This window comes from Vipera ursinii (genome assembly GCF_947247035.1).
Source record: "Vipera ursinii genome assembly, chromosome: W".
NCBI lineage: Eukaryota > Metazoa > Chordata > Lepidosauria > Squamata > Viperidae > Vipera > Vipera ursinii.
The window spans coordinates 42,334,721-42,406,809 of record NC_139522.1 but is presented as its reverse complement, the minus strand read 5'-3'; the positions used below and the strand labels follow the sequence as shown (position 1 = coordinate 42,406,809).

Here is a 72,089-nt window from a genome sequence, read left to right as displayed (position 1 = left end):
TTCTTCCCATGGTTGAGAAGGGTCTGCCACCGACTGCAGTAGCCCAGGGGTTTTCCCTGGAATTCTTTTCATGGTGGCACATACAGTACAACTCCTGACATAGTTTTCTACATCTCGTTTTAGCCCCGGCCACCAAAATTGCCGGTGGATGAGGTGTAGAGTTTTTAAATATCCGAAGTGTCCAGCCTGTTTTACATCATGGCTGTGTTTGAGAGCATTGAGATGGAGGGCTTCAGGTAGATACAATTTTTCCCCCTTTTATGCCAAACCATCCCTGCATGTTAGGGAGGTTTGATTATCTTTGAACCATTGATCAGTAAGGAGCTCTCGTTTTATCTTCTTCACTCCCAGGTCATCAGGATTAGGGGTTCTGCAAGGTGTGAGTTGTGCTGCAGGTTGTGAACTGGGGATAATTGCCTCGTAGACCTCTTCATGTTCGCTTTTGTAAATTCCCAGTGCTCACCTATTTCTAAGCGTAGGGGCTCCGTTAATTGCGTGACTAAAGTCCCTCCCATCAAGGAGCCATCGGCTTGTTCAAACCTCCCAGGTTTGGAGAGCAGTTTTGCTCATATGCCCAGTTTCATGGCAAATGGCAAGCTAATGATGCATTGGGAGCATCCAGAATCAACTAGCACCTTTAAATCTACCTGTGTACCCAATTTAGGGATTATGAGCTTGGCAGGTAGTAAAAAAGGTGGGACGTGTCGGCTCACCATCGGCTCATTCGTCGTCGCTGTTGAAAGAGGGTAGAATGGGGGTGGATCCAGCCTGAGTTCCGGCATCCTCCCGTGTGGGGGATGTGACCTGGGCAACAGGTTCCTGCGTCATCCGGTTGGATTTCTCTCCCATTAGCAGCTGTCCAGGTCTCTTTCTCACTGCTGGTTCTGGTCTGTTCTGCTGTTGGGGGAAGGGTACTGGGCATTTTGCTGCTCGATGTCCCTGCTGTCCACACTGGAAACACTTAATTGCCGGGCTTACAGGTGGCCTGGGTCTTTCAGCCATCACATTAGCTGGAGATTTTCGTGGGGGTGATTGCCATTTGGGTTGTTCTGACCTTGGCTCGGCTTCAGGGAGGAGAGGCTTCTTATAGCGGGTGAGCTGAACATCTAATTTCACCGCTGTCTGGTACCATTCATGCGGCTGGTCAGGCACAGCTTGGTAGATGCATGCCTGAGAAAGGTGGTCATCTAACCCTTCTCTAAAAAGATGAATTATGGATTGCCCAGGCCATCTCTCTATCCGACTGGCCATCTTTTGAAACTCTCGCATGTACTCCAGGGCAGGCCGGCCAGCTTGTTTTATCTTGTGGATATATTCTTCCGCTTTGAGGGCAATGGATGGGTCCTCAAATCTTTCCCTCAGTCCTAGGAGGAAAAGGTGGGGGTCCTCCAAGTCAGGGGCTTGCTTGTTATATAAATTGTTCAACCATTTGGATGCTTCTCCCTCTAGGCTGGACGCAATTACATAGACCATAGCACCTGGGTCTGGGTAGAGATGGGCCCAGCAATTCAAGTAAGAGCGTACTTGGTTGAGAAAGAAAATCAGTTTCTCTGGCAGTGCAGTCTCAAGGCATCTGTAGTCTCCACTGGAGTGGTTCCAGCATGGTGACCAGATAGGCTCACTTAGCTGCTGAGGATTGGAGATCTGCCCAAACTCATCTTCCCACAGCAAGCCGTCTATTGTGTTGTGATTCAGTGTCAGCCTGTGCTCCCAGCAGCTGAGTCCGATGAATCTGAGCAGGAGGAGGGGTTTGGAGAGCCTATGGTGTCAGAGGGAGGCTCTGATGCACTGCAGGACTCTCAGCTTGGCCCCTCTAGTCATTTTCCTCATGAGGCTCAGCTGTGTGAGTACGAGGTGTCAGACTTAGAGGAGTCACAGCTGAATCTGTTCAGAGACGCTAGAAGCAGAAGGCAATCCAGCAGAGCAGAGCAGAGAAAATCAATGAGGCAACTCAGTGAGAAGAGGAGAAGGAAGTGAGAAGCCACGCATTGGGACTGATAATAAAAGGGGAAGGTGTGGGAGGGGCTGGTTGCTGAAGGCAACCGTTTGGAGACATTCTAAGAGAATTCCTGGTCTGTTCTTGATACTTCTGTCTAACTCTTGTTTGTTGACTCTTGTTTGATATTTTGATTCATTTATTGAAGGAAATATTCTGTTGCTTTTTTGTTTGAACTGTAAATAAATTTGGGTTGGGTTTTTCCAGCCTATTCACTGTAAAAAGGAAAAAGGGGTTGTCCCTGACACACAAACAGAGCCGGTCCTAGGCTGGAAGAGAATATATTGCTCCCTCCTCTGAGGTTTTGCCAGCAGCCAGGCTTTCTCTTCCCATGGTTAAGATTCTGCCCTGAATCTTTGCCAGCTTATCTCCCTGACTAGAGACAGCGGCGGGGGCTCAGGACTCCCAGGATGTTTGAAAGAAAGGAGATTCTGGCATGATGTCATGGTTCCGATTAAAAAGACAAATCAAAGAGCACTGCATGATTATTTATTCTAAAAAGGTCTTTAATGAGCAGAACGGAGCATCGGCACTCATGGATGGATGTCAGAATTTGAATTCTCCTCCCCTTGACACACCACATCTTACAGAATTTCCCTCCCTTATTTACACGTCATGAATCACATTTACCAATTAATTTAACACATGAAGTTTCACTTCCCTTCTGAAGCGGCTATCCCTTATCTTGTTGTTATGTACTGGGCTTTTGGTATATCACCACGTGTGTTGCTGGAGAACTAACGGTTCTCCAGCAACCCAGACAGGACGTCTCTGGTCCTGCAATTGGTCAACTTTGGACGGCAAACATGGGTTCAATCCGATTGGTTGCTACCAGAGAGTCTGACTATATATTGAGGCAGGGTGACTCCAAATCCTCAGTACAGTTTCTGCTTAAATAAAGAATGAGTTTCTCTGTACTCAACTGCGTGTCTTCATTCCTGCTCATCAGAGCCCACAACATAATAGTGATGACGAAGGTGGGATCCTGCTTCACTGCCTAAGGGCTGAAGTCACGAGGGGACGGCATTACTTGCTGGAGGGAAGAGGCATCTTCCCCCCCCCCAGCCAGCTAGTAAAGCTACACTAGCGGCCGCGTGCTCAGAGGACGCGTTCCCTGAGTCTAAGAAGCAGGATCCAACAACAGCGCAAAAATTGAGGAAAGATGTCAAAGGTCGGCAAACTCAGAGAGTTCGACATTAAACATCCAGAAGATTGGCCGTCTTACCTCTCACAAGTGGAGAATTACCTACGAGCTAACCAGATTGCAGAGGAAGGCCTAAAAGCTGTGATGTTGCTGTTCGTGTGTGGGCCAGCGACTTTCAATCTAGCAGAAAACCTCTTCGCGCCAACGCCCATTGAAGCAGTATCGTTTGCTGACCTTAAGAAGAAGCTGACCGGGCATTTTCAGCCAAAAATGTCAGAAATTGTATGGCATTTTAAATTCGACCAACAAGTGCAGCTTCCCGGTGAGACAGCATCAGAGTTTATTGCGGGCCTAAGGCAGGCAGCACGTCTCTGCAAGTTTTCGAATTTAGAGGAGCGTCTGAGAGACCGACTCATCTGTGGCCTGAGAGACAGAACCCTGCAGCAGAGATTGTTTGCCAGACCAAATCTCACATTTGCCGAAGCACAGGACGATGTCATGTCTGATGAAGCAGCCGGAGGTGCAGTACAAACAGTGCAGCCCACCAAATCACCAAAGATAGAAGATTCCGTGCACCACGAGGTCGCCAAATGCGGCGGAGAATCGTCAGAAGATGAAGAACCCGAAATAAACAAGCTCCAGAGACAGCCAAGTGCACAAAACCACGGCAATCAGCAAAGAGAGAACAATTACAAGGCAGTTCTCTTACCTAGATGTAAGGGGTGTGGAGGCAACCACTCCTGCACAAATTGCAGATTCCGTTCGGCCATGTGTAGAGCTTGTGGAAGGACCGGTCACATCGCGGTGGTGTGCAGAGCTCGCCAGAGAGACAGGCCACCCAAGCACCAGTCAGAGGAACTGACTAGGAAAGGTACTGGGGCCCTGGGTCCAGTCAGTGTGGAGTTCTTCAAGAGCCGGAGAAGTGTTTGTTGCACTGGGGCTCATCGTCCCCTTAAGCCTAAACTTAAGCTCTCGGTGGAGCTACAAGGAATTCCATGCAAAATGAAACTGGACTCCGGCTCGGTGGTCTCAATCATCTTGCATGACACATTCAACCTTGTGTGCAGACGCAGCAAACAGTGGGCTAAACTAAGACCCTCAGATATTATTTTAACAGATTTTCAGAATGCTCAGGTTAAAGTTAAGGGTGAAGCCACCTTATTGGTGAAATTTAAAGGGTTTTTGGGGCACCTGGATGTCATAGTAGTAGAGGGCCAAAGAACAAGTCTTATAGGACTTGATTGGTTTGAGGCTTTGGGCATTCAAATAACAGGCATTAACTGGACACAGACAGCAGACCTCATGGCTGTTTGTGAGGAATTTGCGGATGTTTCTGAGTCAAAACTGGGAACTTATACTGGGTCACCAATTTCCTTTAAATTAGATCCTAACGTTGTACCGATAAGGGTCAAGCCTTGCATAGTTCCTTTCGCCTTAAAACACAAAATCGATTCTGAAATCGATAAGTTAGTAGAGCAGGGTGTATTACAGTCTGTTGATGGGGGGGAGTGGGAAACTCTGATTGTCACCCCACTAAAGCCCAACGGGGAGGTTCGCATTTGCGCAGACTACAAATGCACATTAAATAAAGCCTTAAATCAACATGCATACCTGGTCCCGATAGTCAGCCATATTCTAGCCTCTTTGCAAGGAGGAACCATTTTTGCTAAACTTGATTTAGCGCAGGTGTATCAGCAACTGCCGGTAGACGAGGCCACAGCCGCAGCTCAAACAATAGTAACTCATAGAGGGGCATTCAAAGTCAAACGCTTGCAGTTTGGACTCAGCGTTGCACTGGGTATTTTCCAAGGGATTATGGAACGCACACTTAAAGGTATTCAGGGTGTCTGTCCTTATTTTGATGATGTTCTCATTGCTGGGGAATCCCCAGAAGTATTGGCCAATAGGCTCAGGGCTGTGTTACAAAGGCTCCGCGATGTGGGCCTCAAGTTAAAGAAAAACAAATGTAGTATTGGGGTTTCTTCAACAGAATTCTTGGGGTTCCGTATCGATGCTAGTGGGATTCACCCCGCTGAGTCAAAAGTTAAAGCCATCAAAATGGCTCCTAGGCCAAAATCAAAAGCAGAGCTGCAAGCATTTTTGGGCCTCCTGAATTTTTATCACACATTTCTACCTCATAAGGCTGCAATAGCTGAGCCCCTCCACAGGCTACTTGATAAAAAAGCCCCTTGGAAGTGGACTGAATTACATGAAAAAAGTTTCCAGGATCTCAAGGCCCTTCTTTCAGAAAAGTCCACTGTAACTCATTACATTGAGTCTAAACCTGTATGTCTTGCATGTGATGCATCTCCCTATGGGGTGGGGGCAGTCTTAAGCCACATAGAGAAGAATGGGAAACATGTTCCTATTGCATTCTATTCTAGAACCTTATCTGCTGCTGAGTGTAATTATGCACAAATTGATAAAGAAGTCTTAGCCATAGTGGCTGGAGTCAAAAAATTTCATGATTATTTATATGGCAGAGATTTCACTGTCTTTACTGACCACAAACCCCTTTTGGGCCTATTCACAACAGATAAGCAAACTCCCCACATACTATCTCCAAGAATGCTGAGATGGTCTATATTTTTGTCTGCATACAAATTTAAGTTAGTTCACAAAGCTGGGAAGGAAATGGGCCATGCAGATGGCCTCAGCAGACTACCACTGCCACTAATGGATCCTGATCCAGCTCCTGCTGCTAAAATATTGTCCATTCAGGACTTGCCTGAGTTTCCCCTCCATGCTGGGGATATTGCTGCTGAGACTACTACAGATAAAATTCTGAGCAGAGTACTGTCATGGGTATACACGGGCTGGTTGGAAAAAAGTCCAGGCCCTGATTTCCAAAGTTATTTTGTCAGAAGACATGAATTGTCTGTAGGACGCTGAGCTTATCGATCAGAAGGTCGGCAGTTTGGCGGGTCGAATCCCAAGTGCCACGTAACAGAGTTACTCGTCCCAGCTTCTGCCAACCTAGCAGTTCGAAAGCACGTAAAAATGCAAGTAGAAAAATAGGGACCACCTTTCTGCCATTGCTCCAAATTTGAATCCTTTTTAAGTATAGGTATCATTTGAAACAAAAAAATTTTTTGGCAAAACATTCATTTTTACTGCTGCAATTCTTCCCAGTAAGGATAATTGTAATTTTTTTCAACCATCTAACTCCTTTTGTATTTTATTTCAGTATTCTTCTCTTCAATAAGTTCAGCTATTTGTTGGGATTGTGTTTTTAAAGCATCTTGCAAAGCATCTTGTAAATCTTTTATTGTTAATGCTGGTGTGGGTGCGGGTGCCACAGGAGGAGGCATCAAAGCCTGTAATGAAGAATGCTGAACTGGCGAAGCACCAGCACTTCTAGGAACTTTAGTTGGTTTAGAAGCCATCTTAACACCCAGTTGATTTCTATTACGCACTTTCACTTTCCACACCGCTTGCAACTTTTTCTCTCTAAGTATTCAGAGTTAAAGTTCAAATACTTGCTATTACAGCATTCTCCTGCACAGCTCTGCCTGCATCCAAGTAATCCACAATTAATTATTGATAGCAGGGATGGTTGCAGCATCCTGCTCTGCTCCAAAGCCTTGGAGCAGAGGTGTCCCGGAGTCCGGAGCAAATTCAGGCTTCAGGGGGGATCACACCCTTCAACCACCAGAGTTTAAACTCTGGTGGTCTAGGGGAGCTCTACCCTTACCTAAACGCTCACCCCCCCTTCTCCCGAGGAGAGGGCTTCCGAGCCACCAAACAGCTGATCGTTGCTGTTTTTAGCGGCTCTAACGGAAAACAGCAGGGCTGACGGCCGAAACGGCCGCCATCGATGGAGCCTTGCCACCCAGAAGTCTCAATAATAAATTTGTTTGGGCAGGGAAAAAACATGAGTTAAATTTAAGATAATGCAAGACATATGTGAAAGAGGTGGTCTTAAAATACCTAATTTTAAATTATATTATGAGGCTGCTGCTTTATCATCAATTGGTGATTGGTTTAATTTAACACAAGGGAGATTATTAAATCTTGAGGGTTCTGATTTGTTATTTGGTTGGCATGCATATTTATTGTATGATAAGAAGGTGGATAATGTGTTTAAGATACATATATTAAGGTATGCTCTGTTGCGAGTATGGAAAAAATATAGACATAAGTTAAATTATAAAATACCAATTTGGGCAATACCTAAACATGCAATAGAAAATATAAATGTTGGATTTAAACATGATGTGATTACATACAAAGAAATTTTAAGGATAGAAAGGAATGTATGGCAATTAAAGCCATATAATATTTTAAAAGAAGAAAAGATTGTACATACTTGGTTTCAGTATGGGCAGTTACAAGCAAGATGGAAAGATCAGAAAGTTGGTATTTCGATAACTGATGGAAATTTGGTAAAACAAATTAGAGATCAAGGTCAAGCACATATAAGAAGGATATATAATGCACTGATAGAAATTGATTCAGAAACAGAACTTGTTAAAGATTGCATGATAAAGTGGGCCCAGAATTTTCAGGAGGTTATAACAATGGATATTTGGGAAAAGATTTGGGTCAGAAACGTAAAATTTACACAGGCTCAAAATTTAAGAGAGAATTTTTATAAAATGTTTTATAGGTGGCATTTAGACACTAAAAAATTAGCAAGTATGTATCCGAACTGCCAGCCTAAATGTTGGAGGTGTGGTTGTGAGGATGCAACGTATTATCATATATGGTGGACTTGTAAAAAAGTCAAAGCTTTTTGGATTAAAAGCAGCAGCAAGACTTTTAGTAGTGCAATATTGGAAGAAGGAGGAACTGCCTGCTATAGAAGAGTGGACTTTGAAAGTTTCTAACTTGGCGGAAATGGCAAAGATTTCAGCATATTTGAAAGAACAATCGCAACAGAGATATATTGTGGAATGGAAAAGATGGATTGAATATATTCAGAATAAATATGGGACTAAAAAGTTTCATTTAGCATTTGAATAAGTATTGGTTTTATATGATGTATTATTAGTTATTTGTTATTTGTTAGTAATATAGTTATGTTTAAGGGGAGTTAAAGTGTGATAGAATTTATTGTTTCATTTTAGCTTGTTAGCATATTTTAGCTTAAGTTTGTAAAGTTTATACCCTGTATTCAGCTCTGGGAAGTCAGGGGGGGAGGGGAGGGTAAGGGAGGGTAAGGGGGAGGGGAGGGGGAGGGAGGGAGTTTTTCTTTTTAAAAAATGTACTGTAAAACTTTTCAATAAAAAAAAAGAAAAATAAGGACCACTATGGTGGGAAGGTAACAGCGTTCTGTGCGCCTTTGGAGTCTAGTCATGCCAGCCACATGACCACAGAGACGTCCTTGGACAAGCGCTGGCTCTTCGGCTTTGAAACAGAGATGAGCACCAGCCCCTAGAGTCAGAAACGACTAGCAGGCATGTGCGGGGGGAACCTTTAAGGGCTGCATATTATGGGGCAACAGAGTCATTATCCCCACATGATTGAGGGACAGAAACTTACATTCCTTACATGAAGGCCATCCAGGCATTGTAAGTATGAAAGCCTTAGGTAGAAGCTATCTGTGGTGGCCTGGCCTGGATAAGGCTGTGGAGGATCAAGTCCATGGTTGCTACACCTGCCAGAGGTCTAGGCCTGAAATGCCTCATGCCCCAGTTCATAGGTGGGAGGAAACACATACCCCCTGGTCTAGGGTTCATATAGACTACGCTGGGCCGTTACAAGGACAGCTTTTTATGGTAGTAGTGGATAGCCACTCAAAATGGCTGGAAGTATTTCCAGTCCCTAATATGACTACTGCTAGGACCATCCAGGTGCTGAGAAAACTCTGCAACACATGGGTTGCCTGATGTTTTGGTTTCTGATAATGGGGCTCAATTCACTGCGGCTGAGTTTCAGGCTTTTCTCAGAGCTAACCTCATCAGACATGCTACATCTGCACCATTTCACCCCTCTATGAATGGACAAGCCAAACGCATGGTGAGGACAACAAAGGAGGCGCTCAAGCGCATCATCACAGGTGACTGGCATCATAGACTGGCAGATTTCTTGCTCTGTCAACACACTACACCCTGCACAGCTACAGGTAAAAGTCCTGCTGAGCTTCGTTGGGGAAGGCGCTTAATTACTAAACTGGACAGGTTGCATCCAGACAGAGTGGCATCCGAAGCGTCTAAACCAAACCCCCCGAGGGGGCTGCAAATAGGTGATTGGGTTTGGGCCAGGAACTATGGGCCTGGAAACTTGTGGGTTCCTGGTCAGGTGATCAAAGAATCCGGACCTCTATCTTATAAAGTGGGGTTGGAGGGAGGGCAACTGGTCAGAAGACATATTGACCAACTTAGGAAAAGGTTTCCAGAACGGTCACTATTTATTTATTATTTATTTATTAATTTAATTTATATACCACCCTTCTCCCTAGGGACTCAGGGCGGTGAACAGGGCAATGCATAAAAAACTAGATACAAAAATTAAGATTATTAAAACATAATTAAACAATGCCTGTAAAATTAATACAAATTTAAGATTAAAATTCATTAATTAAAAATCCCACCCCGTCCCATCAGGCCAGGCCAGCTTGTTTAAAGAGATGGGTTTTAAGATCGCGCCGGAAGGAGCGGAGATCGGGCGCCATCCGGAGCTCAACCGTTAAATGGTTCCATAAATCCAGTGCACCCACAGAGAACGCCCTCCCCCTGGGGGCCACCAGTCGGCATTCTTTGACCGGTGGCACCCTGAGGAGGCCCTCTCTGTGGGAGCGTACTGGGTGGAGGGAAGTTGACGCCGGCTGCAGGTGCTCCCCAAGGTATTCCGGACCCATGCCATGAAGGGCTTTGTAGGTCATTACCAACACCTTGAACCTCACCCGGAAGACAACTGGTAGCCAATGCAGCTCGCGGAGCAAAGGTGTGACATGGGAGTATCGGGAAACTCCCAGTACAACTCTCGCGGCTGCATTCTGTACCAGTTGGAGCCTCCGAGTGGTCTTCAAGGGTAGCCCCATGTAGAGAGCGTTGCAGTAATCAAGACGAGAGGTCACGAGCGCATGAGTGACCGTACGTAAGGCATCCCGGTCTAGATAGGGCCGCAACTAGCACACCAGGCGAACCTGGGCGAAGGCCCCCCTAGTCACAGCTACAATATGGTCTTCTAAGGAGAGTTGTGAATCTAGGAGGACTCCCAAGTTGCGAGCCCTATCTACAGGAGGTAATGACTCACCCCCCATAGTGAGGGGTGGGATATCCTGAATATCCCGAGATGCCGGTACGCACAGCCACTCAGTCTTGTCAGGGTTGAGTCGAAGCCTGTTCCTCCCCATCCAGACCCGGACCGCCTCCAGGCACCGGGACATCACGTCGAGGGCATCACTGGGGTGGTTTGGGGTCGAAATGAAAAGTTGGGTATCATCGGCATACTGATGATACCCAACTCCAAAACCACGAATGATCTCACCCAGCGGTTTCATGTAGATGTTGAACAGGAGAGGCGAGAGGACCGACCCCTGAGGGACTCCACAAATGAGAGGCCTCGCGGTCGACCTCTGCCCCCCTGCCAACACCGACTGCGAGCGTCCCAGGAGATAGGAGGAGAACCACTGAAGAACCGTGCCTCCCACTCCCAATCCTCTGAGACGCCGCAGCAGGATACCATGGTCGATGGTATCGAAAGCCGCTGAGAGGTCTAATAGGACTAGGACAGAGGAATATCCCTTGTCCCGAGCCCTCCAGAGATCATTCACCAGCGCGACCAATGCCGTCTCCGTGCTGTACCCGGGCCTGAAGCCCAATTGGTACGGGTCTAGATAATCTGCTTCATCCAGGACCAGAGGGAGCTGATGCGCCACCACACTCTCAACAACCTTCGCAAGAAAGCGAAGGTTGGACACCGGACGAAAGTTATTCAAAACAGCCGGGTCCAAGGCAGGCTTCTTGAGGAGAGGTCTTACCACCGCCTCTTTCAAGGCGGCGGGAAAACTACCCTCACTCAGAGAGGCAGATATAACCGCCTGGAACCAGCCTCGTGTCCCCTCCCGGGCTGCATAAACCAGCCAGGAAGGGCACGGGTCCAATAAACATGTGGTGGAGCTCAGCTTCCCCATGATCCTGTCCACTTCCTCCGGAGTTACAGGATCGAACTCCTCCCAGGTGACATTGACAAGACCGCTCGTGTCCTGATCGTCCGATACTGCCCAGTCGGAGTCCAAACCGGTCCGAATCCGAGCGATTTTGTCCGACAGATGTTGACTAAATTCCTCGGCACGTCCCTGCAAGGGCTCCTCACTCACCTCCTGATTAAGGAGGGAGCGGGTCACCCTAAACAGGGCGGCCGGGCGATTATCTGCGGACGCAATGAGGGCAGCGAAGTAGTTAGACCTCGCCACCCTCATCGCTGCGAGATAAGACCTAATATGGGTTCTTAGTCGCAATCGGTCGGATTCAGATCGGCTGGACCTCCAAACGTTCTCTAGGCCCCGTCTCCGACGCTTCATCTCCCGGAGCTCCGCGGAGAACCATGGAGCCCATTGGGATCTGCGCCAGGTCAGGGGCTGCAAGGGTACAACTCGGTCAAGTGCCTCCGTGGCTGTCCTTTCCCAGGCTTCCACTAAGGCATCTGCCGAGCTGTGAGCTGAGGAGGCAGGTGGGGACCCCAGTGCTGCCTGGAACCTCTCAGGGTCCATTAAGCGCCTGGGGCGGAACCATCTAGTTGGCTCAACAACCCCACGGTGTGGAGTGGCAAAACGGAAGACCAGCCGCAGGAGATGATGATCGGTCCATGACAGGGCATAACAATTGGGGAGCCCCCACCAAGATCATCTAACCACCGACCAGATAAGAAAACCAAGTCAAGGGTGTGGCCTCCCTCATGAGTCGGTCCATGAATTACCTGCGTCAGGTCCATGGCCGTCATGGAAGCCATGAACTCCCGAGCTAACTCAGATGCTCCTCCCAGGGATGGTAGATTGAAGTCTCCCAAAACCATAAGTTTGGGAAACTCAATCACCAGCCCTGAGAAGATATCGAGAAGCTCAGGCAGGGCTGCTGCTGTGCGACTAGGCGAAAGGTACACCAGCAGCAAGCCCAACTGCGCCCTAGGACCAAACCTCAATAAGAGAGATTCACACCCGACTATCTGAGGAACGGTGGCCTCCTGCGGACATAAGGTCTCCCTCATAACCACAGCCACTCCCCCACCCCTACCCTGAGTCCGAGGCCGGTGTAGCACCCGGAAGCCTGGTGGGCAAAGATCAACCAGAGGGATACCACCCTCTGGGCCCAACCAGGTTTCCGTGATGCAGGCCAGGTCCGCATGCTCACCCTCGACCAGATCCCGGACGAGAGGAGCCTTGTTAGCAACGGACCTGGCATTCAGGTACACCAGCCGGAGCTCAGGTGGCTGCACATCCCCGCTCCCAGAACCTCGGGTCGAAGACAGAGGGTCGGAGCGCCTCACCGCTTGTAAATAGCGGAGAGGCCCTCCCGGAGGTCGATACGGCCCTCTGATCTTACACCTGCTGCCATTCCCTATCGTCGTGGGAATTGGCAATCCCACGACCCGCTCCAGAGCTCCGGAGATGACCGACCCCGGCTCCCCCTCAACACGATCTGTCATGGGCCTGGCCTGAACAACAGTTGGCGGACTACCCCCCATCTCCAACCAACCACAACCCTCCCCCCTCCCTAACCCTACAAAAAATTTGGCTAAAAAAGTAATCAGGGGCCTCTGTGAGTCCACTACGTGAGGACTATGACACAAGTCCCTGCCAAGGTCCTCAAGTTGGCGCCCAAGCCAGCTCACACCAGAACCACCAGGGTTTTCCTTTCTCAGTGGAACTTGATTCAGAAGAGGAACTTGGCAGCTCAGAAGTGCAACATGGGACCCCTGACCAGGCGAACCAGCTGAATCTCAGTGACCGCTGTGCCTACTCTGCTAAACAGTCAGACTCTGGGGTGGGCCAACCTGGAGAGGCCAGCCAGAGCAATTCAACTCCCATGGACACAGGAGCACAAGGGGACATGGGTCTACCCAGCCCACTGGGTAAGCTGGTAGACCACAAAGTGACTGGAACTCCAAGGCATTCCTCCAGACCAGACAAACCCCCAGCATATCTTACAGACTATGTTGTAAAATAAAGTGATGTGTAATGAATGACATTGTACCACTACCTACATAATTGGGGGTAAATTGTAACTGCTGGCAAGCATGTTCACTCAGACGTTGTTTTATCTCTTTGTAGTTATACTGCATTGACAAGCTATTCTTTAATCTCTTTGTAGTCCACTCTACAAGGCACATCTGTAAAGGTCGTGTAATGTGTTTCTAACTACCTTGGCTTAACAAAGCATCACATTTATTATTGTTTAGTATTATTTTAGTATTTTGGGTGTTGGGAGTGATTGATAAGCCTTGACTATTGTCAAGGGTATTATAGCCTGATCTTAGGAGGGAGGGGTGTTATGTACTGGGCTTTTGGAATATCACCATGTGCATTGCTGGAGAACTAACGGTTCTCCACCAACCCAGACAGGACATCTCCGGTCCTGCAATTGGTCAACTTTGGACGGCAAACATGGGTTCAATCCGATTGGTTGCTACCAGAGGGTCTGACTATATATTGAGGCAGGGTGACTCCAAATCCTCAGTACAGTTTCTGCTTAAATAAAGAATGAGTTTCTCTGTACTCAACTGCGTGTCTTCATTCCTGCTCATCAGAGCCCACAACATAATACTTGTCAAAACATCCGGGTTGCATTCCTCCCGCGCTTTAGTGATTCAAAACCAAACAGTTAAAGCAAAAGGATGCCTCTTATGTTGTCACTGCCAAAACATGTCAATGTTTGCAGCATTGACACAGGATCTGAGATTTCCCACGCAATGCAGCAGATTATAATGTCCCCAAGCAGGAACCCACCCAATAGATTGACACCCCCCCATGTGGGATAGCCAATCCCCAAGTGTTAAGTCTGTTGTGGAAACCGAGGAGATAATATCGGCCCGTCTCCAGCTCTTCACACCTTTCTCTGGGAACGTAGAGAAAATCCAGGCACTGAGGTTAGACTCCTATCTCCTCCTTTGTTCTATCTCCTCCTTTGTTCTTAATTGACAGTTTAAAAGATAGAGTTCAGAGAGAGAGATAACACAGGAAACAGGATACAGACCCAATAAACAAAATAAAGGATTACATTGCAGCGAGGGGATGAAATGAAAGCAATAGCCCTGCAGGCACATCCCCCCTCCCCTTTGGAAGCATGGCAAAACCCAGGAGAGGTGGAATGAAATAAAAATGAAATGAAATGAAATAGGAATGGGTTTTGACATAGTTTATGCTATTATGAAAAGGTAAAAAGTTGAGGTTTGATGTTAATGCTTTATTGTACTGCAACAGAGGAAGTCGGAAGTCAATGCCTTTTCTTTTCCCCTTTTCCCCCTCACTTTTTTCCCTTCTTCCTCCCCACTGTGTCCTACTATTTGCTTTTGTATTTTTCTAATTTATTCCATAATCTAATAAAATGTAACAAACCATAAAAAGGAAAAAGTACCAGTTTTAATTTCTTCTGTGGCAGTTCCTTTGCTTTCAGGCCATGCGGAGAACCCCCAGCAGTGCAGGCTACCCAGAGCCCTGGGCAGTGCAGGGCAAGCGCCCAGCTCAGCTCAGCCTTCCCCAAGGGGGTGCCTGGCTGGGCTTACCTTCTCCTTGAGGCTGCTGCTGCTTGGCTCACTCTCCTTGGCCAGGTTGCTCATGGTGTGTGCAGGAGGGCAAAATGTGTGGGTCAGAAGGAGGCCCAGCTTTGTAACCAAAGCATCCTCAGCGATAGGATGGGAGACCACCAGGAGAGTCAGAAGGAGGGAACAAGAGGATGGCAAATGGGCAGCAGGGCTGTTCATGGCGAAGTGCTAAGGCAGGACTTCCCTCAGACCCGCCCTCCTTCTCATTATAATAACCTTCCTTCCTTCCTTCCTTCCTTCCTTCCTTCCTTCCTTCCTTCCTTCCTTCCTTCCTTCCTTTTCTTTTTCTTTCCCTCTTCATTCTCCTTTCCTTTTTCTTCCTTCCCCTCTTTCTTTCTTTTTCCTTCCTTACTCTCCTTCTTTCCTTCTTTTTCTTTTTCTTTCCCTTTCTCCTTTCCTTTCCCTTCTTGGATGCTTGAATGCAAAAGGGGAAACATTTCTCGATGCCTCCTTGCCTTGTGATCAAATGCCACTTTTGCTAGTAGTTTGTGGCCACTTAAAAGATTGAGAACAAACCAGGCTCAGTTTTTCCCATGCTTGCATTTAGTGGGGGCACCCACAGACAACAGTGCAGCAAAACTGTCAAAATGTTGGTTGTGATAGTTGATCAGAGCTCCTCCGTTTTTTATGTGCAACAGCTTTAGCATTTAGGAACAGAGGTAGCTTAGTTGCTTTTCTATTAATACATAACCCTTAAAAGGGCTCTCTTGTAGGGACCCTGCCTTGGTCTAATTCAGACTGGAAATATAGCAAAGGAAAATATTTTTCCCCACTCTGCTTTGTCCTGTTTTCCCCACTGGAAATGGCTGTTAGCAACACACAAGGAAGGGATACTTTCCTAAGAGCTCACAATTCAAGAATACCAATGTTAACTTGGACTGCCTTTAAAGTTCTGTCTGTGACAAAACAGAACACAAAATAGTTTTCTCCTTCGAACTGGGGCATTTCCAACCAAGTTGCCTCTCCTCCCTCCCTCCCTCCCTCTTTCCTTCCTTCCTTCCTTCCTTCCTTCCTTCTTCCCCCTTTTTTTTAAAAAAACTGCCACAGGTTCCAGGCAGAGGTGGCAGCAGGCAAGCAGCGGTGGGCAGTTGCTTTGTATTTTGACCCGCTCCCATGTTTTGTTGCCTCTGCATGGCTCTCAGCTCACCTCTCCCAGATCTGCGCATGTGTGTGTGTGTGTGCATACAGGCAGGCGGGGGGGTGGGTCTTGCCCCTAGCAGCCTGGTGCCCTCAACAGAGACCTTCTGTGATGGCAGGCTGAAAACTAATGAAAGCTGTTTTTTTGGAGTACTTGTTTCTTTTTTTCTTTTTTTCTTTTTCTTTTTATTGAAAAGTTTTACAGTACATTTTTTAAAAAGAAAAACTCCCTCCCTCCCCCTCCCCTCCCCCCAACCCTCCCCTACCCTCCCCTCCCCCCTCCCCAACTTCCCAGAGCTGAATACAGGGTATAAACTTACAAACCTAAGCTAAAATATGCTAACAAACAAAAATAATACATTAAATTCTATCGCACTTTAACTCTCCGTAAATATAACCATATTACTAACAAATAACTAATAACTAATAATACATCATATAAAACCACTACTTATTCAAATGCTAAATGAAACTTTTTAGTCCCATATTTATTCTGAATATATTCGATCCATCTTCTCCATTCCACAATATATCTCTGTTGCGATTGTTCTTTCAAATATGCTGAAATCTTTGCCATTTCTGCCAAGTTAGAAACTTTCAAAGTCCGGGTGGCAAGGCGCCGCCGAAGACAGCCATTTTCGGGCTGTCCGCTCCGCGGCTTTGTAGAGCCGCCGAAAACAGCGCCGATCAGCTGTTTCGGCGGCTCGGAAGCCCCCTCCTCGGGAGAAGGGGAGGGGGTGAGTACCCAGGTAGGGGTTGAGCTCTCCGGGGCCACCAGAGCTTAAAGTTCTGGCGGCTGAAGGATCAAGCCCCCCCGAAGCCTGGGTTTGCTCCGGGGTGCACAGCGTTTCTGTTCCGTGCTTTTAGGAGCAGAACAAGGCGTTCGCAACCATCCCTGCCAGCAGGAAAGGATTCTGGAGAACGAGGATGCAGGCAGAGCGATACAGGAGATTAAGGTGAAAGTGGACTTTTGATCTTTGGCTCAATGGACTTTGCAGACTTTGAAAGTGAAAGTGCGTAGTAAGTAACAGTGGGGGGAAATGGCGGCTAAATCTTCCAAAGTTATTCGAAGTGCGGGGGCCTCCCCGGTGCAGCAGTCTTCGTTGCAAGCTTTATTGCCCCCGGCACCTCCACCTTCGCCTGCTCTGACAGTTAAAGTTTTGCAAGATGCTTTGGAAAAGCATTCACAGCAAATAGCTGAGATTATAGATGAAAAGCTGGATGAGAAGTTAACAGAAAAACTAGCTGAAGTTATGGATGAAAAGCTGGATGAGAAGTTAACAGAAATAAGGGCGGACATCTTGCTTGCATTTCAAGGCATGGCAATATGTATCGAATGCTTGGATGAAAGAGTGGAAGATCTCAGCCAAAATAATATTAAATTAGATGCAAAAATGTTAGAGACTGAGAATGTGGTGGATAAAATTGACAGTGACTTGACCTTGGTGCAGTACCACGAGATGGAGTTTGCTGTTAGAATCAGAGGCTTGAAAGAGAATCCTAAAGAAGATCTGAAGGAAATAGTCTCTGAGGCTCTGGAAGGGGTGCTGGGACAGCCAGCAGATGGAATTGTGGGAGACATAGATAAAATCTTTCATGTCAATTCGTGGATTGCAAGACAAAGGAAATTACCTAGAGATGTGGTTGTTTATTTTACAAAGAGAGCAATCAGGAATGAAGTTATTCAAGCTTCTTACAATACTAAGCTTGTAATTGCTGAGCAAGAAGTTCTGGTTTTAAAAGAGATCCCTCCAAAAATTTTAAGGAGAAGAAAGGAGTTTGCTTTTCTAGCACAAGAGCTCAGGTGACGTGATATCAAGTTTAGATGGGAGATACCAGTGGGTATGGTGGTGATGCATGAAGGCACGAGACATCGTCTTATTACAGTGATGCAGGCACGTGATTTTTATAGTAATGTTTTAAAAGCAACCCCCATACCACTTTTGGAATCTACAAAGAAGAATGGCGAGGGAAATCCTCAAGGTGCTGAAGGAACAACACAGACAGATGAGAAAGCTACAGGAGTGGATCAAATTTCAGTATCATCGGAAGAAGCAAGACACCAGAGGATGATGTGTGCTGCTTTGAGACGAATGAGACGCGAGCAAGAACAAGACCAGCAGAAAGTTATGGAACTTCCAAAACGTACCTATAGCGAAGCTGTGGGAGGGGCGCGGCCTGAGAATGTTAAGGGGATCCTGGAAGACGCGCTCCAAAAGCTTCGGGTCGCTAAGGATGGCGACTAAGCTTCTAACTTGGAATGTCAATGGTTTAAATTCACCACAGAAGAGAAAGAAAATCTTTCAATATTTAAAACAATTTAAGACTGATGTTATTTGCTTACTAGAAACACATATTAGAGTTATGGACCAAAAGTACTTATTAAATTCAAGATTGGGCACACAATTTACTGCTTCTGCAATGAATAAGAAAAATGGAGTGGTTATTTATGTCAAGAATACTATTACAGCGGAGTTAATTGAAGCAGATAAACAAGGAAGATACGTTATAGTAGATTTGTTAATAGAAGGCAAAAAAACGCTTTTGGTTGGATTATATGCTCCTAATCAACAACAAGCTGACTTTTATAGTTTATTACACAGCAAGATCACTCAATTGGATTATAAATCTTTTATTTTTATGGGAGACTGGAATGGTGTCTTGAATGTACAAATGGACAAGAGTGGCTCTTTTAAAAGTACTCCAAGTCATGCTAAATTGCCTAAGTCCTTTTTTGAGATGATGGATGATTTGGAGCTGCGAGATATCTGGAGAGAAAGAAATCTACAAGAAAAGGATTATACTTTTTTTTTCTGATAGACATCAATCTTTTTCTAGGATTGATTTTATATTAATCACTAATGATTTTTTTTTCTAGGATTAAGAAGATAAAGATTTGTCCAAGAATTATGTCTGATCATAGTCCAGTCTGGTTAGAGATTGATAAGGACAACAGAGATAGGCGCTCCTGGCGTCTAAATGAGAACCTGTTTAGAAATCAGGAAAATGTGGAAGAATGTAAAGAACAGATGGGTTTTTTTGAAACTAATATGTATAAGGGTACTTCTATGGAAATGGTTTGGGATGCTAGTAAGGTGTACATGAGAGGTGTGTTAATATATTTGAACAATAAATATAGACGTAATTTGGAATTTAGGAGGAAAGATTTAGAGAATGAGATTAGGGAAAAAGAAAAGGCCTTAATTTTGAATCCATCGGATGTGAAGATTGAAGAGGTTATTAATTTATTAAGGGGACAATTTGATAAGTTGATGGCTGATCAGGTGACAACTAATTTACGGTTTGCTAGACATAATACTTTTTGTAATGCCAATAAACCAGGTAGATGGTTAGCTTATATGCTAAGGAAGAAGCAAAGGGCTTCTAATATAGACAAAATAGAACATAAGGGCAAGGTTGTGTATCAACAGAATCTTATTAAGGAAACCTTTGTTGATTTTTATTCTAAATTATATGCTAGAGATAAGATTAATGAAGCAGATATTGATGCATATTTGAGGAATGCTAGTATTCCGGTTCTTACGCAAGAACAAAAGGAAGAGATGAATCAACTGATAACTGAGGAATAAATTCTTTTAGCAATTAAACAATTGAAAGTGGGTAAAGTGCCAGGCACGGATGGTTTGACTGCTGTGTATTATAAAAATTTACAGTCTGAGATGATAAAGCCATTAAGGGAATTGTTTCAGACAATTCAAAGGGGAGGAGGGGTGCCTCCGTCTTGGAAAACTGCTTTCATTTCTTTGATTCCGAAGGAAGATCAGGATGTCACTCAAGCAAGAAACTATAGACCAATATCACTTTTGAATACGGACTACAAGATATTTGCTAAGGTCTTAGCTAACAGATTTATTTTATTTTATTACATTTCTATATCGCCCTTTCCCGAAGGACTCAGGGCGGTTTACAGGGTAATTAAAAAACCGAAATACAAAAGTTATGTTGATGAGGGTACTGCAACAGGTAATCCATGGTGATCAAACTGGGTTTATAAGTGGTAGACAAATGAAAAATAATGTGAGGCATATAGTTGACTTGTTGGAATTTTTGGAAAGAAACAACCAGATCCCTGCAGCGCTGATTTTTCTGGACACTGAAAAAGCCTTTGATCAATTGGATTGGAAATTTTTGATGAAAGTATTAGATAAAATGAATTTTGGGGATAAATTTTTACAACCAATTAGGGCATTATATCAAAAGCAAACAGCCCGTATAATAGTTAATAACAGTCTGACCGAAGTATGCAGTATTGAAAAGGGCACAAGGCAGGGGTGCCCGTTATCACCTTTATTATTTGTTTTAACATTGGAGATATTATTGATTAAAATACGCAATTCGGAAAAAATCAAGGGAATTCAAATAAGAGATCAGGATTATAGATTGAGGGCGTTTGCAGATGATCTGGTTGTTACGGTGACACAGCCAGAAAATTCTGTTGTAGAATTGATGGAGATAATAATGCAATATGGGAAAGTTTCTGGATTCAAGGTTAATATACAAAAAACTAAAATGTTGTCTAAAAATATGACAGTATTACAAAAGGCTGTTTTAGAAGGGTTAACTGGATTTGAAATTGTTAAAAGGGTTAAATATTTGGGGGTATATTTGTCACCCTCAAATGCAAAGTTATATAAAAATAATTATGAAAAGCTATGGGGTAAAGTTCAAAAAGAATTGGACAGCTGGAAAAAATTACAATTGTCATTATTGGGAAGAATTGCAGCAGTGAAAATGAATGTTTTGCCGAAATTTCTATTTTTGTTTCAAATGATACCTATTCTTAAAAAGGATTCAAACTTGGAGGAATGGCAAAAGGGTATTAATAAATTTGTCTGGGCAGGGAAAAGGCCACGAGTTAAATTCAAGATTATGCAGGATACGCGTGAAAGAGGTGGTCTCAAAATGCCCAACTTTAAATTATACTATGAAGCTGCTGCATTGTCAGCGATAAGTGATTGGATTAACTTAACACAAGGGAGATTATTAAATCTTGAAGGTCATGATTTGTTATTTGGTTGGCATGCATTTTTATTGTATGATAAGAAGGTAGATAATGTGTTTAAGGTGCATATTTTAAGACATGCTTTGTTGCGAGTTTGGAAAAAGTATAGACATAAGTTAAATTATAAGATACCTTTATGGGCAATACCGAAACACGCAATAGAAAACATAAATGTTGGGTTCAAACATGATGTGACTACATATAAGGAAATCTTAAGTTTGGAGAGGAATGTATGGTGTTTGAAGCCGTATAACTTTTTACGAGGAGAAAAGATTGTTCAAACCTGGTTTCAGTATGGGCAACTACAGGCCAGGTGGAAAGAAGATCAGAAAATTGGTTTTTCAATGACTGATGAAAATCTGGTAAAGCAAATTAGAAATCAGGGTCCAGCACATATCAAATGGATATATCTTGCATTGATAGAAATTGATACAGAAACAGAACTTGTTAAAGATTGCATGATAAAGTGGGCTCAGAATATTCAAGAAATTATTACAATGGATACTTGGGAAAAGATCTGGGTGAGAAATGTAAAATTTACGCAAGCTCAAAATTTAAGAAAGAACTTTTATAAAATGTTTTATAGGTGGCATTTAGATCCCAAAAAGTTAGCAAGTATGTATCCGAATTACCAGCCTAAATGTTGGAGGTGTGGTGGCGAAGACGCAACGTATTTTCACATATGGTGGACCTGTAAAAAGGTTAAAGCATTTTGGATTAAAATCTGGTGGAATATGCATAAGATATTTAAGAAAAGGATAAAGTTTTGTCCGCAATTGTTTTTACTGGGCATTATTACTGATACTACTGTTGTGGACACTAAGTTGATGTTGAACTTAATTACGGCAGCAAGACTTTTAATAGGGCAATACTGGAAGAAGGAAGAACTGCCGACTATAGAGGAATGGACTTTAAAAGTTTCTAACCTGGCGGAAATGGCAAAGATTTCGGTGTATTTGAAAGACCATTCGCAACAACGATATATCGTGGAGTGGAAAAAATGGATTGATTACATCCAGAATAAATATGGGACTAAAAAGTTTCATTTAGCATTTGAATAAGTACTGATGGGACATTTATTTTGCTTGTAGTCATTTTATAAGAGCTAAAGTGCGATAGACCTAATAGTTTATTGTTGTTAGCATATGGTAGTTTATGATTGTTTTTTACTTTTATAACTTGTATTTAGCTCTGGGAAGTCGGGGAGGGGGGAAGGGGAGGGGGAGGGTTGGGCTGGGTTGGGAAGGGGGGGAGGGGGTGGGGAGGGGTTGTTTTGTTAAAGATAAAATGTATTGAAAAACTTTTCAATAAAAAAAGAAACTTTCAAAGTCCACTCTTCTATAGTAGGCAGTTCCTCCTTCTTCCAATATTGCGCTACTAAAAGTCTTGCTGCTGTAATTAGATTCAACATCAATTTAGTATTCTATGACAGTAAAATCTGTAATAATACCCAACAAAAACAACTGTGGAGAAAACCTTATCTTTTTCTTAAATATCTTTTGCATGTTCCACCAAATTTTAATCCAAAAAGCTTTGACTTTTTTACAAGTCCACCATATATGATAATAAGTTGCATCCTCAAAGCCACACCTCCAACATTTAGGCTGACAGTTCGGATACATACTTGCTAATTTTTTTGGGTCTAAGTGCCACCTATAAAACATTTTATAAAAATTCTCTCTTAAATTTTGAGCCTGTGTAAATTTTACGTTTCTGACCCAAATCTTTTCCCAAGTATCCATTCTTATCACCTCCTGAAAATTCTGGGCCCATTTTATCATACAATCTTTAACAAGCTCCATTTCTGAGTCAATTTCTATCAATGCATTATATATCCTTCTTATATGTGCTTGACCTTGATCTCTAATTTGTTTTACCAAATTTCCATCAGTTATCGAAATACCAACTTTCTGATCTTCTTTCCATCTTGCTTGTAACTGCCCATACTGGAACCAAGTTTGTACAATCTTTTCTTCTTTTAAAATATTATATGGCTTTAATTGCCATACATTCCTTTCTATCCTTAAAATTTCTTTATATGTAATCTCATCATGTTTAAATCCAACATTTATATTTTTCTATTGCATGTTTAGGTATTGCCCAAATTGGTATTTTGTAATTTAACTTACGTCAATATTTTTTCCATACTCGCAACAGAGCATACCTTAATATATGTATCTTAAACACATTATCCACCTTCTTATGATACAATAAATATGCATGCCAACCAAATAACAAATCAGAACAGTCAAGATTTAATAGTCTCCCTTGTGTTAAATTAAACCAATCACTAATTGATGATAAAGCAGCAGCCTCAGTATAATTTAAGATTAGGCATTTTAAGACCACCTCTTTCACGTATATCTTGCATTATCTTAAATTTAACTCATGTTTTTTTGCCTGCCCAAACAAATTTATTAATACCTTTCTGCCATTCCTCCAAATTTGAATCCTTTTCAAGTATAGGTATCATTTGAAACAAAAATAAAAATTTTGGCAAAACATTCATTTTTACTGCTGCAATTCTTCCCAATAAGGATAATTGTAATTTTTTCCAACCATCAAGCTCTTTTTGTATTTTTGACCATAACAATTCATAATTATTTTTATATAATTTCACATTTGAAGCTGATATACCCCCAAATATTTAATCTTTTTAACTATTTCAAATCCCGTTAACTCTTCTAAGACAACCTTTTGTTCTATAGTCATATTTTTAGACAATATTTTAGTTTTTTGCGTGTTTATCTTAAATCCTGAAACTTTCCCATATAACGTTATTATCTCCATCAATTCTACAACTGAGTAAGTCGGTTGACTTACTGTAATAACCAGGTCATCCGCAAACGCTCTCAATCTATAATCTTGATCTCTTATTTTAATTCCCTTAATTTTATTTGAGTCTCGTATTTTAATCAATAATATTTCCAATGTTAAAACAAACAGCAAAGGTGACAACGGACACCCCTGTCTTGTACCCTTTTCAATATTACATGTTTCTATCAAACTACCATTAACTATTGTTTGATCTGTTTGCTTCTGGTATATTGTTCTAATAGATTGTAAAATTTTTTCCCCAAATTCCATTTTCTCCAATGCCTTAAATAAAAATTGCCAATCCAATTGATCAAAGGCTTTTTCAGCATCCAAAAAGATCAGCGCTGCAGGAACCTGGTTATTTCTGTCCAAAAATTCCAATAAGTCTACAATATGTCTCACATTATTCTTCATTTGTGTACCACTTATAAATCCAATTTGGTCACTATGAATCATTTGCTGCATTACCTTCATTAATCTATTTGCTAAAAAAATTTCAAATATCTTGTAATCAGTGTTTAAAAGTGATATTGGCCTATAGCTTTTGGCTTGGGTAGCATCTTGATCTTCCTTCAGAATTAACGATATAAAGGCTGTTTTCCACGAATTGGCACTTCTCCTCCCAATTGAATTGTCGTAAACAATTCTCTTAAAGGTTCCACCATTTCTGACTGTAAATCTTTATAATAGACGGCTGTCAAAAAGTCTGTTCCTGGTGCTTTACCCATCTTTAATTGCTTAATTGCTAAAATAATTTCTTCATCATTTATCAATTGATTCATTCCTTCCCTTTGCTCTTGTGTAAGAACAGGGATATTAACTTCTCATAGATATCTATCTATATCTACATCTTGAATCTTGTCTCTAACATACAACTTAGAATAAAAATCAACAAAGGCCTTTTTAATAAGATTCTGCTGAAACACCACTTTACCCTTATAATCTATTCTATCTATATTACAATACCTTTGTTTCTTCTTTAACAAGTAAGCTAACCACCTACCAGGCTTATTAGCATTGCAAAAAGTATTATGTCTAGCATACCGTAAATTGGTTGCCACTTGATCTGCCATCAACATATCAAACTGGCCTCTTAGTAAAGTGATTACCTCTTTAATCTTCCCATCAGATGGATTCAAAATTAAAGCCTTCTCTTTCCTCTTAATTTCCTCCTCTAATTCTTTTCGCCTATGTTCCAGTTTACGTCTATATTTATTATTCAAATATATTAACACTCCTCTCATATATGCTTTACTTGCATCCCAAACCATCTCAATAGAAGTACCCTTGTGCATATTCATATTAAAAAATTCTTTCATCTGTTTTTTACACTCTTCCACATTTTCTTGATATCTAAACAAATTTTCCTTTAGTCGCCAAGACCGTCTATCTCCATTATCTTTTTCTATTTCCAGCCATACTGGACTATGATCTGATATACTTCTTGGACATATCTTAATCTTCTTAATCCTAGAAAAGAAATCATTAGTAATTAGTACAAAATCAATCCTGGAGAAAGATTGATGCCTATCAGAGAAAAAAGTAAAGTCTTTTTCTTGCAAATTTCTTTCTCTCCAAACATCTCTCAATTCCAAGTCGTCTTTCATCTCAAAAAAAGATTTAGGCAATCTAGCATGACTTGGTGTACTTCTAAAAAGACCTTTTTTGTCCATTTGTACATCCAAAACGCCATTCCAATCTCCCATAAAAATACAAGATTTGTAATCCCATTGAATTATCTTGCTATGTAATAGTTTATAAAATTCTCCTTGCTGTTGATTAGGAGTGTATAATCCAACCAAAAGTATTTTCTTGCCTTCTATTAATATTTCAATTATAACATAACTTCCTTGTTTATCTGTTTCAATTAAATTAGCTGTTAAGTTGTTCTTAACATAAATAACTACTCCATTTTTCTTGTCAGGAGAAGACGCAATAAACTGTGTGCCCAGCCTAAAATTTATCAAATACTTTTGATCAGCTGCTCGAATATGCGTTTCCTGTAGACAAATAACATCATTTTTAAATTGTTTTAGATATTGAAATACTTTCTTTTATGTGGAGAATTTAAACCATTAACATTCCAAGTTAGAAGCTTTGTCGCCATCTTTTGCGACCTGAAGCTTTTGGAGCGCCTCTTCCAAAATCACCTGATCATACATCAATTCAAAATTATAGACCTATATCGCTACTCAATTCGGATTATAAGATATTCACAACAATCATAGCTGAACGACTTAAAAGATTCTTGAATGACTTTATACATGTAGACCAGAATGGCTTCCTTGCTAAGAGGCAAACTAAACATAATATTAGAGTAATACGTTAGAGTATTACGAACTACATAGCGGACAACAGATGGCGTTACTATTTCTAGATGCCCAGAAGGCTTTTGATAATGTAAAATGGTCATTTTTATATCAACAACTTAATTTTATGGATATGGGTGAAAAATTTATAAACATAATTAGGGCAATCTATACTAACCAGGAAGCAAAAGTAATTATTAATGGGGAAACATCTAGGAAATTTCAAATACAAAAGGGAACATGGCAAGGTTGCCCTTTATCTCCACTGCTGTTTATATTGACACTAGAAGTCCTAACGAGAACAATTAGAAATGATCCACAGATAAAAGGATTAGCTATTAAAAAGGAAACCTTTAAACTCCAAGCATTTGCAGATGATCTGGTCTTTATCATGGAGGACCCATACCACACGGGACCAAAATTACTGGAAGAATTAATTAAATATGGTGAAGTTGCTGGATTGAGAATAAATAGACATAAGACTAAGATGATTGTTAAAAATATGACTAATAAGCAAAAAGAAAAATTGGCTGGAATTATGGACATAGAAATAGTCAAAAAAATAAAATATCACAGTGTGGGGCTACAAGGAGACACCCCCCCAAGAACATATATATATACACACACACACAAACATGTGCATGGGTCTGGGAGAGGTGAGCTGAGAGCCATACAGAAGCAACGACAGGTGGGAGGGGACAAAATATGAAGCCTCCTGCCTGGAGCCTCTCGCAGCTAAAGGAAATAAACCTGAAAAGTGCTCATGAGGCAGTCCCTTTCCTAGCTTCTTCCTTCCTTCTTTCCTTCCTTCTTTCCTTTCTTCCTTCCTTCCTCCCTCCCTTCCTTCCTTCCTCCCCTGCTTCTCTCTCCTTCCTCCATGCTGAGGAAGGGATGATGGGAGGGGGAGAGTTTGCCAGTGCTGCCGGTGGCCATGCTGGTGCTGGCCATAGCTATCGCACGCAGGCAGGGGCAGTCCTGGTGAAAGGTAATTCTGCTGTCTGCGAGGCTAGGTCAGCGAGCGGGCATGGTGGAGGCCATCAAAGCCAGAACGTGCTCAGCCTCAGATCCACAGGGTAGCCCTGGAGCCAGCGAGCCCCCCTGCTGTCTCTGCCCCGCCCCCTGGGGGTGAACAGAGAAGGTGGTGAGTGCATGAGAACTGGAGTCCTGGGGGAAAGGGAAGTGCTTCTTTTGCCTTTTTTTCTTTCTCAGTGGTCAGCAGGGATGGTCAGCAGGGATGCTGGGTGCTCGCTGCCTCTTCGCATGCCCAGGGGGTGGGGTGGGGGCAGTCCCTCGCTGGCCCTTTCCCACCAAAACCTCCTTTTATATCCTCTCCTCTCTCCCCCACTCCTCTTCCTTTTCACTATAAGGCACCTCCAGCTTCCAGAAGCACTGATCAGCTGGAGCCCCGCACTGATCCTGGGGCTTCTGCCAAGCCCCGACAGCCCTGCAGCTCCAGCTGTCTCTCCCTCAGGCTTGTGCGGCACTGCCGCTGCTTCAGCTCATTCATCTCCCCCGCCCCACTACCACTTCTCTAGGACAGTCACGTACCACCTGCCAGATGCCAAAGTACCACCGGTGGTACGCGTACCCCGTTTGAAAAGCCCTGGAATAGACAACATCACCACCAGATGGATTTGTAGCTGGCTGACAAACCATACTCAATGAGTAGTCCTCAATGGTACTACATCCACATGGAGAGAAGTAAGCAGTGGGGTACCACAAGGCTCCGTCTTAGGCCCAGTACTCTTCAATATCTTCATTAATGACTTAGATGAGGGAACAGGAGGGGAACTCATCAATTTTGCAGATGACACTAAACTGGCAGGAATAGCCAACACCCCAGAAGACAAGCTCAGGATCCAAAAAGATCTTGACAAACCTGAACAATGGCACCTATCCAACAAAATGAGTTTTAATGTGGAGAAAACCAAAGTTTTACATTTAGGCAGGAAAAAAATCTAAGGTACAAGTACAGATTAGTCAAGACCTGGCTCAAAAACAGCAACTGTGAGAAGGACCTTGGAGTCCTAGTGGACGATCACTTGACTATGAGCTAGCAGTAAGCAGCCGCCGCCAAAAAGCTAGTACAATCCTGGGTTGTGTAAACAGAGGCATAGAATCAAGATCATGTGAAGTACTAGTACCACTTTATAAAACCCTAGTGAGACCACATCTGGAATACTGCAACCAGTTTTGGTCACCATACTACAAAAAAGATGTTGAGACTTTGGAAAAAGTGCAGAGAAGAGCAACTAAGATGATCAAAGACCTGCAGACTAAAACATATGAAGAACGGCTGCAGGAGTTGGGTTTGGCTAGTCTAAAGAAAAGAAGTAACGGGGGTGACATAATATCAGTATTCCAGTATTTGAGAGGCTGCCACAAAGAAGAGGGGGTCAAATTATTCTCCAAAGCACCAGAGGGCAGGACAAGAAACAATGGTTGCAAACTGATCAAAGAGAGAAGCAACCTGGAATTAAGGAGAAACTTCCTAACAGTGAGGACAATTAACAAGTGGAACAGCTTGCCTTCAGAAATCGTGGGCACTCCATCACTGGAGGTTTTTAAGAAGTGTGGGAAGTCAGCCCCCCCCCCAGAGAAAGAAATATTTTGGTGAATATTAAAAAGGCAGAATATTATATTTCCCCAAAAGAATAATGGAGAAGATCTTAAAAAAGGCAGAAACCTCTCCCTCCCCACAGCCAGAAACTCAGCAGAAACCAGGTCTGTAGAAATGCAGATGTGATAATCCTTTCAGAAAGGCTGGAGCCAGGAAGCTTAGAGCTGATGGGATTAGAAAGACAAAGATCCCTAGAATTAACAACCCATCAACCCCCCAAAAAATCCAACACAGGACATAGTCATCAGCCACAGCCCCAGGGAAGCAGGATATGACTTTTTGGACATAATAGGATTAACCCACCACCATTAAAATACCAGAAAGGGACACTGAACTTCAGGTCAAAGTTAATGCCACAGGAACAGGAAACAACCTCAAAAGCCCAAGAAGGTATAAAAACCCACCACTCTCTGCTACATGTGGTCAGCTTTCCCAGTCACCTTTCTGTCTGGCTCTGCTCTTCAATAAACTACAACCTTCTTTCTAAAGCAGTCTCCATTTTGTTTATTCCTGGCTTGGACTGGACCCTGATGAGGTTTTTCATTCAACAGAAGAGACTGGACAGTCACTTGTCTGCGATGCATAGGTTCTTCTGCTTGAGTGGGGGGGGGGGTGGACTAGAAGACCTCCAAGGACCTCCCTTCCAGCTCTATTCTATTCTAACCTCCAAGGTCCCTTCCAGCACTATTCTGATTGATGAGAGCAGGACACCCCCTCCTCACCCTCCTTGGCAAATACAGGAAGGTAAAGGTAAAGGTAAAGGTAAAGTTTCCCCTGCACATGCGTGCTAGTCGTTTCCAACTCTAGGGGCCGGTGCTCACCTCCGTTTCAAAGCCGAAGAGCCAGCGCTTGTCCGAGGACGTCTCCGTGGTCATGTGGCCGGCATGACTAGATGCCAAAGGCGCACGGAACGCTGTTACCTTCCCACTGTAGTGGTCCCTATTTTTCTACTTGCATTTTTTACGTGCTTTCGAACTGCTAGGTTGGCAGAAGCTGGGATGAGTAACAGGCGCTCACTCTGTTACGCAGCACTCGGGATTCGACCCGCCAAACTGCCGACCTTCTGATCAACAAGCTCAGCATCCTAACCCACTGAACCACCGTGTCCCTAATACAGGAAGAACCCAATACAAACAAGTCTGACTCAGTGGCAGACTGAGGCTAAATAAACGAACACTTAACACACACTGGCTACAGGAATGCAGAACTAGCTAACAGCAATTAGGATTGACAGCATTAGAATAGAAATACTAAAAAGTACACAACAAGAAAATAATTACACCGGATCCCTCCTGGAGCAAAAACTAACACTTTTTTAGACAAAATTGATAAAGGAATTAATCCAAGAATAGACACTGACCAAGAAATCAGAAAAGACAAATTTTAAACTCACCAATCAGAAATGACAATTTTGGAAACCATGAAAGGGTATAAGAACTCACATTTGAGGACCATTCTGTCTAGCTAGCCAGGGATTCATGCTGAATTGTCACTCAACTTTAATCTCCGTGGTTAAACCTCTCTTTGCAGTAGCTGGCTTCACGTTCTATTTGTTGTCTTCTGTGCTGCTTATGAGAATCCCGGCTGGAAGAGCCTGAATGGGGGAATTCCTCCCTGTTGTGATTCCATGCCAGCCTGTCATCCCGGCAGCCATCAGAGTCAGAGGAAGGCTCTGATGAGTTACCAGACTTACAAAGTGAGGAAGAACCTGGCCCCTCCACTCGTGGTCAAGCTGAAAGCCAGCTGGACTGGGAGGCGGAGTCAGACTCAGAGGAAGCACAGCTGGAAGACCTCAGAGACGCTCAGAAACATAGACAGGTCACACGAGTAAATCAGAGGGAAGCAATAGGGTGACTCCAGGGGAGAAGGAGAAAGCAGTGAGAAGCCATGCCTTAGGGGCTGTGTAACAAAAAGGAATGTGTGGGCAGGGCTGGTTGCTGGAGGCAACCGTTTGTAAAGAACTTCTGTGTCAAGAAATGATGGTCTGTTTGTGTTACCAGTGAGTTATTACCTGTTGGCTTGTGCTCTGTTTTGTTTGTGGACAAGGTCTGTAACTTCAATAAAAGGGGTTTATTTATCCAGTCTACTGATAAATTAGGGGTTGCCTTGTGAAGTAACAAGGACGTAGTAGGCTGGGACCGAACACTCCCAACAATTACCTGGCGACCAATGAAGAGACTTCCAGCTCACCCAGCCACCGGACTGGGCCCAGAAGAGCCATCTGCAGGAAAGTCTCCACAGACCCTGCCCGGTTGCCAACGGTTATTAAAGGGAGTTTTTGAGTCTTGCGCTCAAACAGCTACCTGTAAAGAGGGTAAGTGCCACCAAATTTAAATTCCTAGATTCAAAGGGTCCGAAGAATGAAAGGAAGTGTGTGTGGATGTATGTGTGGGGCATCCTCCTCTGAAAATCAGCTGAATCTCACCCCCTCTGTATGTCCTCCAGCCGCACCCCGGCCTGCTGCTAGCTCCCCTGGAGCTGTGACTGGCAGGTCCCGGGAAAGCAAGGGGAGGACATCGGAGCATAAGACCTTCTGAGAAAGGGAGAGCGGGCAGTAAAAGTGTCGTAAAATCTTTTGTATTGGTAGACTGGACCCATTTCGGAAACTTTTTTTTCATTGGTACACCAGGACTCCTTCCACCAGTAATTTATAAGCAAAAGCCCCATGTTAGGAAATTAAGCCCCAGGCTAGGAGTGTCCCTTACCTCTGGAAAGCAAGCAGAGGCCCTCCTGGACATTTGAAGTCCGCAAACAGTGGTGGAGAAAAGTAAAAGTAAAGCCGGTAAGAGAATGCCACATAACTTCTGCAGGGGAGCAGAAGAGGCCTCGACAGATTCCTTTTGGCCCGAAAACTGTGTTGGTAGGCAGAAGTCTCACTAGGAGGCTTCAGTGCGCTGGACCCAATAGAACCAAAGTGAACCCCTGCATCAGGAATAAGGGAATCATGGGAGGTTCTAGTTCAAGGGTCAAGATAGGTTCCCCAGTGAAAAGCTTGCTTGAAGCCTGGGACGGGAATCAGCTACCCATCCAGGCAGGTATGAAAAAGAACCTGTTAAAGGAATTATGTAAAAAATGGGCTTTGCTTAAAACAGTTTTGGCCAAAAGGCAGCACATTCAAATTCAAAGCACTGAAAGCACTTAGATCCAGAATAGAACCAGCCCAGCTACCCTATTGGTATTGCTGGGGTGAACTGTCCAGATTAAAAAGCCACACTCAAATTCAGTTCAAACCTCAGCCTCCCTTAGACCAGGGCTTTTCAACCGGTGGTATGCGTACTACTTGTGGTACTTTACCACATCACAGGTGGCACACAATTGCTAGCCAAGTGTAGCAGGCAAGGGGAATGAGCCAAAGTGAGCCAAGCCTGAGGGAGAGGCAGCTGCAGCTGCAGGACTGTCTGGGCTTGGCAGAAGCCCCAGGAGCCGGCAGGGCTCCAGCTGATTTGACACTTCCAAGGGGGAGGGGGACAGAGGAGAGGCTATAAAAGAACGTGGTTTGGGTGGGGGAAGAGGAAAAAAGACAATAGGAAAGGTTTAATCCCTTTAAACAAATGTAATTAGTTTTACCCCCTTTAATTGAGTCTGTCTGTGGCTTTTAGAAAGTTTTCTTTGAAGGTAAACTGGCTTAATTTAAAGCTAAAGCTTTTTGCAATTGCTGGAGCCTTTCACTCGAGAATTACAACATTGTGATACATGACATGCCTGAGGCAGCTTAAAGAAAAAAACTGAGTTTGTGTTTCTTTATTTTCTTGCTTTGCACTTGATTCCTGTGTCTTTAAGGGTACAGGGAAGGGATTGGGGGTGTTCATTCTTAGTGCACTGTGGAAGAGCTCAGAACTTAGCAACTTTAAGACCTGTGGACTTCAACTCCCAGAATTCCTCAACCAGCCATGAGGGCTGAGGAATTCTGGGAGTTGAAGTCCAGAAGACTTACAAGTGCCAACTTTGAAGACCCCTGAGCTAGCTGGTAGTGGTGCATATTAATAAACATGGATAAATTCATCATACATTTGTCAGTGCAAAGGGAAACTGATTCAGCAAAGGAACAGCCACCAAAGAAATTAAAACTGGTACTTTTTCTACAGTTTGTAATATTTTATTAGATTATAGAATAACATACAAAAATACAAAAGCAAATAGTAGGACACAGTGGGGAGGAAAAAGGGGGAAAAAGTGAGGGGGAGAAGGAAAAAAGAACATACTTCCTCTGTTGCAGTAGAAGGAAGCATTACCATTGAACCACAACTTTTTACTTTTCCATAATATTATAAACTAGCCATTTCTATAACAACAAATGAATGTAAACAGTAAAACCCCAAATCCCCCCCCCTTTTTTTTGGTCATCAAGTTTTTGACACCTTGCTAAGCACTGGTGGTACTCAAATATTGTCATGTCCTAAAAGTGGTACAATCTGTGAAAAGGTTGAAAAGCCCTGCCCTACTCTACCTTTTAGATGACAAAGTTGTTGGGTATGTTGGTTATGTTAGACTTAGAAGACTTTTGTTATACATGGGGCTTTTTCCAGGGTAGGGTGGGGTGGGGTGGGAAGAGTTTCCATTTTTGTCCTAGTCATATCCTGCTTCCCTGGGGCTGGGGCTCATGGCTATGTCCTGCATTGGATTTTTTGGGTGAGGGGTTGTTGGCTCTAGGGATTTTTGTCTTTCTAATCCCATCATCTCTAAGCTTCCTGGTGCCAGTCTTTCTAAAAGCATTATCAAATCTGCATTTCTAAAAGCTGGCCTGCTTGGTTTCTGCTTGGGGGAGGGAGACTTGAGGCTCTTTGCCTAAGATGTTTCATTATTCCTTTGGGGAAATATAGTATTCTGTCCTTTTTAATATCCCCCCAAAATATTTCCTTTTCTAGGAGGGTGGGCGGGTGCTGACTTCCAACAGTTGGAACAGGTCCTGATTTTTCTTCCAACAAAATTCAGATTCTTTCCTAGATGTTTTCATTTCCCTGATCCATAACTTGAACCAACCACTTCGGTTCCCACAACCTGCTCAGACTAACCCAAGTTACCCCCTAACCAGGTTTAATCTCTCATGGGGATGAAGTCAAATCCTTCCTTGGCTGGGTCCAGCCCAAGCCAGCTAGTATTTAAGGTTTAAGACTCAATCTGGGATGATGTCTGTGACTAGCCGTTGTAAGGTTATTCACTTAGCCTCACAATTGTCCCAGTGTTACTCAGGAATTTAAGAGAGCCAAAAGAAACTCCTGAGCTGAGGTTTCAGCAAAGAATTACAACTTTATTTTGATGAAAACAGAGAGGGGTGGCCCTATTCATCTTCATGGTTGGTAAAGGAATGAAGGCAACAACCAGGAAAGATGTCTTCCACCTTTTATACCTTTTCAGAACAAAAAGATCAGGTCTTTGTATCAGGAATGAAAAGGTACAGAAAAATAATTCCAAGATGATGACTCATACACAGCAACCCAGTCTCCATCCGTAACTCCTTTTCACCCTCCCCTTGCTCTTTTCATGTAAGAAATCTCCTGTATGTTTAACATGAGACTTTTACTTTTCCAATATACATAAAGCATCTGCTCAAACAATTGGCTACAAAATAATGATTACATAACACTACAAATATCAATATAAAACGATATATATATAATAGCTGCTAGTGTCAAGTTTAAACATACTAAAATCATAAACAATAAAATCCCTTCACCATGATTAACCATAACCACAAAACTAGTGAGGGAAGTCAGCTCCCCAGAGAAGGAAATATTAAAAAAGGCAGAAAAATATATTTTCTAAAAAGAACTTGAAGAGCCAGGAAAGCATGCTCAGTTTTTTTAATAGTCTCAGGTCTCCTTCCCCACAAGCAGAAAACCAGTTCTGTAGACATGCAAATGTAAGCCATTAAGAAGGTTGGAGCCAGGAGCTTAACATCTACATACTCCAGCCCCAGGGAGGCAGGGGCTGGGACATACAACCAGCAACATTCCTAGAAAGGAACACCTAGACTCAGGACACACAGTAAATAGCCCCAAACAGGAACCGGAAATAATTCCAAACAATAGAGTCCAGAGGGTATAAAAACCCACTACCCCCATGTGTTCATTCCTTTTTTCTGGATCCATCTTCCTGTCTGGCTTTCCTCTGCAATAAACTGTAACCCTCTTCCCAAAGCAGTCGCCATGTTGTTTATCCCCGGCTTGGATGGAACTACGACGAAGACTTTTCTTCCAACACTAGGGTTAAGCCCTGGCTGTTCCTCAGCAAGCTCTCGTCACCTCCAATCACAATTCTCATACCAACTAGGAGGACCATGTGGGAGTGGGGGTAGGGGATGATGAGCTTTGTCGTTCCCAAAGGCGCCGCCCTCCACTGGTGAGGGAGGCGACAAGCTAACCCTAACCCTCCCTCCGCGAAATGGTGCGTGAGCCCAGCAGGCCCCGCCCCTTTTTCCAGCGCGCGTGCCACAGAATCTCCCCGCGAGGCTCTGCCCCTTTTTCCAGGCTCGCGCGCGCTCCCCCTCCCCATTGAAAAGGGCACGGGGCACCTCCGTTCCCGCTTTCTAACGGTCGGCAGGGCGCACGAGACGAAGAAGGGGAGCGTGCATGCTCCTAAAGGTAGGTCTTCCTCGTTCTGCTTCTACTCCGCAGTACTTGGCCACGCCTCCCCGTTCCTGCTCTGCCTCCCCCCTTCGGGGAGAAAGAAAAAGCATGAGGCGCAGGGAAAGGAGGAATATATATATATATATATATATATATATATATATATATATATATATATATATATATATATATATATATATATTCTCTCTCTATATATATTCTCTATATATATAGAGAAAACCCAGCCCGTGTTTCCCGTCGTGCTTTGCGGAGCCCTTGGCACTGACGTGGCCGTGGAGAGCCGCCATTTTGTGGGCTGTGAGGGAGACGGAAGGTGAAGGCCAGAAGCAGGCGAGACAGCCGGCGGGCCCGGAGAGGAGGACGAAGACGACGACGAAGTCCCCGCAGCCAGGCACCCCGCGACATCGCCCGGTAAGCAGCCGATCCCTCACGAAGTCTTCGCGGCGGCTGGGCTTGGTATGACCCGACCCTTCCTTCGCCAACGGCCCGCCCTGAGCCGACTGGGCGGGGCAAAGTTCCCCGGCACCCGCTGTTCTCCCGGCCCAGCTGTGAGTCTTCTCTCTCCTCCTTTGACCTTCCCCGCTGCTGCTCCGCCGCCGCCTTTGTGGACCACCATTCCCCTCTTCCCCAGCCCCCACGAGAAGGGGACTGTAGTCAGGGCGAGAAGGAGGTCCTGCACGGGTTCCACTCCTAATAGGCCTCAGGCCTGGGCCCCTTTGCCCGGGGTGGCAGTCACTCCTTACACCCATAGTTCTGGTGCTTTGGCCTGGCTGTATTACAGCGTCCATGAGACGGGGGCGAAGTGGAGTGGAACAACTCGCCGCAGCCAACTCATCACGGACGACTATTTTTTGTCATTCACATTTCATTCTGTCCCTCCTTTTGCATCCATTTTTAATGATTCTATTCCACCACATCTTTGATATTAATTTAACTTGTCCCGCAGCGAATTGTCTGGTGAAGTGTCATAGACCCGGGTAGCCCGCGGGGTGGATGATAGGCTTGGGGGGTGCCTTTTTTCTTTCCTCGTCTGGAATTTGGCCCCAAAGACGCGGGATGGGTGGGGATTTAGGATCCCTTAGTCACTTGCTGGTGACTTCATCCAAAGAGTTGCGGAAGGACAGGGAGTTTCAACTGTGTTGTGGTGAAAATTCTCTTCCTCTTTATTAGCCGAAGGTGAGGAAATCAGACACAAAAGGTCTGGGTTGACAGGCCGGGACAAGACTCTTACTTAATCCATTTATGTAATGACTCCACGCCTTGGGCAGGGGGTTGGGCCAGATGACCTCCAAGGTACCTTCTGGCCCTAGTATTTGGGTGGGAGGAAGGGTCAAATATTAAGCCATGACAGAAATACAAATCACCATTAGCCAAACTTAGTTTATTGTACAAGGTCTTAGCTAGGTCTTTCTCTGTCTTCCTTAAGCTTGTTAGGCCAACTGAGCCATGAAAGAATGAAGAAGGGAGGGAGGGAAGGAGGAAGGAAGGAGAAAGAAGAGGGAGGAAGAAAGGAATGGAAGCTGGTCAGAAGGAGATGCAACCTAGAAATGAACTCCCTGATGGTGAGAACTATAAAGCAAGCAGTGGAACAGCTTCCCTCTGGGAATTGTGGGTGCTCCACCTCTAGAGATTTTCAAGAAAAGATTGAACAACCATTTGACCAGGATGGTATAAAGCAGACATGTCAAACTCGTGGCGTCACGCAATGTATCGGGACAGTTTTGCCATTGCCATCAGTGGGGTGGGCGCAACTTCCAGATGATGCGTCCGGCCCGTGGGCCAGCAGTTTGACACCCCTGGTATAAAGTCTCCTGCCTTGAGCAGAGGGTTGAACTAGATGACCTCCAAAGTCTCTTCCAGGCTTACGATGCTTTTCAAAGCTGTTTTCATGGCCATTCCCATTTTCAGGGTTGTGAACTGTTTCTCTAGCTTTGCCACACAGGCAACTACAGTACAGTATAATTCTGGACATCAAAGCCATCTCAGGACAATGTAATTTACTGCCTAAGTTTCTTTTTCTTGAAATATCAGGAAATGTCAGGCTGGATTAATATTGCTAGTCTCTGCTGATCGGCTGGATTCACCCCACTGGAGAAAGTCCTCTTAAATCTTGGGTTAATGGTTTTTTTTAGGAAATATGTTAAAAAACTTTTCATGTTGCTAATACCTGATAATGACATGCCCCTCATAAATACTTGGGATAATGAGGGGGACAGTTGGTTTTAAGCATTAATTTTTCTGTTTAAGAACTAGGTTTTGCAATAAAACAATGCCAAGGTGGATGGCATTGCTGTTTTTTTTCTTAGTGAATTCTAGCATGTATTTTCTGATGTTTAACTTACTGGTCTTTCAGTGATGTAGTTCACTGGCCTACCTTAGATTTTGGCTCGCTTAAGGTTTTCATCTTTTATCTTTGTGACATGGGCAAAATATAAACAAGATGCAGAAACTAACATAGATTCAGGAACAAATATCTCAGTTACTCAGTGTCATTTTCCCCCCACCTATTTTTTTCCAGCTTAGACTTTTCCTTGTTAGTTCATCAGAACTTGGTGGAAGTTCACTTTTGAAAGATTTGGAGATTTCTTTTACAATGCCAAGCAAAGTCAATGGGGAAGCCAGAGTCAGATAAATGTGTTACTGACTTAACTACACTGATTCAGTTAACAAGTGTTCCAAGAAAGTTCATAAAATGAGGCAAAATTCACATAATTGTCTCATTTAGCAACAGAAGTTTTGGACTACATTATGTTCATAAGTCGAGGACTACCTGTATTAATACCGTAGACTTCTCAGAGGGCTACCTTTTTCTCTGCCAAGTTTGACAGAGTAGAAACTAGTTAACTACTAGTTATGACGTCAGGAGAGTCAAGTAGAGAATCCCAGTGTTAGCTAGGCATCAGATGATGCTTGAGCTCTAGAATTGTGAACAGCCTTTGAGAGAATCATACTGGTCAAACTGGATTCTGCCAACCTAGAGATTGTCAAGCTGGGCTCAGTTTCACAGAGGGAAATGCATGATTATTTTCATTAAAGAAAATTTCATATCTGGCTCATGCTGCTAACAAAGTTCCTTGCGTAGTTCCTTCTAAGTGATTAACATTGAATAGCATTATGCCACGATGATGGTTTGTCCTAGCTACTGTTTCACTCATTTAGGGAACAGAAAGAAATGCATTTGTCTTGAAATTACTTTTATGCTTCTATTTTTATGTTGAAGCCCTTTCTTCTTGAAATGTTTGTAGATATATTTATAAATAGACATAATTACGGTACAGCCAATAAATGTAAAGTGACCTGTTTTGTCTTTCAGTAGTAACATGGTTTTCACACCCATATCTTTCAACATCCTTATGTATTTTGACCATTTTATTGTAGTTTCATAGAACATGTGATCATTACAATAATTGTATATTTGAGCAAACTGCCTGTCTCCTGCTAAAACTTTATCCTGTGGTGAAAATGCCTGTTGCTCTCTTTGTGTATATACAGCAATTTAATTTGCATAAATACTGCCTTCTATTGCCTCTATTGAGCCTCTGTTGCCACAAGCTGACTACAGGTAGTCCTCGACTTATGACCACAATTGAGCCCAAAATTTCCCTTGCTAAGCAAATGCCATTGTTATGTGAGCTTTGCCCCATTTTACGATCTTGTGACAATTGTTGCCGTTAAGTTAGAAACATGGTTGTTAAGTGAATCTGGCTTCCCCATTGAGTTTGCTTGGCAGAAGGTCACAAAAAGCGATCACATGACCCTGGGACACTCCAACCATCATAAATACATGCCAGTTGCCGAGCATCTGAATTTTGATCACGTGACCATGGGGATGCTGCAACGGTCATAACAGTGAAAATGCTCATAAGTCACTTTTTTCAATGCTCTTGTAACTTTGAATGGTCACTACACACATGGTTGTAAGTTGAGGACTACCTGTATGAATGTTTACATGAGAAATAAACCCCCCTCGGTTCATGGGGGCCATTAATATATACTTTTGGGGTTAGCTATGATTGTGATGTTTTACTGAGTTAATAGTCTTGAAACCCTTTGTCCCCTAGATTTTCTTGGCCAGTGGGTGAACAACATCCTCAAACATGGGAAATATTTTTGCCAACCTTTTCAAAGGCCTCTTCGGCAAAAAAGAAATGCGTATTCTTATGGTTGGACTGGATGCCGCAGGAAAAACTACTATATTGTACAAGCTTAAACTCGGTGAAATAGTAACTACCATCCCTACTATAGGTAAGAATTCAAGCATCTCTTAATTGCAACTAATTCTGAATTTAAAATAAGATATGGGTACGTTTTGCACAGTATCACAACTCTGGGTGAAAATGTAGAATTAGCCTGTATAGGTTGCTCAGTAGCTGCTGAGTAGTAGCCAAGATCATGTTACTTCAGTTAACTCAAGAGGGCAATCCGGAAATTAACCTCTGGTTATCAATGACAGACACTCGCAGATAAAGAACTTTTATTATTCACATTAGAAAACTACAACATTACATTACTTTTTGACATAATCGCTTGTTCTGAACCAGCCCTCTTCTGGCCTTGTAAAGGCAAACCCCTATTTAAGAAGAAGAGACTGGAGAGCTTCCAAGGCTAAAAGGCATCTGCCAAGATTTAATTACGCAGTTAACAAAAACACAAGAGCTTGTCTTCTCAAGCGGAAAAGTTGCTTTCAGCAACCAGCCCCTCCCCAAACACTCCTTTTATAGAGAGCTCAGGGCGTGGTCTCCCTGTGCCTCCTCCCGAGGAGTCTCACAGCCTTTCTTTGTTTGTTCCTGCTCGACTGCCTCCTGCATCGGGCGTCCTTGAACAGGGCCAGCTGTGGGTCATCTTCCTCCGCACTCTCGGGCTCACGCAGCTGAGAAGAGGTCCCCGGCTGAGGACTCTGCAAAGCCTCCAAATCATCATCAGCCGGTTCGTTTCCCTCCTCCCCCACATCTGAGTCCTCCGATACATCGGACCCGGCTGTCGGACCCACAAGCTGGCCCTGAGTCACAACACTATCCCGCACCGCAGGGCCCTTCCCCCGGGTCTGCCGATCCGGATGCGGTCGGGATGGGAACTGTTCGTGAAAAGCAGTCACCAACGCAGGGGCATGAACGGCGGTCGCGTCTTCCCATGTGAAGTCCTCCGGCCCGTACCCTTTCCACTCGATCAGGTACTGGAAGCGACCTTTCAGCCAGCGGGAATCCCTGATGCTGGCGACCTTGTACTCGGGGGTGCTGTCGCCATCACGAGGTCATGATGGGGGAGGTTCCGCTTGGCGAAGTGGACAAGCCGGTTGTTCGGGGACCAACAAGGACCGATGGAAGACGGGGTGCACGCGCAGGGAACGTGGCAGAGTTAAACGATAGGCGACCGGGTTGATGACGGCCTCGACTGGGAACGGTCCAAGGTAACGGTGGTCCAGCTTCCTCGCCGGCCGAGTGGATGGTAGGTTCCTGGTGGACAGCCAGACCCGATCCCCCACCGATAATGGAGGCGTATCCCTTCTCGACCGATCGGCGAACCTCTTGTAGTCGGCCTTGGCCTTCTCCAGCTGCCGTCGCACCAACCGATGGATCGCCTGTAACTCCGCCATGAATTCGTTCGCTGCCGGCTCCGGTGAGTCCACGGGAGAAAGGGGGAAAAACCGGGGGTGATAACCCACGTTAGCCAAGAACGGTGTCATCTGCGTGGAGGTGTGCTGCGAGTTGTTAAAGGCAAACTCGGCTATAGCCAAATAGTCCACCCAATTGTCCTGCTGCAGGTTAACGTAGCAGCGCAGATACTGCTCTAAGATGCCGATGACCTTCTCGGTACCCCCGTCGGTCTGAGGATGATGCGCGGACGAGAGGCAAACCTTAATGTCCAACGCCCGCATCAACTCCTGCCAGAAGCGGGCTGTAAACTGGGCCCCCCTATCGGAGACGACTCTATCGGGAAGGCCGTGGAGCCGGAACACCTGTTGGATGAACATGCGACTAGTGGCGCGAGCTGACGGTAAGCCGCGACGGGATGAAGTGCGCCATCTTGGTCAACATGTCCACCACCACAAACACTGTCGTGAAGCCGGAGGATGGGGGTAGATCCGTCAGAAAGTCCATGGACACAGCCCCCCAGGGTCTCTTGGGCGTTGGCAAAGGCTGCAGTAAACCAGGCGGGGCCCCTGTCGCTGACTTGGCCTGCCTGCATGGGACGCAGGAGGTGACATAAGACTGGACATCGTGTCGGACTCGGGGCCACCAGAATGTACGGGAGACCAGGTTCAGAGTCTTGAACAGGCCAAAATGCCCCGCAGCCGGGTTATCATGACATTGGCTGAGGACGAGTCCCCTGAGTGGCCCTCCTGGAACATAGAGCCGGTCACGATAATACAGGAGTCCATCCGTGACCGACCAAGGCGAATCTGGCCCCACCTCTTCCTTCCGCTGAGCCACCCACGCCTCCTGCTGCTGCGCCTCCCGGATCCGAGCCCGTATATCCACCGGCTCCCGCACCGCAGCAAAAGACTCGACAGGGATCACTGTCCTGGGCGGAAGCTTGTCTTCCACTCGGGTGTACTCGGGCTTCCTGGACAGAGCATCCGCTCTCTGGTTGTGCCCGCTTGGTATGTACCGCACCCGGAAGTCAAACCTCGCAAAGAAGAGGGACCACCGGATCTGGCGTTGGTTCAAATTCCGAGCGGTCTGCAGGCTTTCCAGATTCTTGTGGTCCGTCCGGACCTCGATTTGATGCCGCGCCCCCTCCAGATGATGCCTCCAAGCCTCGAACGCCGCCTTGATGGCCAGCAGCTCCTTCTCCCAGATGGTATAGTTGCGCTCCGAGGGATTCAATTTCCGAGAGTGATACGCGCAAGGGAAAAGGGTACCGTTGGGCGTCGCTGCCTGGAGTAACACGGCCCCAATGGCAATGTCGGAGGCGTCCGCCTCCACGACAAACGGCCGTTGCGGGTCAGGATGCTTCAAGATGGGCTCCTTCATGAAGGCGTCCTTCAAAGCTTGGAACGCCTGTTGTTCGGGGGCGTTCCACTGGAACCGAGTCTTCTTCTGCAGGAGCCGGGTGAGGGGGGCTGTCAAGGCAGCAAAGCCAGGGATGAATGTCCGATAGTAGTTGGCAAATCCAAGAAGTCGCTGAACATCCTTCACGCGACGCGGGGGTTGCCAACTCTGCAACGACTCAACTTTACTCGGTTCCATGGCGATGCCCTCAGGAGAAATGCGGTGGCCCAAGAAATCAATGGTCACCTGGTAGAACTGGCACTTCTCCAACTTGGCAAACAGCCGATGTTTCCGGAGGCGCTGCAGGACCTGACGGAGATGCTGATGATGCGCTTCACGCGACGGGGAGTAAATCAGGATGTCGTCCAGGTAAATCACAACAAACTGGTCCAACAGATCCCGAAAGATGTCATTCATAAAATGCTGAAACACAGTGGGGGCGTTGGTCAGGCCAAACGGCATCACCGTGTACTCGAAATGTCCATAGCGAGTACCAAACGCCGTCTTCCACTCATCACCCGGCCGAACCCTGACGAGGTTGTAAGCTCCACGCAGGTCCAGTTTCGTGAAGATCTTAGCCTCCCGGAGTCGGTCCAAGAGCTCGGGGATGAGGGGCAGCGGGTAGCGGTTACGCATCGTGATAGCGTTGAGTTTCCGGTAGTCACAGCAAAGCCGTAACTCGCCCGACTTCTTTTTGACGAAGAGCACGGGCGCAGACACTGGCGAGGACGAGGGCCGGATGAAACCACGAGCCAAGTTCTTTGTCAGGAAGTCCCGCAATGCAGCCAACTCGGGCTCCGACATGGAGTACAAACGCCCCACTGGGAGAGGCGCATCAGGGACTAGGTCAATGGAGCAGTCGTAGGGCCTGTGCGGGGGTAATTGGTCCGCCTCTGACTCGCTGAACACGTCAGCAAAGTCGGACAGTTCGGGAGGCAAGGAAACCCCTGGGGAACCCTCCACCTGGCCGGCACAGATATGGCGGGTGTGGTCCACGCACTGCAAACTTGGGAAGGTGACCAAGTTCTGAGACCAATAGATCTGTGGATCATGCGCCCGGAGCCACGCCAGTCCCAAGACCACGGGGAAGTGCAGTTCCGAAGTGACGTAGAACTGAATGGCCTCCACATGGGTACTGATGGCCATACACACGGGTTGCGTGGCGGCCGTAATAGGCCCGGACAGGAGCACTCGACCATCGATGGTCTCCACAAGCATGGGCGGATCCACTGGACACTGGGGAACAGCCCATTTGGCCACAAAGGCCGAATCCATAAAGTTAGTGGTAGCCCCAGAGTCAATTAAGGCATGGACCGGAATCCCCTCTGGCTTGCCAGGAAGGATCAGACGTGCCTCCAAAATCAAATGCCGTGAAGGTTCACAGGCACCGTCGGAACGGCATCGCTCGGCGTGGTCGTTGTGGGTCGCCCGATCTTTCACACCGTCTAGATCGGGCTCGGGCCGTTTCCCGACAGCAAAGCAGGGGACTTTCTCAGGGCCGGCTTGGTCACTGATGCCCGCTGACGCTTCTTTGGACAAGAAGCAGCCAAATGTCCAGGGTCCCCACAGTAAAAACACAACCCCTCCGATCGTCGTCTGTCCATTTCCGTCACCGATAGACGGGACCTGGCGGCACCCAGCTCCATTGGCTCCTCCCTCTGGACTGGGGGCTCACGCACAACAGGGGCGGCAGGGGTCTGTGGGGTGGCACGGCGACTCTTTCGCTGCTGCAACCGGGCATCGATCCGCAGACAAAGATGGATCAGCCCATTCAGATCTGAGGGAATGTCCACGCGGGCCAGCTCATCCAACATCTCCTCTGACAAGCCATCCTGAAAGGCATCCACGAGCGCAGCCTCATTCCAGGCGGAATCCTGGCTAAGCAGCCGGAAATCGCTGATATAGGCCTGTAGAGGGCGCTGACCCTGCCTCAAAACTTTCAGGCGTCGGGTGGCAGTCTGCGCCTTAATCGGGTCCTCGTACATGAGGCGCATATGGTCACAAAACCCCCCAAAGTTATCCAACAAAGGGCTAGGCTGTGCCAACAGAGGCGTGCCCCAACGAGCTGCATCTCCCGACAGAAGGCTCAACACGAATCCCACCTTATCTCGGTCAGTGGGGAAATCAACTGCTCTCACGCTGATAAAAAGCTGGCATTGTCCCAGGAAGGCAGGAAACAGTTCTGGATTACCAGCAAATTTATCCGGCATAGCTATCTGACATTTCCTCCTGGGTGGGGGTGCAGCATGTACCTGAGCTTGCAGTTGAGCCACCTGAGCTGCCAGCAAAGTAAGTTGCTGGTTGAGCTGGGCATTCTCGGCAAGAAGCTGCTCCATCGTAGTAATAAGGGGTGGTGGCTGAAAGCAAACTGTTCTGAACCAGCCCTCTTCTGGCCTTGTAAAGGCAAACCCCTATTTAAGAAGAAGAGACTGGAGAGCTTCCAAGGCTAAAAGGCATCTGCCAAGATTTAATTACGCAGTTAACAAAAACACAAGAGCTTGTCTTCTCAAGCGGAAAAGTTGCTTTCAGCAACCAGCCCCTCCCCAAACACTCCTTTTATAGAGAGCTCAGGGCGTGGTCTCCCTGTGCCTCCTCCCGAGGAGTCTCACAGCCTTTCTTTGTTTGTTCCTGCTCAACTGCCTCCTGCATCGGGCGTCCTTGAACAGGGCCAGCTGTGGGTCATCTTCCTCCGCACTCTCGGGCTCACGCAGCTGAGAAGAGGTCCCCGGCTGAGGACTCTGCAAAGCCTCCAAATCATCATCAGCCGGTTCGTTTCCCTCCTCCCCCACATCTGAGTCCTCCGATACATCGGACCCGGCTGTCGGACCCACAAGCTGGCCCTGAGTCACAACACTGCTATTCAAATTGAGGCACTTGTCATAACGTCTTACAAGGTTTGAAATTCCTTAGTCGCTCAGCGCCAAATCTGGGCTATGGGGGGGGGTGATCAAAAGCATCCCAACGGAACTACTTCAAAAGTTCTTGGGTGCGTCTAGCGGTGTACGGGCAAGCATTATCGTGAACCAACACACTGGAAGTGATGCCATAGAAAATCCCGCCAAATGAGAAGATACCAAAGGAGTACTGCTAGTGAAGTTCATGGAGCGTGGTTCGACCATCAATTCAGAAGTCTACTGTGAAACGTTACAAAAACTCAGACGAGCCATCCATAACAATGGTCTTCCCATGCGGAAGAAAGGGAATCACTGCCCGTCTTTTTTTTTAATCTGGTGAACCAGCTCTGCCCCCTCTACTTCTGTACTGTTTAGCCTTGGATTTCTAAGAGGTGAGGCAGGTGGCAGGGTGTGGGAGACCTGGCTGTGGGGACCCTGAGGTAAGCAGGTGCAGGGCACGTGGGGCAGCTCCCCCCTCCTCCACCTTGCCTTGCGGCAGCACCAGCACACCACATGGCCACTTGTTGCGAGCAGAAGTGGACAGCAGCCACCCAGGCTCCTGCTGGGCGGGGCTGTTGGTGCCGCTGCTGCGAGGCAAGTGTCAGGAAAAAATAAGACCCAATGTCTCTTTTGGAGGCCTATAAAAATATAAGACCGGGTCTTATTTTCGGGAAAACACGGTATGTAAAGGTAAAGGTTCCCCCGCACGTGCGTGCTAGTCGTTTCCGACTCTAGGGGCCGGTGCTCATCTCTGTTTCAAAGCCGAAGAGCCAGCGCTTGTCCGAGGACGTCTCCGTGGTCATGTGGCCGGCATGACTAGACGCCAAAGGCGCACGGAACGCTGTTACCTTCCCACCGTAGTGGTCCCTATTTTTCTACTTGCATTTTTACGTGCTTTCGAACTGCTAGGTTGGCAGAAGCTGGGATGAGTAACAGGCACTCACTCTGTTACGCAGCACTCGGGATTCGACCCGCCAAACTGCCGACCTTCTGATCGACAAGCTCAGTGTCCTAACCCACTGAGCCACCGCGTTAATTCTTGTTTGGATAAAAATATATCCTTTTGTTTTGAAAAGCAAGTCTAAGGTGGTCTGAGGATTCCTGAGTGAATATACAGCAGATTTAATATCTAAAAGTGTTCACTGCTTAAGACTGCCTTCATTTAATTAATTACATATGCATGCTTATACTTTTCAGAGGTCCGATATTGTTCTATGTACACTCCTTGTTTTATTGATTGCATGTAATATTCTAATTTTCTGAGATTGTGGATTTGGGGTTTTCATGAGCTGTACACCATAATCATCGCAATTATGACAAATCACGGCTTGAACTATCTTGCTTTGCATGTAATGAGTCTATCTCATATATTAGTTTCCCCTTTTAAGTTGCATTACTGAAATAAATGAACTTTTGCACGATATTCTAATTTTTCGAGTTTCACCTGTATACATAAGAGAACAGGCTTAGGTGAGGGGAAAGTGTTATAATTCAATCTATTTATGAATATGAATGAATATGTCCATAATTGTCCAGTGTATTTTAACAATGATGTAGAACTGTGCTATGAGGAGCTTACAATTTACATTTCTTATTCTTGGGGAATTAATGACAGAAAGAAAATGGATTGAAAAAAGTAGATGCAAAAAATGAAATTAAATGAAATGAACCTTTATTGTCAAAGTACAACCATGTATACATTGAGATTAGCTGAGCCTCCCTTTGTGCTCCCACCCCCAACACACAGTGACAAACAAACCCTCCATCTTACTACACCATGTGAACCAACTACACCACACACCGGCCTCCCAAGTCAATTCTGCATAAAATTCACAAAAGATATTTCTCATTCAAAAGCCTAACAGCCCACAGATAAAAGCTGTTTTTCAACCTCTTGGTGCGGCTGGCTATACTCCTATATCTCCTACCCAATGGTAGGAGAGTAAAGAGATACCATCCAGGGTGTGAGTCATCCCTGAGAATTTTCTTCACTCTTCCAAAAACCTGTCACCAATCAATTCTAATGTGTGATCATCTAATCTCCCAACACTTGGGAGAAAAGTCAGATCTTGAAGCTTTATGGAATGCTAAAAAAAGGTGGAGGCATTGAGCACCCACTTGGCTGAGATGGTGTGAAGATTCCTGCCATGGAAGAGGACTAGACGACCTCCAAGGTACCCTCCGATCTTGGAGTTCTATAATATTTTACAACATATGTGTAGCTTTTTAATTTTTCTTCTGTTTGGTTGTGCCCAATTCTCAGAAACTGCCTTTTCAGAAGTGGTTTGCCATTACTTCCTTCCTAGGGCTGAGAGAAAGTGGCTGCCCCAAGGTCACACAGTTGGCTTCATATCTCAGGCAGGACTAGAAGTCCCAGTCTCCTGGTGATTGGCCCAAAGTCACCTAGCTGGCTTTCATGCTTAAGACAGAGCTACAACTCACCGTCTCTCGGTGATTGACCCAAAGCCACCCAGCCTACTTTCATGGCTAAGGCGGGACTTGAACTCACCGTCTCCTGGTGATTGGGCCAAAGTTACCCAGCTGTCTTTGTGCTTATGTAGGAATAGAACTCACTGGCTCTTAGCTTTTTAATACCACTTTGTAAAATGTATATAGAGAGGGAAATGTTCGGTTTTTCTTTATATTATTGCGATAACTTGCTTATAAGATGTGTTTTGGCTGGCAAGGAGGATGTCATGGTTCTGACAGATGATACTCTTCAAAGAACTTAGAGGCACTGTTTACCTTAAAGAATCTTTATTCAAGTAGCATGGCATCGGCACATACATGGTCGAAGCCAAAATCTGAATTCTCCCCTTAGCATGTAGTATCAAACACAATTCCATCCTCTAATAGTCATAAATCACGTTCTCCAATTAGTTTGAAATGCAGGTTTTCCCTCCTGTTCTCCAACCCGCCATTTCTTATAATCTCTTATTTCAAAAGCCCCTGCTTTCACACACCATTACAATATTGTTATGTCTAACTAACTCCCATCACATTCCTCCTCCTGCTGCAGTAACTTCTAATTCTAAAAGTAAAGCATAGGAAAGAAAAAGGCTGCATCGCCATATGTTGTCAGCAAGAACATCTGATGTTAGCAGCGTTGACACAGAACAGGCTGTTGAAGACCAAATGTGACTGACATCTTTTATATATATAGATTTTATTAGTTTTTATAGGGTTAGGGATAAGGTGAGGTCAGGATTGGATTTGGGTTGGGGTTGGGGATGGGGTTTTTCCAAATAACATTTTCAATATTTAGCAAACAGCATAATGTCTGGGTACATGTATTTAACTAACAATAATAGATATAGTTAATTATCATATGTTGATTAATGCTAATATATATTCAAAATTACATATCACATTCCTTTCTCTCTCGACTCGTTTTTCTAGCCATTGATAGAAATTACCCCATGTTCTAAAATACACTGAGTCTTCTTTCACTTTAATCTTTAAAGTCAATCTATCCATTTCTGCACACACTAAAATTTTCTTAATACTTCTTCAGTTGGTAAGTGTTCATTTTTCCAATGTTGAGCAAATAAAATTCTTGCTGCCGTTAATTTCTCATAATTAGGTCCTATTATTCCTAACTAAAATAATTCTGGTTTAAAGTCTATTTGTTTTTTAGTCATTTTCTCCAACCATAAATGTATTTTAACCCAAAAGCTTTTTGCTTTGGGGCATGTCCACTAGATATGATAATAAGTACCTGGTCTTTGTTTGCATTTCCAACAGTTGTTTGAAGTATTTTTTAACATTTTTGCTAATCTCACTGGTGTCACATGCCATCTGTAAAACATTTTATATAAGTTTTCTTTATACAACACTGCCTTAGTTAATTTAACATTTCTTTCCCATAACTTTTGCCAGTCTTCTAATTTTATATTATGTCCAAAATTCTTTGCCCATATTATCAGTTTCTTTTACTTGTTCTTCCTCCATCTTTAACAGTAATCTATAGAGTTTCTTAATCAACTTTTCATCTGTTTTTAGCATTATCTGATCAATTTATGTCTGTTCTTTATAAAATCCCATTGTTTTAGCATATTTTTCATATCTTGTTTGAATTTGCAGATATGGCCACCATGCTAGATCAATACCTTGTTCTTGTAGATCTTGTCTGTCTTTCAATTTTCCTTCATTGTCCAAAATATCTTTATTAAGTCACAACTTTATGGTAGTTAATTAAATTTGGGTAAGCAAAAGCTTCCATTGTTGAAAGCCATTCAGGTATCTTAATATAATTTTTTTGTTTTTATTTTTTCCCATTCTGAAAGAAGTGATTGACATCATCTTAAATGGATAAATTTATCTTTCTCCTATTAACTGAACACATTCTCTCATATCTGTTTAGGTTTCAATGTAGAAACAGTAGAATACAAGAATATTAGCTTCACGGTGTGGGATGTCGGTGGACAGGATAAGATCAGACCACTTTGGCGCCATTATTTCCAAAATACACAAGGTGAGTTGGTGGTGGTCTGCAATATCCACATACTATTTCAATCCATTTAATCTGCATAAGCATTCATTTGCTCCAGAACTGCATGGACAGCACCAGGAAATCTTGTGAACTGCATGAATCAAGTAGAAATGTTATGAAGAATACAAGTAGTGCTCAACAACAGTTCATTTATTGACTGAATTTACAACGGCACTGAAAAAAATGACTTACGGCCATTTTTCACACAACCGTTGCAGCATCCCCATGGTCAGACGCTTGGCAACTGGCATGTATTTATGGTGGTTGCCATGTTCTTGGGGAGCACCTGCAGCCGGCGTCAACTTCCCTACGCCCAGTACGCTCCTACAGAGAGGGCCTCCTCAGGGTGCCATCGGTCAAAGAATGCCGACTGGTGGCCCCCAGGGGGAGGGCGTTCTCTGTGGGTGCACCGGATTTATGGAACCATCTTCCGGTCGAGCTCCGGATGGCGCCCGATCTCCGCTCCTTCCGGCGCAATCTTAAAACCCATCTCTTTAAACAAGCTGGCCTGGCCTGATGGGACGGGGTGGGATTTTTATAAATGAACTTCAATTTTAATTTGTATTAATTTATTATGGGGATTGTTTAATCACGTTTTAATAATTTTTAATTTTTGTATCTAGTTTTTATGTATTGCCCTGTTCACCGCCGGGAGAAGGGCGGTATATAAATTAAATAAATAAATAAATAAATAAATGTTCTGGGGTCATGTGATCCCCTTTTGCAACCTTCTGACAAGCAAAGTCAATGAAGTCAGATTCGCTTAACAAACATGAGACGAACTTAACTGTAGCAAGAAAGGTGGTAAAATGGGGCAAAACTCAAAATGTCTCAGCAACAGAAAATTTGGGCTCAATTGTCGTACGTTGAGAACTACCTGTATTTATTATCTCAGGATAATATAATCTGAGGACCTCAATAACACCCTTGAAAGTTACAAGAAGGATTTAAGGTTGCTAAATATATTGAATTGCAATTCTGACTGGTTGACAATTGACTCCTGAAAGAAAGAATTGTTATCAAATATTGATTTTACTGAAACCTTGACAATTGAAAATTACAGTGGATTATAAAAATTATATAAAGACAAGAACTATACAAAATTGGATTGTTTGGGTTTTGAGTTTTTGGCCAGCTTGACAAGGCTAATTACAGAGACTATGGCACTTATGATGGTTTACTCGAAAGGGGGAGATAACATGGATATAACATATTCATCAAAAAATGATAGAAAACCACGCTTAATATCTACTCTTGAAAGATTCAGCCGGAAAGATCAAAGACCTCTAGAACAGGGCTTTTCAACCTTTTCACCCATTGTACCACTTTTAGGATATGGCAACATCCGAGTACCACCAGTCGCCTAGCAAGGTGTCAAAAACTTGAGCAAAAAAAAGGAAAAAAGTGATGAAGTACAGGTAGTCCTCAACTTACAACAGTTCGCTTAGTGGCTGTTTGAAGTTACCATGGCACTGAAAAAAGTGCCCCCCAAGCCACAGCAGAGCAAGACACCTGCCTGCCTGAGGTTTTCATTGTTGTGAGCATTGGGGTGGGGTGGAGGGGTGTTTGGTTTTTATTCCCTTCCCTCTGCTGGGTGGTTGCAGCAGGTTTTGGTCACTTCACATGACCCTGGGACACTGTGACCATCATAAATATGAATCAGTTGCCAAGCATCTGAATGTAAATCACAAGACCCTGGGGATGCTGCAACATTTCAGCTGACCAGAGCTTCTTTTGGGCTCAGCAGAAGTGCCAGGATCAGCGCTGAGCTCCAGCTGGAGCCTGGCACTGATCCTGGCGCTTCCGCTGAACCCTGCAGCTCCAGCCATCTCACTCAGGTTTGTGCGCTGCTACCACCAGTTCAGCTCATTCCCCTCCCCCGCTACCACTTTTCTAGGATGGTTGCGTACCACCTGCCAGGTGCCAATGTACCACAGGTGGTACCCGTAACACTGGTTGAAAAGCCTTGCTCTAGAAGCAACATTTCAAGACAAGACAAATACTTTCCAAGAAGAAATTTATGCAGTACTACAACAGATACAAATCACAATAGCTCTAAACTACAAGGAGATTAAATGTAACTTTGATAACATAAATGAATACACTTCTAAATGAAGGGAATTATAACTTAATACAAACAAGAAAAATCTCACAAGATTTGGATACAACAATAAATATGGAAAAGATACCTTATGCATTAGAATGTCAAAATAAACCTGAGAAGAAAGAAGACTTAAAATGGACACTGCTAGGAGAATCATTGTTTGGGAGACAAAAAGCATACATCTTACGTATTATGTGTCTTCCTAACAACAACTACAAAAATACAAGAACTGTTTGACAAGTCAAAAATATTAATTTGGAAAACAATTTGGCAAAGGAAGATGATTAGAGATGGGTTTAAGAGACTTGACTCGCTCTACCAGATAGAATATTATACAAGCAAACACTTGTTTGAATATGGCTAAATAAACAAATAACTTTGACTATAAAGGGGCTTTAAAATAAGTGGGATAAGAGAGATAAGTAATATAGTATTTTTTGATAAGACAAAATATAAAAATATTGGGATGATGTAAGTGAAAGAAAAGTTTGAACTTTAAAGACAAGTTTGAAAAGATTTAGGATTAAGGAATGATTGAAATATTGAGGGGAAATTAGGCTTAATAACAACTTTGAAAAAAGCATACAGTGATTCAATCAATTTTTAGAAATAGAAGTGAATATAAATTATTAGAAAAGGTGTTATAGGTAGATGTTATGCTAGATAAGTAGTATAGTATTTCTACGATACATGAAATATGAAAATACTGGGATGATACATTTAAGTGGAAAATTTGTATATTTAGATGTTAATTACTGAGAAAATTATTGTTAAGGAATTTGTTGTGCAGAGATCTCCTTGTGCTACCAAAGAGTTGCACAGACAAGGAAGGGTACTGAGAGCAGTAAGAGTCACACGAGTACACTGAGTAGTTTACTTTTGAGGTGGTGTAAGAACAAAAATGCACAATCAAAAATAAACAGTCCAAGTAGCAATCCAAAATACAAAGTCTTCTTACCGGTCCAGAGGTCAATAGACAGTTCAGGTAACAGCAAAAACAGTAACAGTAGAGAGCAGTGAATTCAGAGAGAGAAAGAAGCTACATTACTAGCTCCCTCTTATGGCCATGAGAACACTTACAGACCCATTGGCCAATTTACATCTTAAAGACATAACATCATGGTTAATATGTTTTCAACCCAACATTGTAGGCTAACACCATATGCCTAACAATTATGATTTATAAGAATTCTTTGAATATTATGGAGAAATTGAGCTTAAACAAGATTTATGAAAATAAGATATATGGTGAATCAATAAGATGACTTTTATGAAAATAACAAGTTGATAAAATGCTATATATGCTCTCGGGCCGTTCGCAGACAGTGTTGGCAGGGGGGCAGAGGTCAGGCCCTAGGCCCCTTAGTTGTGGGGTGCCTCAGGGGTCGGTACTCTCACCCCTCCTGTTCAACATCTATATGAAGCCGCTGGGTGAGATCATTCGGGGTGAGGTATCATCAATATGCTGATGATTCCCAGCTTTTTATCTCCACCCTGAACCAACCCAGTGATGCCCTCGATGTCATGTCCTGTTGCCTGGAAGCAGTACGGATTTGGATGGGGAAGAACAGGCTCCGGCTCAACCTGGCCAAGACCAAGTGGCTTTACGTACCGGCATCTCGTTTAGTCAAAGAGGTTCCATCTTTGGTTATGGGAGGAGAGGTGTTACCTCCCGTTGATAGGGCACGTAATTTAGGCGTCCTCCTGCATTCACGACTCAGTTTTGAAGATCATATTGGAGTCGTGGCCAGGGGGTCATTTGCCCAGGTTCGCCTGGTGCGCCAGTTGTGCCCCTATCTGGACCGAGATGCCCTACGTACGGTCACTCACGCACTTGTTACCTCCCGTATAGATTACTGCAATGCTCTCTACATGTGGCTGCCCTTGAAGACGACCCGGAGGCTCCAGCTGGTGCAGAATGCGGCCGCGCGGGTAGTGATGGGAGCATCCCGATACTCCCATATTACGCCCTTCCTGCGTGAGCTGCATTGGTTATCGGTTGTCCTCCGGGTGAGATTTAAGGTGCTGGCACTTACCTTTAAAGCCCTACATGGCTTAGGCCTGGGATATTTGCAGGACCGTCTGCTGCCGGGAACGATCTCCCATCGCCCAGTACGCTCACACAGGGTGCCGTCGGCTAGACAATGTCGGCTGGCGACCCCCAGGGGTAGGGCCTTCTCTGGGAGCGCCAGCCCTATGGAACCAACTTCCCCTTGAGCTCCGGATGGCCCCGGATCTCCGGTCCTTTCGCCGCGCCCTTAAAACACTTCTTTTCCATCAGGCTGACCTGGACTGACGACAGGGATTTTAAAATGTTTTTTAATTTTTAACTTCAATTTTAATTTATTTTATTGGGGCTGTTAATTTAATTCTTTTTAACTTTTGTATTGTTGTATTTTATTGTTCCCCTTCATGGATTACTGCCTTGTCGTGGCGAAGGGGCTTGCATAATTCAATGAAGCTATGAGCTATGCCGTGCAGGGCCACCCAAGACGGACAGGTCATAGCAGAGAGTTCTGACAAAACGTGATCCACTGGAGAAGGAAATGGCAACCCACTCCAGTATCTTTGCCATGAAAACCCTATGGACAGTACCAAAAGGCAATACGATATGACGCTGGAAGATGAGCCCCTCAGGTCGGAAGGCGTCCAATATGCTACTGGGGAAGAGCAGAGGGCTAGTACTAGTAGCGCCAGAAAGAATGAAGCGACTGGGCCAAAGCCGAAAGGACGCTCAGCTGTGGCTATGTCTGGTGGTGAAAGGAAAGTCCGATGCTGTAAAGATTTTTTCTCCATAGGAACCTGGAATGTAAGATCCATGAATCAAGGCAAGCTGGACGTGGTCAAACAAGAGATGACAAGACTAAACATTGACATCTTAGGTATCAGCGAACTAAAATGGACAGGAATGGGTGAATTTAATTCAGATGACCATCAGGTATACTACTGCGGGCAAGAATCCCTCAGAAGAAATGGAGTAGCCTTCATAGTCAATAAAAAAATAGGAAAAGCAATACTGGGATACAATCCTCAAAATGACAGAATGATCTCAGTTCGAATCCAAGGCAAACCATTCAATATCACAGTAGTCCAAGTCTATGCCCCAACCACCGGTGCTGAAGAGGATGAAATTGACCGGTTCTATGAAGCCCTACAGCACCTTGTAGAACTAACACCCAGAAATGATGTCCTTATCATCATGGGGGATTGGAATGCTAAAGTAGGAAGCGAAAAGATAACCGGAATAACAGGCAAGTTTGGCCTTGGAGTACAAAATGAAGCAGGGCACAGGCTGATAGAATTTTGTCAAGAGAATACGATGGTCATAGCAAACACTCTTTTCCAACAACCCAAGAGACGGCTTTACACATGGACATCACCAGACGGTCAACACAGAAATCAGATTGACTATATGCTCTGCAGCCAAAGATGGAGAAGCTCTATACAGTCAGTAAAAACAAGACCAGGAGCTGACTGTGGCTCAGACCATGAGCTTCTCCTTGCAAAGTTTAGGGTTAAATTAAAGAAAATAGGGAAAAGCGCTAGGCCAGTCAGGTATGAATTAAATCGTATCCCTGTTGAATATACAGTAGAGGTGACAAATAGATTTAAGGAATTAGATCTGATAGACAGAGTGCCTGAAGAACTATGGACAGAGGTTCGCAACATTGTACAACAGGTAGCAACCAAAACCATCCCAAAGAAAAAGAAATGCAAGAAAGCAAAATGGCTGTCTGAGGAAGCTTTGCAAATAGCTGAGGAAAGGAGGGAAGCGAAAGGCAAGGGAGAAAAAGAAAGATATGCCCAATTAAATGCAGAATTCCAAAGAATAGCTAGAAGAGATAAGAATGCTTTCTTAAATGAACAATGCAAAGAAATAGAAGAAAACAATAGAATAGGGAGGACCAGAGATCTTTTCAAGAAAATTGGAGAGATGAAAGGAACGTTTCATGCAAAAATGGGCATGATAAAGGACCAAAATGGCAGGGACCTAGCAGAGGCAGAAGAGATTAAGAAGAGGTGGCAAAATTACACAGAAGAACTATACAAGAATGAGCTTAACGTCCCTGATAACCACAATGAGGTGGTCACTGACCTCGAGCCAGACATCCTAGAATGTGAAGTGAAGTGGGCCTTAGAAAAGCTGAGCAACAACAAAGCTAGTGGAGGTGACAGTATTCCAGCTGAGCTATTCAAAATCTTAAAAGACGATGCAGTAAAAGTGCTACACTCAATTTGCCAGCAAATTTCGAGTCCCACCAGGCTCAAGGTTGACTCAGCCTTCCATCCTTCCGAGGTAGGTAAAATGAGGACCCAGATTGTTGGGGGCAATTAAGCTGACTTTGTAATAATGACGCTTGGGGTGTGTGAAAAAGCCCTAATAAGCAGGCATATACATAGAATGAAGGCTACTGCTAAGCTTGTAAGCCGCCCTGAGTCTTCGGAGAAGGGCGGGATATAAATGGAATTAAAATTTAAAAAAAAATTAAAATTAAAATTTGGAAAACTCAACAGTGGCCACAGGATTGGAAAAGATCAGTTTACATTCCAATTCCAAAGAAAGGCAGTGCCAAAGAATGTTCAAACTATCGCACCATTGCACTCATTTTTCATGCTAGTAAAGTTATGCTTAAAATTCTACAAGCTAGACTCCAGCAGTATGTGGATCGAGAACTACCAGAAGTACAGGTAGGATTTCGAAGAGGCAGAGGAGCTAGAGATCAAATTGCTACCATACGCTGGATCATGGAGAAAGCTAGAGAGTTCCAGAAAAACATCTACTTCTGCTTCATTGACTATGCTAAAGCCTTTGATTGTGTGGGTCATAAAAAACTGTGGCAAGTCCTTAAAGAGATGGGCATACCAGACCATCTTATTTGTCTCTTGAGAAATCTATATGCGGGCCAGGAAGCAACAGTGAGAACTGGACACGGAACCACTGATTGGTTCAAAATTGGGAAAGGAGTCCGGCAAGGCTGTATACTGTCGCCTTGCCTATTTAACTTATATGCAGAGCACATCATGAGAAAGGCAGGGCTAGATGAATCAAAAGTTGGAATTAAGATTGCCGGAAGAAACATCAACAACCTAAGATATGCAGATGATACCACTCTAATGGCAGAAAGTGAAGAAGAACTAAAGAGCCTCTTGTTGCGGGTGAAGAAGGAGAGTGCAAAACTTGGGTTGAAACTAAACATTAAGAAAACCAAGATCATGGCATCTGGCCCTCTCAATTCCTGGCAAATAGATGGGGAAGAAATGGAGGTAGTGACAGATTTTATTTTCCTGGGCTCCAAGATCACTGCAGATGGGGACTGTAGCCAAGAAATTAAAAGACGCTTGCTCCTTGGGAAGGCCTGGAGGAACATTGTCCATAGGGTCGCGATGGGTCGGACACGACTTTGCAACTAACAACAACAACATTTTATTGTTGTTAGCCGCCCTGAGTCCTTCGGGAGATAGGGCGGCATATAAGTCCCAAAAATAAATAAATAAATAAATATGGATGCTATTGTTGGTATAAATATAGAAGAAAATTTTTATTTAATCATTTATATATGAAAAATATCAAATATCAAAAATTATATATTTGTTTAATGCTGAAGAAGGAGAATACTATTGGGAGAAGAGAGGATCGAGGAAATATCAATTGGTATACTAATTATGGAAATATAAAAATTATTATTGACGCTGTTTCCAGTGGAGCAGTCGGAAGATTCGGAATGCCAAACCTTTTGGCTGAAATTTCTTTCTGTTGAGGAACCTAAGGGGCCAGAACCCACCCTGAAGAGGTGGAATGAAGGAAGGAAATCCCAGGGACTTAGGAGAGATGGCGGTCTCCCTGAACGGTCCAGGAGAAGCCTTCCAGAAACCAACAGAAGAAAAGGCTGGCTAACTCCATTGTCCAGCCATAGCTGAAAACAACGGAAGTCACAAGCTTATATTAAGCGGATTTTAAACAGCATGCTTGAATCTGGGTAAGAATATTGATTTTCTCTATCCTACCTATTTTCCTGAAGAAAAAAGTCCCCAAAATAAGAGATCTCTGAAAAAAAAGGAGGGGGTTTCTACTCCCTCCTTTTGGCTACCTGCGGCGAAACTTATCCTTTAGAGCAGGGGTGTCAAGCTCAATTTCATTGAGGGCCACATCAGCATTGCAGTTGCCCTCAGGGGGCCGGGTGGGTGTGGCCTACTGGGTGGGTGTGGCTAGAGTGCTTATGGCCTACTGGGTGGGCATGGCCAGCTCTACATAGTTGGCATCAAGGGTGCCTATGGGGGCCTGGGCATGAGTGGGACAGATCTGAGGGTCTCTGGCAGAAGGAGGGTCTCTGGGCCAGGGCCAAGGCAGTGGCGGCCGTTCCTTCACTGTTTCCAGGATGGCTTCGTGGGCCACATGAAACCACTTCGTGGGCCGGATCCGGCCCCCGGGCCTTGTGTTTGACATGTCTGCTTTAGAGAGAGAAAAAAAGACTAGAAAGATCTAAAAATGAGCAAATGCTGACACCTACTGGTGGGTGAGGATTTTTTTCAAGTTTTAATAAAGTACAGCTGTGTAAATAAGTGAGACTAACAAATCTGAAGCAATGAATACTTCACAAAAGGAAACATATGATAAGCGGCAACCATTTCAAAGGACAATTATTTTAAACTACAAAGAAATACAGAACAACTTTGAGAGTATGAATCAACTTATCTCCAACTTAATTTCACTCCAAGAAATTTCCCAGGAAAATACAGTAGAGATGACTGAACATAATTCTGAGGATAGAGACTTAAAGATGGAACTGTATAAAATAAAAAATCATGATTTAATTCAAGTGGGAGATATTTCAATGCGTCCAAGCAACTTTGAAGATAAGAAAAAGAATGAGAAAAAATACTTTACAGAGAAACGAATGATGCAGCAAAATACACTGATTAAGAAAGGCAATGGCCAGAGAAAAAAGAATAAAATGGAAACCAAGAAAATAGATGATGGGACTTATCAGAGAGAATACTTAAAAAAGAAACATTTGTTTGAATATGGCTAAAGAAATGGAAAAACATTGGAATATATTACTCTTAGAGGGATGATTTTTTTTAACTAATACAATATGTTTTTTTCCTTTCTGTAAAAAAAAGTTGAAATGATTTAAACAAAGCAAATGTTTTAGTTATTTAAATGTGATAAGAAAAGCATAAAATGTGTTTTGAATTAGAATTAAAGGATTAGATGATTAGATCTATTGAATGGAATGCTTAAAGTTTAGATTAAATATATTCTCAGCTATGGTTAAAAATAAGAAATTGAGGGAATAAATATATATTAAATTAGGAGGGATACATATTTTATTTTTTTAAAAAATTTCTATTGCTTTTATAAAAACATTAAAACAAAAAATACATATAAAAACAAAACATAACATAAACAACACAATCAACAAAAATACAAAAATAATACTTAACTTCCATTATTCTTAATCTTTCTAATCATTTTCAGGTGACTTCCTCAAGTCCCCCCTATCTGCGTTTCATTGTAGATCATTAGCAATTTCTATTTCATAATTCTAAATCATATTTAATATCTATATTTAATTTCTTATCATTTAACAATCATTCATATTATCTTTAATACTAAACATTAAACTCTAAAACTGCAACCTATAAGCATTTCCAAGTCCATTTCAAACTAATTAATATGACAGTATTTCTTCAAATAGTCCTTAAATTTCTTCCAATCTTCTTCCACCGACTCTTCTCCCTGGTCACGGATTCTCCCGGTCAGCTCGGCGAGTTCCATATAGTCCATCATTTTCATCTGCCATTCTTCCACAGTTGGTATTTCTTGTGTCTTCCAATTCTTGGCTATCAAAATTCTTGCCGCTGTTGTGGCGTACAGAAAGAGAGTAACATCTTTTTTGGGAATTTCTTTTCCGACTATACCCAATAAGAAGGCTTCTGGTTTCTTAATAAATGTGTTTTTCAACACTTTCTTTAATTCATTATAGATCTTTTCCCAGAAGTCTTTTACTATGGGGCAAGTCCACCACATGTGGTAAAAGGTTCCTTCTACAGCTTTACATTTCCAGCATTTATTATCATGTGTGTGATAAATTTTTGCAAGTTTAATCGGTGTTACATACCACCTATACATCATCTTCATCATATTTTCTTTCAAAACATTGCATGCTGTAAACTTAATACCCTTTTTCCACATCCTCTCCCAGTCCTCCACATAATGTTGTGCCCCACATCATTAGCCCAATCAATCATCACTGATTTCACTTGTTCATCTTCCATGTGCCACTCCAGCAATAAATTATACATCTTGGAAAGATTCTTTGATTTTGTATCTAACAATAACGTTTCCAATTTGGATTTCTCTATTTGAAAACCTATTTTTTTATCCATTTTATACACTTCATTCATTTGGTAATATTGAAAACAATCATCAACATTATCTTTCATCTGCTCATGTTTTTATCTTAAATTGGTCTCCTTCTTGTACCAATATATCCTTATATTTCAGCCACTTGGTTCCCATATTTGACCTTTTCTGGGCCTTAGTCTCTAGCGGTGAAATCCACTTGGGTGTTTTACTTTCTAACAGATCTTTATATCTCATCCACACATTAATCAATGACTTTCTAATTATATGATTTTTAAAACCTTTGTGGACCTTTATCTTATCATACCATAAATATGCATGCCATCCAAATACATTGTCAAAAGCTTCCAAATCTAATACATCGGTATTCTCTGACACAAACCAATCTCTCAACCAGCAAAAAGCAGCAGCTTCAAAATAAAGTTTCAAATCTAGCAGGGAAAAGCCACCTCTATCTTTTGAATCTCTTAATAGCTTGAACTTAATTCTAGGTTTTTTCCCCTGCCAGATAAATTTTGATAATACCTTTTGCCATTCTTTAAAACTATTCAACTTCTCAATAATTGGAAGTACTTGAAACAAAAATAGCATTTTTGGCAATACATTCATCTTAACAACTGAAATTCGGCCCATCAAAGACAATTTCAAATTTGTCCAAATATCCAGATCTCTCTTAATTCCATTCCACATTTTGTTGTAATTATCTTTATACAAATTCAAAATTTTTGCCGTCATATTTACACCCAGATATTTCACCTTTTTTACAAACATCAAACCAGTGGCTTCCTGTAACTTATTTTTTTCCTCTAATGTCAAATTTTTCCCTAAGACTTTGGTTTTACTCTTATTCAATTTAAAACCTGCAACATGTCCGAACTCTTGTATTATTACCCGTGCTTTAATTGCACTGGTTTCTGGATCTTGTAATGTTAACACCAAATCATCAGCAAAGGCTTTTAACTTATATTGTTTCGAACCCACTACAATCCCTTTCACACCTTCCTCTTTCCTTATCATATTCAGCAAGACTTCCAGAACCGTAATAAATAACAGAGGGGAGAGTGGGCACCCTTGCCTGGTACCCTTTTCAATTCTAATTTCCTCTGACACCACATTATTAACTATAATTTTTGCTTTTTGCTGAAAATAGATTGCATTTAAACCATTCATAAAACTCTGCCCAACCTCCATATTTTCAAAATTCTTTTTCATAAAACTCCAAGAAATATTGTCAAAGGCCTTCTCTGCATCAATAAACATTAATATAGCCTTAGAGTTCTTTTTGGCCTCTAACCTTTCCAAAATATCAACTATGTTCCTAATATTGTCCTTCATATGTCTACCAGGTAAAAAACCTGCTTGATCATGATGAATAAGATCTTGAAGGACCTTCTTCAGTCTTGTAGCCAAGATATTAGCAAAAATTTTGTAATCTACATTTAACAAGGAGATTGGGCGGTAATTCTTTACTTGAGCTCTGTCTGTATCTGATTTAGGTATCAACGTAATAAATGCTTCTCTCCAGGTCTCGGGCGTCTTGACCCCCTCTAGTAATTCATTGCATACTTCCATCAGTGGCTGAATAAGCCAGTCTTTCAATGTCTTATAATATTTTACTGTCAATCCGTCAGGTCCTGGTGCCTTGCCAATTTGCATTTGATTAATGAGCCTTGGTGGAGCAGTGGGCTGATGCCTCCTTAAGTAACACCAGCTGCCTGCAATTAGTGCAGGTTCGCATCCCACCAGGCTCAAGGTTGACTCAGCCTTCCATCCTTCCGAGGTAGGTAAAATGAGGACCCAGATTGTTGGGGGCAATTAAGCTGACTTTGTAATAATGCCGCTTGGGGTGTGTGTGAAAGCCCTAACAAGCAGGCATATACATAGAATGAAGGCTACTGCTAAGCTTGTAAGCCGCCCTGAGTCTTCGGAGAAGGGCGGGATATAAATGTAATAAAAATAAAATAAATAAATAATTGCTGCCTCCAATTCTTGTCTTGTAATCTGGTAATTGAGTAGGGTCCTTTTCTCTTCAGGAATTTTCTGCCATCCATATTTGTCCAAAAACTGTTCTGTTTTAATTAAATCCTCTTTTTCTTTCTTGCATAGCTGCTTATAATATTTTTGAAAACATTTCCTAATTTCTGCAGGGTTCTCAATAGTCTTTTCCTCTTGCGTTATCATAGTTATTGTACTTTGTTTCTGTCTCTTTTTCAACTGCCAAGCTAGTAACTTCCCACATTTATTTGCCGATTCAAAAGAACTTTGCTTCATCATTTTTATTTTCCATTCAGTTTCTTAATTAATTATCTGAGAAAATTGTGATTGAAAGGCCTTTATTTCTTTTTGAACCTGTTGATTCTTTGGATTACTCCTCATTTTTTTCTCTTTCTCTTTCAATTGGTTCATGATGTTATCTTTCTTTTCATTTTGGGCCTTCTTCCTTATTACATTCTGTTGAATCAAAAAACCTCTCATAACTGCCTTACTTGCGTCCCAAATGACCCTTTTTTCTATCTCTGTATTCAAATTTATCTCAAAATAGTCTCTTATGGTCTTTTGTGCCTTCTCAACGATCTGTTCACTTCTCAGCAAGGCATCATTCATTCTCCATCTAAGCGAACCCTGTAGAAACAGTTTTAATTCCAGCAGCACAGCATTATGGTCAGAACAAGTGTTTGGGCAATCTCTGATTTGTTTATTCTCGGGGCCAAATCTCTTGTTGTCCATATATAATCGAGGCGGGAAAACAATTTATTTGCATCAGAGAAATATGTGAAGTCTTTCTCCAATGGCTTTTTCAATCTCCAAGTATCAATCATATCAAAATTGTCCATCATTTCAAAGAAAGTATTTGGTAGTCTTCCATCATTAGAAATCTTCTGTCTTTGTGTTCTATCCATCAATGTGGAAACTACTCCATTCAAGTCTCCCATCAAGATTATCTTATAATCCATATAATCCAAAAGTACATCGTGTATCTTCTTGTAAAATTCACCCTTAACCTTCATTTGGTGCGTAAATTCCAAGCATCAGCAACTTATCGCCTTGTGCTGTTACTTCAACTGCAACATATCTTCCCTCCTCATCTTTAAACAATAATTTTGCTTCAAATTTCTCTTTAACATAAATCACTACTCCTTGTTTCTTAACTTTATCTGCCGAAATAAATTCTTGACCTAATCTTTTATTTTGCAAAATTTTTCTATGAGTTCTCATCACATGTGTTTCTTGTAGGCATATCACATCCAAATTCTGTTTTTGCAACACGTGATGGATTCTATTTCTTTTAGGTTTCGAATTTAAACCATTCACATTCCATGATAAAATTCTTAGTGCCATATTGTTTTACTGTACTGCTCTTGGCTCAGCTCCTGCTCCGGCTCCTAGCGGCCCTACGTCAAAAAGAGGTGGTAATTCCAGTTGTGGGCCAGGTCTTGCTCCTGCTTCCGATTCAAGATCTTTTACTTTCTTCTCCAGAAATCTTTCCTTCTCTCCCAATGTTCAAATTCGAATCTTCTGTTGGTATTTAAAATATAATCCTTCGGGGAATTCCCAACGGAAGTAGATCCCTTTCTTTCTTAGGGCACTAACCAAATCTGTATAATTGCTTCTTAAATCCAAGAAGAATTTTGGGATAACCTTAAAAAGGACCACCTGTTGCTCTTGGACTTTCAAATTCTTTTGATAGTGAAGGCCCAAAATTTTATCTCTTTGTTCTTTAGTTTGAAAAACCACCATACAATCACTTGTAAATTTCAAATCTCTCTTCTTTGGTTTTGCTCCACATCTATAGGTAAAGGTAAAGGTTCCCCCGCACATGCGTGCTAGTCGTTTCCGACTCTAGGGGCCGGTGCTCATCTCCGTTTCAAAGCCGAAGAGCCAGCGTTTGTCCGAGGACGTCTCCGTGGTCATGTGGCCGGCATGACTAGACGCCAAAGGCGCACGGAACGCTGTTACCTTCCCACCGTAGTGGTCCCTATTTTTCTACTTGCATTTTTACGTGCTTTCGAACTGCTAGGTGGGCAGAAGCTGGGACGAGTAACAGGCGCTCACTCTGTTACGCGGCACTCGGGATTCGACCCGCCAAACTGCCGACCTTCTGATCGACAAGCTCAGCGTCCTAACCCACTGAGCCACCGCGTTAATTCTTGTTTGGATAAAAATATATCCTTTTGTTTTGAAAAGCAAGTCTAAGGTGGTCTGAGGATTCCTGAGTGAATATACAGCAGATTTAATATCTAAAAGTGTTCACTGCTTAAGACTGCCTTCATTTAATTAGTGACTGTCCGAAGTTAAGATGGCGTGGACAAAAGTGGCTGAAATGTTTTTCACATGACTGTTGCAGCATCCCTATGGTCACATGATCCAAATTCGGACACTTGGTAACTGGCATGGATTTATGGTGGTTGCGGTGTCCCAAGGTCATGTGATCCCCTTTGGCAACCTTCTGACAAGCAAAATGGGCAATAGGAAGTTCACTTAACTAACTTAACTGCAGTCATTCACTTTACAACTATGGCACAAAAAGTCATAAAATGGGGCAAAACTCACTTAACAACTGTCTTGCTTAGCAATGGAAATGTTTGGGTCAATTGTAGCCGTAAGCCGGGGACTACCTGTACTGCAGCACAGTGTTTCTCTGCAACTTGAAACAATTGCTGTTTCATTTCAGGCTTGATTTTTGTGGTCGATAGTAATGACAGAGAGCGAGTTAACGAAGCCAGAGAAGAGCTTATGAGAATGTTGGCAGAAGATGAGCTCAGAGACGCTGTCCTTTTGGTGTTCGCTAACAAACAGGTACATGGGGAAAGATGACCTCGAGGGAACCGTTCTTCATATTCAAGGGGATATGAAGAATGGTTGCAGGAATTGGGTATATCTACCTTAATGAAAAGAAGGACTAGGGGTGACATGATAGCAGTCTTCTAATATTTGAGCGGCTGCCACACAGAAAGGATGGAAACATAATTGAGAGAAGCAACCTGGAATTAAGGAGAAACTTCCTAATATTGAGAACAATTAACCAGTGGAATGGCTTGCTTCCAGAAGTTGTAGGTGCTCCAACACTGGAGGTTTTTAAAAAGAGATTGGACAACCATTTGTCTGAAATGGTATAGGGTTTCCTGCTTGAGCAGGGAATTGGACTAGAAGACCTCCAAGGTCCGTTCCAATTGTTATTCTGCTAATCTGAACCCTCCTGCTTGTTGCCCAGTCTTGTTTTAGAAATCTCCATGACTACTTGTTTTGTGATGGTTAAAAAAACCCAGGGAATTGAAAGGTTCAGCCACATTGAAAAATATCACAGAGAGATTTTACTTGTTTTCTAAGGGAGAATCACATTTTGAGAGTTTTTCCCTTGGGTAAAATTTAAGGAGGATTTTACACATGTGTTTTGCTGTTGTGCACAATTCTAGCTGAAGTCTTCAGAGGTTTCGACTGGATATGGTCAAAAAAAGTCAAAATCCTATCCCTGATGTTGCAATACAGGTAGTCCTTGACTTACAACCATTCATTTAGTGACCATTCCAAGTTATATTGGCACTGGGAAAAGTGACTTATGACCAGTCCTCACACATACGACTGTTGCAGCATCTCCACAGTCACATGATCAAAATTTGGGTGCTTGGCAACTGCATGTATTTACCACAGTTGCAGTTTCCTGGGGTCATGTGATTGCCATTTGCAACCTTCCCAGCCAGCTTCTAACAAGCAAAGTAAATGGGGGAAGCCAGATTCACTAAATGATCGTACAGTTAACTATTAACAACTTAAAAACTCTGGCAAAAATTGGGGGTGACTCGCTTAACTGCCTTGCTTAGCAACAGAAATTCTGGTCTCAATTGTGGTCGTAAGTCGACCACTACCCGTAGAGGTTTTGCTTGTTTTTCAAGTTCATTACCCATCCAAAAATGGGCAGAGAGCACTTCGATCACACAGTTTGGCTACCACCTTCACTTCCTTGACAACAGGTAGTCCTCGACTTGCAACCACAATGGAACCCAAAATTTCCATTGCTAAGCAAGACAGGTGAATTGGTCTTGTTTTATGACCTTTCTTACCACTGTTGGTAAGTGAATCCCTGCAGTCCTTTAAGTTAGTCACATAGTTAAGTGAATCTGGCTTCCCCATTGACTTTGCTTGTCAGAAGGTCGGAAAAGGGGATCACATGACCCTGAGACACTGCAACTGTTATAAATAAGAATCAGTTACCACGTGATCATGGGGATGTGGGTCTAGCTGGCCACGTTGAGCTAGTGGCGTCAAGTCATCCTAGACCCATGTCCCCATGGTCAAGAGATCAAAATTTGTCCCATTCCGTGGGTATGCTGCAACAGTCATGTGAAAAACAATCATAAATCACTTTTCAGTGCCATTGTAACTTCAAATGGTCACTAAATGAATGGTTGTAAGTTGAGGACTACCTGTATACCCTGGCAATGCCCTGCTGGCATTAAATATTAGGAAAGTGATAGGCGTAACTCCTGCTTCTACATTATAACATTTTTTATTATTATTTTGCCTCCTTTCTAAGCTTGTAAAATATGGTTCTTTCCTCTGTGGCTGTGATGGGGAAAAATTGCGTTTTCTAAAGCCAATTGTTTCCCTTTCCAGGACCTGCCGAACGCCATGAATGCTGCTGAAATCACAGACAAACTAGGGCTGCATTCTCTCCGCCACAGAAACTGGTACATCCAAGCCACCTGTGCCACCAGTGGAGATGGTCTCTATGAAGGACTGGACTGGTTGTCCAATCAGCTTCGAAACCAGAAATGAATCCCTGAATTATTCCTCTTTTCTCCACCCCTGTTCCTCCCCTTCCTCTTCCTCACTTTAGTCTAATGTGACAAACCATGCTACTTTGTAGTATTGAGTGCCGGAAACTCTTCATCTTTTCTCATCCACAGGATTGTTCTTCACCACACTGTACATGTGGCAAAAACCAAACCTGGAAAAAACAGTTTTAGGGTTTTTTTTTCTTCTTACTTAATGTAAAAGTTCTTGTTTTTCCCACAAGGCAGTTTCTGGTACTCCTATGCAATATTATTCTCCTTTTTTATGATAAAGATTAAAAAAAATCAACCCAACAACTTGAGTAGATTCAGAAAAAAAGGTTGACAGGAGTCTGGTTTTGTTTGTGTCTTGTGTGTGTCTGTGGACTAGATCTGAACATGATCCTTGTCCGCTTGCAGATCTGGGCTGAGGGCTGATTTCTGCAGCCATGTTTTTAAGTTTGGGGACGAGTTTCTTTTCAGAAGACGGGTGGTGAGAAGGAAAGTGGGACAACTTGAACCCAGGACCCTTTGTGATTTCTGCAATGACATGAAAAATACCAGCAGTTTCCCTTGTTCCAGATCGTAGAATTCTTGGTCTCATTTCTGTTCTTGACAACCTTTTTTGTGTTTGGAGGCAGATGGGAGACTTTCCCCAGAGTTAGAATGGAATCAGTTGCAGATTAATGAGAAACCAGGACCCCCTGCACCCCTAACTGCCCCTTAGATTTGGATAAAAAAACTTTTTCCCTTCCAACCTATGAATGCCATCTTCATCTTCCTCTCTGTTATTGGGGAATGTAGCTCCTTCAAAAATCTTTGAATTTCTCCAGCCTAGAATTATTTAGGAAGATGGTCGTCTTGCATGGATGTCACAACAGCAGTCCCATCTCGGCAAGTACTGTACTTAAATAATGTCACACAAGCTTGTTGCATCTGGGTTGGGGGGGGTATTGAAAATGCAAGAGTTTGAAAATCGAGCGCCTTCCATTCTTAAATGTGTCAGAATCCATTTTTGGGACATGAGAAACGCCCTTTTTGCATCCCTCATTCTGCAAGGTTTGAAATTTGCCATCCCAGATGACTCTAACTTGTTTTGTTTTTTCTTTTGTATTTTGATGATAATAAAACATTGAAGAAGCTGGAGCTGTTGCAACTCTAGAAAAACACAATCAGAACTGGTTTGTTTAGTGTTGACAAGAAAAAAAATTGCTTTCAATACAGTAGTCAACTGTTTTGTATACTTGTTTTCAGTTATTTCAACAAACAAGCACTGTAATTAAAGCTATTAGAATATAAACCTCTTAACTATTCCTCTGAGGTGTGGGGTTTGGTTTGTTCTCTTGCGCTTGGATCTGGTCTGCGGGGACTTAATATCAAGTAACGGCATTTATGTTTGCTAATTGCTCCACTGGTGGAGGTTTTGCCGAACACTGGAAATTTTGAAGACAACCATTTATCTGAAATTGGTTTCTTGCTTCAGCAGGGGGTTGGACTAGAAGATTCCAATGTCCTGTCCAACACTCTTATTCTGTTGTCCTCAAACTGCCACATGTTTTCTCATAGGGATGCTGGAGGACAGCCATGTCATTAAATAAAGTGAGATACTAAGAGAAAAGATCTAGTTGTCCTGATACAGAGTTCCCCAACCTTTCTGGATTTGTGGACTGCCAGGGAGGGAGAAGGGATGGTTCTGTGCAAATGGAGCACACACTTGCCTGCAGCTATGCAAGTGGGGATGTACATGTGTGCCCACCACCTCTACAATCTAGTTGCAAACAGCTCAAGGCTCGATAGTGGGGCAGGGATGAGAATCCCTGTCCTAGTAGATCACCAATTAAATATGAGCCAGTGGTGTGCAGCAGCCCAAAAGGCCAATGCAATCCTAGGCTGCATTAACAGGGATAGCATCAAGATCACATGAAGTGTTAGTACTCCTTTATAATGTTTTGGCAAGACCACACTTGGAATATTGCATCCAGTTTTGGTCACCGCAATTCAAAATGTTAAGACCCTAGAAAGTGCCAAGAAGACCAACAAAGATGATTAGGGGACTGGAGGCCAAAACATGAACGGTTGCAGGAATTGCTTATGTCTAGGGTGACATGGTAGCATCTTCCAATATTTGAGGGGCTGCCACGAAGAGGGGGTCAATTCTCCAAAGCACCTGAAGGAAGGACAAGAAGCAACAGGAGCTTATCAAGGAAAGATCCAACATGAGAAATTTCCTGAGAACAGTTAATGGAACAGCTTCCCTCCAGAAGTTGTGGGTGCTCCATCACTCAAGTCTTTCAAGAAGAGACTGGACAGACATTTGTCCAGAATGGTATATGGTCTTGAGCAGGGGGTTGGACTAGAAGACCTCTAAGGTCCCTTCCAACTCTTGTTATTCTGTTAGTCTCTAATCCCAGATCAATCAATCTCACATTTACGTCCATTGCAGCATCCCCATAGTCACATGATCAAAATTCAGATGCTTGGCAACTGACTCAGACGGTTGCAGCATCCCAGGATCACATGATCCCCATTTGTGACCTTCCCAGCCAGCTTTCAACAAAGTCAATGGGAGAAGCCAGATAGGCTTAAGGACTGCCTCATTCACTTAACTAGTGATTTGCTTAACAGCCATGGCAGAAAGGTCCTAGAATCGGGCATGACTCACAACAACGGCTTTAATTAATGATGGGAATTCTGATCTCAGTTGTGGTTGTAAGTTGAGGACTACCTGTAATCGGGCCTGCGAGCACCATTGGTCTCTTTGGCAGGAGATGCTCCCTACCCAGATGCTTTTTATCAAAAGACCTGCCAGCAACCATTAGTTTTTGAGTAAAGATGCAAACTTATAAGGAGTTTTGGCTGAGTAAATGGCTGGCAGGAAGCAGGAATCTCGTCAAAAGAAAACAAGGAAAATATCAACAAATATTTTTTTTTTCTCTGCTACTCAAAACTATAAAAGTTGAAACCCTCATTAACATGGTGGACAAATAGCCCTTAAAATGCCCCTGGTGCTCTGGTGAAGAAAATAGCTTCTAGGGCCAGCGTACCACACGGATCAGACTAGAAGACCTCCCTTCATAGAAACACTCCACTTTGCTAGTAGAAGAGAAATTAATTTCCTGGTGGGGTAAGCTGGTATATGTTTTCATCCCCAGTTCTCTGGATGTAAATGGTATTAAGTGTGATTTGACAACATCTGCCTGCTGTTCACTAAGCCATGATTTAATCATGATTGTGGGGTCCTCGGTGGTCTCTGAGCTTGGTGGTTTTCTTGCAGACATTTCATGGATTTATGGTCCTGCCAGGATCCTCTTGTAAAGCAATTTGTTGAGTGAAAAGCATCCCCCAACGTGCAGGACAGATGCAGGACAGGGAGACACATATCAATTATCTTGCAATTAAAAGCAAGGGGGGAAAAAACCCAAAGTGATATTTCTCTCCCAGTTTTTTAAAAAAATCCTTCCTTCCTTCCTTCCTTCCTTCCTTCCTTCCTTCCTTCCTTCCTTCCTTCCTTCCTTCCTTCCTTCCTTCCTTCCTTCCTTTCCTTTCCTTTCCTTTCCTTTCCTTTCCCTTACTTACCACAATTGAGCCCACCATTACCATTGTTAAGCAAGGCAGTTGTTAAATGAGTTTTGCCCCATTTTACCTTTTTTGCCACAGTTAAGTGAATCTCTGCAGTTGTTAATAACATGGTTGTTAAGCGAATCTGGCTTCTCCATTGACTTTGCTTGTCAGAAGGTCACAAAAGGGGATCACTGCAACCATCATGAATATGAACCAGATGCTAATCGTGACCACAGGGATGCTGCCACAGTCATAACTGAAAAACGGTCATAAGTTGCTTTTTTCAGTGCCGTTGTAATTGTGGTCACTAAATAAATAGTTGTTAAGTTGAGGACTATCTGTAGATTACCATCTCTAGCTTGCAACACTTTGGAGCAGGGCTTTTCAACCTTTTCACAGATTGTACCACTTTTAGGACATGACAATATTTGAGTACCACTGGTGCTTAGCAAGGTGTCAAAAACTTGACTAAAAAAGGGGGGATTTTGGGTTTTACTGATTACATTCATTTGTTATAAAAATGGCTAGTTTATAATATTATGGAAAAGTAAAAAGTTGAGGTTCAATGTCAATGCTTCCTTCTACTGCAAAAAGAGGAAGTATGTTCTTTTTCCCTTCTCCCCCTCACTTTTTCCCCCTTTTTCCTCCCCACTGTGTCCTACTATTTGCTTTTGTATTTTTGTATGTTATTCTATAATCTAATAAAATATTACAAACTGTAGAAAAAAAGTACCGGTTTTAATTTCTTCGGTGGCTGTTCCTTTGCTGAATCACTTTCCCTTTGCACTGACAAATGTATGATGAATTTATCCATGTTTATTAATATACACCACTACCAGCTAGTTCAGGGGTCTTCAAAGTTGGCACTTTTAAGACTTGTGGACTTCAACTCCCAGAATTCCTCAGCCCTCATGGCTGGTTGAGGAATTCTGGGAGTTGAAGTCCACAGGTCTTAAAGTTGCTAAGTTCTGAGCTCTTCCACAGTGCACTAAGAATGAACACCCCCAATCCCTTCCCTGTACCCTTAAAGACACAGGAATCAAGTGCAAAGCAAGAAAATAAAGAAACACAAACTCAGTTTTTTTTCTTTAAGCTGCCTCAGGCGTGTCATGTATCACAATGTTGTAATTCTCCAGTGAAAGGCTCCAGCAATTGCAAAAAGCTTTAGCTTTAAATTAAGCCAGTTTACCTTCAAAGAAAACTTTCTAAAAGCCACAGACAGACTCAATTAAAGGGGGTAAAACTAATTACATTTGTTTAAAAGGGATTAAACCTTTCCTGTTGTCTTTTTTCCTCTTCCCCCACCCAAACCACGTTCTTTTATAGCCTCTCCTCTCTTTCCCCACCTTTTTCTTCAGTTCACCTCCAGCTCCCAGCTGCTTTTGGAAGTGCCAATCAGCTAGAACCAATCAGCTAGAGCCCTGCCGGCTCCTGGGGCTTCTGCCGAGCCCCGAGAGTCCTGCAACTGCAGCTACCTCTTCCTCAGGCTTGGCTCACTTTGGCTCATTCCCGTCCCCTGCTACACTTGGCTAGCAATCGCGTAACACCTGCCATGTGGCAAAGTACCAC

General features: G+C 43.4%; 1 protein-coding gene across 3 annotated transcripts; it reads left to right on the top strand.

The window, feature by feature from the left end:
• Positions 1 to 35,252: 35,252 nt before the first annotated feature.
• Positions 35,253 to 71,238, top strand: LOC310648275 (ADP-ribosylation factor 1). 3 transcript variants are annotated; one of them, XM_083376032.1, is made up of 5 exons: positions 35,253 to 35,333; positions 39,401 to 39,584; positions 49,589 to 49,699; positions 64,862 to 64,986; positions 66,802 to 71,238. In XM_083376032.1, the coding sequence occupies exons 2-5, from the start codon at positions 39,437 to 39,439 to the stop codon at positions 66,961 to 66,963; spliced, it is 546 nt and encodes a 181-aa protein (XP_083232158.1). In that variant the 5' UTR covers positions 35,253 to 35,333; positions 39,401 to 39,436; the 3' UTR covers positions 66,964 to 71,238. The 3 variants fall into 3 exon arrangements, with proteins under 3 accessions (XP_083232158.1, XP_083232157.1, XP_083232159.1); XM_083376031.1 differs by lacking the exon at positions 35,253 to 35,333 and adding an exon at positions 35,633 to 35,750; XM_083376033.1 differs by lacking the exon at positions 35,253 to 35,333 and adding an exon at positions 35,771 to 35,887.
• The last annotated feature ends 851 nt before the right edge of the window (positions 71,239 to 72,089 follow it).

Excerpts from the sequence above, each read along its gene's own strand:
- LOC310648275 (XM_083376032.1), top strand. The coding sequence starts at position 39,437 with ATGGGAAATATTTTTGCCAACCTTTTCAAAGGCCTCTTCGGCAAAAAA. Across the intron at positions 39,585-49,588 it reads AACTACCATCCCTACTATAG|GTTTCAATGTAGAAACAGTA; the intron begins GTAAGAATTCAA and ends ATATCTGTTTAG. Across the intron at positions 49,700-64,861 it reads TTATTTCCAAAATACACAAG|GCTTGATTTTTGTGGTCGAT; the intron begins GTGAGTTGGTGG and ends GTTTCATTTCAG.